The 72,089-nt window shown below is 39.6% G+C and overlaps 1 protein-coding gene across 3 annotated transcripts; it reads right to left on the reverse strand.

Annotated features, from left to right (window-relative positions):
* Window positions 1-8,879: 8,879 nt before the first annotated feature.
* Window positions 8,880-58,376, reverse strand: LOC113098894 (NLR family CARD domain-containing protein 3-like). Of its 3 annotated transcripts, none has more exons than XM_026263947.1 (8): window positions 58,155-58,376; window positions 57,609-57,680; window positions 57,185-57,301; window positions 56,929-56,988; window positions 55,059-56,852; window positions 52,248-52,421; window positions 40,295-40,468; window positions 8,880-9,447 (listed from the first exon to the last, which is right to left on the reverse strand). In XM_026263947.1, exons 2-8 carry the CDS (start codon window positions 57,656-57,658, stop codon window positions 9,270-9,272), a joined length of 2,547 nt encoding a protein of 848 aa, XP_026119732.1. In that variant the 5' UTR covers window positions 57,659-57,680; window positions 58,155-58,376; the 3' UTR covers window positions 8,880-9,269. The 3 variants fall into 3 exon arrangements, with proteins under 3 accessions (XP_026119732.1, XP_026119733.1, XP_026119731.1); XM_026263948.1 differs by having other exon boundaries at window positions 55,059-56,825; window positions 57,609-57,694; XM_026263946.1 differs by having other exon boundaries at window positions 8,881-9,447; window positions 57,609-57,694.
* Window positions 58,377-72,089: the final 13,713 nt, after the last annotated feature.

Below are 72,089 nucleotides of genomic sequence, written 5' to 3' on the forward strand. Positions count from 1 at the left end.
CACACAAGTTGTAGGAAGGTCGAAAGTTAAGGAAAGATGAGTTTAAGAGAATGGAAATATGGAATCCCAAGTTTACAGCAATACGTTAAATTGCATAGACATGAACAACCATCAATCACGTAATTAACCCTTGCATTGAGTTCCTCAATGTGACTAAAATTATATTAGATACACCAGCACAACAAATATCTGGGGATACGTTGCCTTAGTTTCCTGTGAAAGGGACTCCCGTTGAAAGGGGTATCCCGGTGTCGCTGATCGGCTGGAAGTTCAGTAGTGAAGTGACGTCTTGGGAAGCCCGTGGTTGTTGGGCGTTGGCTCAAAGTGCAGAGTCGTGTGCGCTGGTCGAAGTTGAACGGGCATCCGAGGTCAGGCGTCGGAGACTCGACGTTACAAAACTTAACTCAGAACACGAAACTCTCAAACGGAAAAGAAAAGAAATAAAGTTTGACGAGACTAGGTTGTGTTCCTTTTCATTGTGGCATAGTAGCAGCAGGCAGGCACGCTGGAACCGCACTCAAAGAACAATGATGACTAACCGCATGGCTAGATGCTACAAGCTAAAGCTAGGTAGCAAAGCTACAAGCTAAGAGCAGGCATGACTGATAGCACGAGCAAGGCTGGAACTAAAAGCAGACTAAAAGCCGACATGGCTAATAGCAGCAGCTAGGGACTAAAAGCAGACTAAAAGCCGACATGGCTAATAGCAGCAGCTAGCGACTAAAAGCAGACTAAAAGCAGAATTTCATGGGGTCCAAAGTATTTAAAACTTCCTTTTTTGGCCACTCCTCAAATGTTGCCTTGACCAATCAGATATGGTCTTGGGGTGGGTATCATAAATCATTTGTTTATCTTACCAAACATGTGGTTCTTGCCTCACAGGGTCTAATTTTGGACATGATTCCTATAACATGATTGTGATATATTTTACAAATAAATGATTGTCAGGACAATATCAAGCAAGAAAATTCGATTATGTCAATACTAGACATGACTATGTATCCTATAGTTATCAAAAGACATACACAATAAGTGATTATACATGATAGTCAAATGTGTGGGTTACACATAAATGAATATGGAGTTAAGCAATGGAACGATTCATTTACAAGTCTTTTTGAGTTCATTCTGGTCCATATATAATGTATAAAAAGCAGTTTCTTTGCCATTCTCTGGCAAAGGGACTTTTCTGTGAAGACAAAGGTTTAAAGCCCTTCCCCCTTAGGAATTTCAGTCTGGTTTTACTGGCTGGGGGGGACGTCAATGCAAGTATTTAACTTGATCTCCTGGGTTTACATGTGATGTCCAGCGTTGCATTCCAATCACGAACAATAAATTTGACAATCTCTTCTTCGAATTAAAATTGTCAATAATTGTTCTATTGGTGTTAATGTTGAAAGCTGTTGTGTGAACAAGTTGGTTGGTTGGTTATCTTGCTTGGTTCTTGTGGCACTAGAACTGATTTATGACTTCCTGAGGAGTTCAGCTCATGTTTCAATGCACACAGCTCTGATAGACTCTTTGATTTGTCTGATTCGACTCATTTCTGCTACACAGTTCTCCCGTGATATTTGTGTGTACATGAAGACACGCATGACAAGAGAATAGATGGCGTCTTCCGTTATTACTGTCAATCGAAGCAATGAGTCCAGAAAAATTTAGCAGATTTACCGGCGTAATATTTAACACTCGCGTTTGTCATTTCTGAAATGGTAAATGTGGACGTCTTGGTCCTCTTAGATTAACAAAGATTTTCTTCAAATTGTGAATAGATTTTGTAGAGAAGCTGAGAAAAGTGCTATCCTCTTAAAGCACAGTACGACTCGAAATGACTGAGCTGGCTTATCTAAAACCAGGAAGTAATCGTGCATATGTTCATTTGACAGAGCATTAGTGATTGCTTTGGAATATATTTGATACAATATTTTTCAGTTTTTTTTTCTCTGTTTTTACATTACACACAAATAGTCCTGTATTAAATTAAATGAACAGTTTAAGTTCCCTTTGAGGTGTATTATACTGAGTTACAATATCATATTCTACATATTGTTTGATGTTTTATTGTTCTGTGTTGTGATGTGATTGTATTTGCTATTATTATTATTATTATTGTTACAGTAAAGTGTTATTTTTATATTCAACTTCTGGTCTCCTGTATACGCTTTATATGTTCCTCCTCACTCTAGATATGTTCCTCCCTTTGGGTCTAGAACTGGTTTAGTGTGAATAATTTACATTGGAAGCACAAGTGCTACATGTTGTGTGTGCGTGTGATCAATTAATTACCAGTCCCTTAGAAATGTTGGCACTAATGCTGTATTGCTGCACAAATCACCTCTTATGTTTTTTACAATGTTACTGAAGGTCGTGGAACGTACAATGAACAATGTCTACATCAGGGTGAGTTTAGGTAAACTGCAAGTACTATTTGTTCATAAAACAAATACAATGGAAAAGTGTACCTTTAGAATAAAAAAAAAAATCCCATATAAACAGTCACCCAACTGGATCCCATTAAAATCCTATAGGAATGATCCTACAGGATATTTATGTCTTGTCCTACAAGACTATTCCTATCAGAATCCTGTAGGAACGGTTCCAAAATATGATAGAAAATCCAATTAGAATCCTGTACAGTTTTCTTATTGGAATCCTTTAGGATTTTTTGACAAGGGATATTATGTATGTATATATGTTTGTGTGTGTGTGTGTGTGTGTAGTAGCCTAAGAACAAAATAGCCAACGTATTATTATTATTTGAGGCACTTTCTTGCAGAATTCCACTGAACATATCAGACAACGATGGTGCATGCCACTCATCTGGTGCAAAGACCAGTCTTTTTTCTGCGCTCTGATCTGTCTCCTGCGCTTGGCGCTTCTCCGTCTCCACGCGGGTTCTCCGCATCCAGCGCAGCCTGGATCATTTCTCGTGCGCGCTGCCTTATTTCCGCATACAAGTAATGGTCTTTATAACGCGGATCAAGCACATTCGCGATGAAGTGCAGAGGATCCGAAAAGATCTCAGTGAGACGTGTGCTAACAGACTCTATAAGACTGTACTTTTCTTTGTTTTTACTTCGTGGTCCGTCTTAATCTCTTTGTTAGGAGACGTTTTAGTGCTGCGAATAAAGGAATACGAAGAGAGAGAATGTTCTCACTGGTGTTAAGTGAATGTCGCGTGGAGCTCGTGGTCTGCGCTTTGCAGGTGCACGTGCAGGTCGCGGATTCTGTTTGCGTCATCACAACATTGTGATGTCTGCTCACTGCTGACTGGGAAAGCACTGGAATGGGCAACAGTGATGTGGCAGGGTAATCACATGTCTTTTCCCCCTTATGACAGTTTCATTCGCCAGTTCCGGGATGTGTTTGAACATTCAGCCAGTGGAAAGGACGCAGGAGAGGAGTTAATTGTGCTACGTCAGGGTCGCAGCACCACTGCCGAATATAACTTGGCCTTTCGCACCCTCGCTGCTCAAAAGGGCTGGAAGGAAGAACCGCTACGGCTCTTCTACCTCAAGGGGCTCAACCATGATCTACAATCAGAGCTAGCCTTCAGAGAGGAGGGAAGGACTCTGGATCAATTAATGGATCTTGCTATTCGTCTGGATAATCTGATACGCTCCCGATGCACTCGTCGACATTCACCAGACCGGCCGGTCGCTCAAGGACTCCCCGAGCCACAGCCCATGCAGATCGGTGCCACCCAACTACCCTCTATGGAGCGAGAGAGACGCATTTGCCAACATCTGTGTCTGTACTGCAGGCAGGCCAGTCATCTAAGAGTCTCCTGTCCCATCAGACCCCCACCTTCATTCTTTTGGGGTACCAGTGGTCATTAACATTGAGGAGAGTTGATACTGATGCCATGATAGACTCTGGGGATGCAGGAAATTTCATTGACATCTCGTTCGCTGAAACTCATGACATCCCTCTCCTTTCATGTGAATCCCGGGTGGCAGTGGCAGCGCTTGATGGTCGTAAGCTGGGCTCAGGAAAAATTGAATACATCACACCAGATATCAAGCTTCAAATTGGAGCTCTCCACACTGAAACCATTCGACTGTTTGCCATTAACTCACCTCGGAATCCCATCATTCTAGATCTACCCTGCCTGGAAAGAGATAACCCACGCATATCATGGTCAACCCAGGACATCGTTCAATGGTCTCAATCCTTTCAAGACCACTGCCTCCTCACACGTTTGCCGTCCACTCATCCCCAGGAGAAGGAGCACAACCTGATTCACATTCGCAAGGGGGATGAGTGGAAGATGGCCTTCTCTACAACATCCGGGCATTACGAGTACCGTGTTTTGCTGTTCGGGCTTGCCAACAGTCCTTCTGTGTTCCAGGCCCTCATTAACGATGTCTTCCAGGATATGCTTAACCAATGTGTGATCGTCTACATCGACGACACCTTGATATACTCCGAAATCAAGCGGTCTTGCAGAGACTCATTCAGCATCAACTCTATGCCAAGCTACAGACATGTGAGTTTCATCAAACACAAATTTCCTTCCTGGGGTACATTATCAGTGCAGAGGGGGTAGCCATGGAGCCACTCAGGCCTTCACCAGAGTACTGACATTCTTATGGACTACATTACTGATCCTGACGATTCTCTGCCGCCTGCCTTACTGACCCTTTGCTCTACCCATGACTTGTCTACTGTCTGCCGCCCGCCCCGATTCAAGCCTGGTAATCGGCCCTGTCTTTGATTGTCTTTATCGCTGATGCTGTTGTCTGAACCCTGCCTGTTATCACTAAGAGTTCTTAATAAACATTGCACATGGATCCGAATGTCTCTGACTCCTCGTTACAGTAAGAAAGACTCATAAGCAGCAACCTTTTAATTTTGGGTATGTCATTTGTGTCTCCATGCTGTAAATGGGGCATGACAAGTAAAGGGTTAAGTGCTTTATTCCTTTTTCTTATTGCCTCATAACACTCCTCATTCCACCATGGGATGGCTTTCCTCCTGTTACTGGCCTTCTTCTTACCTATAACTTCTCCAGCAGTACTCTTAAAAATTTCACATAGCTTATAATTAAAAACCTCTACATCTTCCATGGACTTACTAAAATCAGACCATCTGTCATGTCATAATTCCTTAAATTTGTCCCAGTTCACTGTTTTACATTTCTACCTGGGCATTCTTTCCATTTAGATCTAAACCAATTGTGCTGCTGATAGGAAAATGACCACTACCAACTGTCAGTGTTATATTCGAGACTAGCTCATTCGTGTTCGAGTAAAGACCGAGTTCAGAAAGGGTTGAGTCCGAGTCAAGACTGAGACCAGAGAGGGTTGAGTCCGAGATAAGACCTTAAGAAAACTTCAAGAATATGTAAAATGTTTGGTGGAAACAATTTAATTGGTACCATACTCAAACAGTATATAAAATATAACATGGCATGTACACTGTATTTTATTTACTTAATATAGGTTTAAAAAATATTCAGTTTTGGTTAATAAGGCCACATATCACAGAATGTTTCTTTTTTAGAGTCTTACTGCACACAAACTCTTTGTGGCTCTTATATGCAAACTGAATAACAGATGATGTAACAGACGTTTTAAAAAGTTAGTGTTGAGTCCATGAGGCATCCTGACCTGAGTCATGTTACAATAACATATCACGTCACAAGAAAATCACCAATCATTGAACATGTCAATCATAGGGAAATCTGTTCGATTTTTTCCCCAAATTCCATTTTATTTTTTTCCAAATTCCATTTTTTCTGTTTACATTTTTCTGGATTAATTTTGTTTTCTCAAGTCCTTTTTAATGGTAAAATGTAATTGTATTAATTAAAAAGCATGTTTAATTAATTTAAATCATAACACATACATTTTCACAAAAATGTATTACAAGTTTTACAAAAAATACATGTTTAGGGCCCTATAAAATGTTTTATTTTATCTTGATCATATGTTTTATTGTTACCTAATTCAGTTTTTTAGCATGTCTAGTTTAAATTTAAATGCATAAAACAACTTAATTTATCCATGACAAGACCAAGACCATTAAAATACGGTCTTGAGACCAAGGGATGTTTTAATTGCTCCACAACATATTCTTAATGCTCTGGATCATATGATATCTAATTTTTTTTTATTAAATATTTGGTTCATAAGCCTTTTCTATGTCAAACAATACTGCAAGCATGCATTATTTAATTATATGGGCTTTTATTTCTGACTAAACTTTGATACTCATTTCAAGTATCAAAGCATCTACTGTAGATCTACTTTTCCTAAATCCACTTTGAAAAGTAGATAACATTTCGCTTTTCTCAAAAATGTAATTCAGTCACCTTACAATATTTTTTTTCCCCATGACTTTATATAGTGTATAGTTGAGAGCGATGGGTTTATAACTACAAGGTTTTGTTATGTCTTTCCCAGGCATAGCTAGAGTAAGCACAATTGCAGTCTTCCATTGCTTAGGAAGGCTATCCTAATTCCATATATAATTATACAATTCCAATAATGCTTTTTATGCTTTAGCTGGTAGTTTCTTACTATTTTATAACTTACCATATCTTTACCTGGTGTTGTATTTGTTGAATTATTAGTAACTGATTTTAATTCTAAATAATTAAACTCATCATCTTGCAAGTACTTCCATATATACTCATAATTTGTTCCTGTCTTGTTAATAATGCATCATCTAAGTTTTCAATGCTATGAGCTTTAGCAAATGTTTGAGCCAACATTGTGATCTTATCTTTATTTGAAATGGATTCCATCCCACCTTCCTCCTTTACAAGTATCTTTCTGTAGCTGTCAATTTCATTCATCTTCTTTATCATATGGCAAACTGCATTTATTTCGGTTTCCCTCCCTATTGTATTGCAGAAGCTTTGCCATGCTGTTTTCTTTGTATTCTTTATTACCTTTTTAACATAAACTCTTTTCTTTTGATAATCTATGACTGCTTCTGTGGTGACTGTTCTTTTTAAAAATTTAAAAGATTTTTCCCTTTTTGCTGCTTTCGAGCATTTCTGACCACCAAGGTACATTTTTTCTTTTACCTGTATTACTTGGGATCAGGGCCGTAGCTGGGGTTTACAACAACTAAAGGTTGTACCAGTGGGCCCTGTTTGAAATTGTTTAATGTGTAGGTTCGTTCATTTTTTTTTTTTTTTTGTAGGTTTGTTTAAGTTTGTAGATACAAGAAATATACAATCAAACCAAAATTTATTCAGACACCTTCAACATTTCTCACATAATTACAGTTTATTTGCTATTGCTTCTAAAATGGTTATAAAATATGACAATAACTTATAGTTAAACTGTGTCAGAAAAAATTCGTCTTGATAATGTCATAACTTTGATAGAAATGTATTTAATGGATTACAATCAACCAAAACTACAGACAACTGTTATTATGACAATATCTACACAACTATCAATACTTTGTACAAGCAATGCTTCATTTTGTTCAGACTGTGGTGTGAAAAGGTTGCATTAGCAATTCAGAAAAAAAAAAAAAAAAAAAAAAGCAATGCATGGTGATTTATAAGGTGCTGAATAATTTTTGGTCCCAATTTGATAGATAGATAGATAGATAGATAGATAGATAGATAGATAGATAGATAGATAGATAGATAGATTGGCACAAGAGCAAAAAGAAGCAAACTCAGTGTTCAAGCATTTTGAGACGCCTCTCTCTGCGTGAGCCCTGAACACCAGAACACTGCTGTACTGAATTGGGCTATTTCGCATATTTTTTGTTCAAACTGTTATTTGTATTTGTTCATTCAGGTGCAGGAGGGACTTCGAGGATAACTTCACAGAAGAGAGCTTGGTTCAGTGTCACTGTCAGTGATACGCGGATCTCGATCGTACGCACCACACAGCGCGAGTAATGATAAGTGGTAAGTCTTAATAACACGTGAAAATGATAAGCTTTCGTGACGACGCACAGCAGTAGTCCATCAACTGTCCTGAGCATCCTTTTAGGCTGGAGTCGGTTGAGATTGCTGCGGGACCTCCCCCAGCCGTTGGCCCCTATAATCGTCACCACCTTTCACCCCACTAGCGACGGCCATGCTTGGGCTAAATTGTGATACTGGTATGGCGTCAAATCAATGACAATATTATCCGATCGCACAACTGATGCTGGCGTGCACTAAATCGCTTACTCGAGAGTAAACCTAAATTGGACGCGAGGTAACGGGAGCCTGCAAGCTCATTTCAAACACTCGCGTGCGTGACATGTACTCTGCGCACAATACAAGCCCTCGCGCGCGCATGGTCATTCCCCACATCCTCGCGCTCGATCATCTCACCTCTGCTCGCGCAAACAATTTTATTTTTATCAGTCATTGGCCGGGGCTTGCTGTTTTAGTTGTTATCTCAAATGTCATTGGTTATTCCCCTTTTCCTGAAGTCAGTATTGGACGCCTGTTAGAAAATGATTAATAATTCACTTGACTTGAAACATGACTTCATCAGTGGACCAGATATATGTGAGTTATCATTTCATTTGGTTGTTTAATTTATTTTTGTCTTTAATGTAATTTAATGCATTGTTTAAAGAGTAGATATTTTCTAGATACTTGATTAACTGGTATTCTTCTGATTGCTAGTGATTGCAGTCTTGTAATAAGAGATATATATTTTACAGATTGTACATATATTTTATTGATGCACACACACACACACACACACACACACACACACATATATATATATTTATATATATATATATATATATATGATGAAATGAATGACAGTGAAGTGTTTAAAAAATATTTTATCTTTAATCTTTTAAACAGATGCATCGTAATATTGGAAGGTTAGTTTAGTCTGTATTCCTATAAAACACAGGTTTGATTTGCATTTGATTTACAGTTTTTAGTCACCTACTATCAAGATCAGTCCATTCACTATGATGTTTATGAAAATTGATTGCTGTTTATTGAAAAGAAACTTGTAATACATTCAATTTGCCTTGACATCCTACCAATTATTCTATTACTTCATTTTTATCTGTGTTTCTGCTACCCCAAATACTATTATGTGCATTAAAATCACCTGTATGATATAAAACCGCTGTTTTTAGATCATCCACTCAACCAATAATATCATAAGTATTTTATAATTGTGTCAAAAACTTTGGAAAGAATGTAATGAATATTAAAACAGCAATATTTTCAAGTAACTGACAGGAAACTTTCTTTATGACAGTTTTGGTTTTCATTTTGTTCATAATTAACAAAGGAGCAAACTTTAGGAGGATGCTGACAGATTTATAAAATCTTACCACAGTGTTTCCAGTTTACAGCGAGGATCCTTCAGTAGATCAGAGAGCAGATTCACTCCTGATGCTCTTAGATTATTTCCAGACAAATCCAGATATCTCAGGTGTGAGGGGTTTGATCTCAAAGCTGATGCCAGAGCAGCACAACCTTCATCTTCGACTCCACAATCCCTCAACCTGTAGAAAACCATAACACTCTTCAGTCATACAGTGAGAATAATAAAGGAACAGCGTTCCTCAATAAGTTCTTGTGATAAATCTGGTTTGTCCACATGGATCTCCAGTAGAAGATCTATTTATTGTTTGTAACTCATTTATCTTCAGCATTAATATTCATATGCCTTGGCTAAATATACTTTCTCCTGCGCAGCACTATTGTGACTTACTGACTGCATCTGCATTTATAGTCTTACTATTGTACAAACTCGATTCCAAAAAAGTTGGGACACTGTACAAATTGAGAGTAAAATGGAATGGTATAATTTACATATCTCATAAACTTATATTTTATTCACAATAGAATATAGATAACATATCAAATGTTTAAACTGAGACATTTTGAATTGTGGGGCCAATTATTGGCTCACTTTGGATTTCATAAGAGCTACACATTTCAAAAAAGTTGGGAATGTTAGTAATAAGAGGGCAGATAAGTTAAATATACATATAAGGAACAGCTGGAGGACCAATTTGCAACTTATTAGGTCAATTGGCAATGTGATTGGGAATAAAATACGTTGATACGTCACTTCCTGTTTGTTGTTGACGGCTGTACTGCGTTTGAGCTCCGTCACTATATTCTTTTCATTGACTATTTTTAACTTAAAAATCAATTTTATACATCATTGTTTCCGTTTATATAACGCGTGAATATATCCTCTATTGTATTCTACAACAAAAACAATCAGAGCGCCTCGCTATCACTAGTTTTATTTTGATCTCCCGGGTCCGCTATTAGCTTTTAGCCAGTTAGCATCAGCAAGCGTGGTTGCTGCTAACTGCGCTTACATTGCTAATACTCTATTCTCACAATTTACCACTGCTGTACTCACTGTTACTTGCTTTAATGGCGGATGAATGTCTCCACTCTGTGCAGCTCGAACTCGAGGCCGTGGGGAAGCAGATTCGCGACCTGGAACATAGGCAGGCCCAGCTGAGAGAGCGGAGAGCCGCGCTGGAATCATCCCGGGCTGACGCTCACAAGTCCGGGGTAAGTATACAGCGTGCTGTTAACAGTCCCACCACGACTACTCCGACAAGATGTCCTTCACTGCGACGCCGGGACACCACGGACCCTGGGTGCATCCACAGCGGAGGACGCGAGCTGGGTCCCGGGCGACTACTTCTCCCCCTCCTGCCTTCGAGATCTCCATTCGCTCCCCTCCGCGAGACAGGACGCGACGCTGTGATCATCGGAGACTCCATCGTCCGACACGTAAGTGCTACGTTAGCCGAAGGTAAAGTGCACACTCATTGTTTGCCTGGTGCTCGTGTTCTCGATGTTTCTGCGCAGGTACCCGCGATCCTGAAGGACGGCGAGAGCCCCAGAGCGGTCGTGCTTCACGCCGGGGTTAATGACACCACGCTGCGGCAGACGGAGACGCTGAAGAGGGACTTCAGCAGCCTGATCGAGACGGTTCGCAGCACGACGCCCGCGGCGACGATCGTCGTGTCAGGACCACTGCCCACGTATCAACGAGGACACGAAAGGTTCAGTAGACTTTTTGCTTTAAATGAATGGTTGTTGTCATGGTGTAAAAAACAGAAACTGCTATTTGTTAATAACTGGAATCTTTTCTGGGAGCGTCCTAGGCTGTTTCGCGCTGATGGATTACACCCCAGCAGAATTGGAGCTGAGCTTCTCTCAGACAACATCTCCAGGAGACTTCGCTCCATGTGACTAGTAAGACAATTCTCAAATAACCATTATGATGAGTTTTGTTCCAACCGCTTAAATGCTAAAGGTACTTGCGCTGTAAAACCTATTAAGACTGTGTCTGTTCCCCGAATAGTGAGGTCAAAATATAAATATAAATATAATGTAGGATCTAGAAAAAATCTTATCGTAATTAAACCAGAAAAATGTAAAGTAAATGAACAAAAACAATTTTTAAAGTTTGGGCTCATAAATATTAGATCACTCGCACCAAAAGCAGTTATTGTAAATGAAATGATCACAGATAATAGTTTTGATTTACTCTGCTTCACTGAAACCTGGCTAAAACCAAATGATTATTTTGGTCTAAATGAGTCTACACCACCAAACTACTGTTATAAGCATGAGCCCCGTCAGACTGGTCGTGGCGGGGGTGTTGCAACAATATATAGTGATATTCTCAATGTTACCCAGAAAACAGGATACAGGTTTAACTCTTTTGAAATACTTCTGCTAAATGTTACTCTGTCAGACATGCAAAAGAAATCTAATGTATCTCTTGCTCTGGCTACTGTGTATAGACCACCAGGGCCGTATACAGAATTCCTAAAAGAATTTGCAGATTTCCTCTCAGACCTTCTAGTTACAGTTGATAAGGCGCTAATCATGGGAGATTTTAATATTCACGTTGATAATGTAAATGATACATTAGGACTTGCGTTTACTGACCTAATAAACTCCTTTGGAGTCAAGCAAAATGTCACCGGGCCCACTCATCGTTTTAATCATACACTAGATTTAATTATATCGCATGGAATCGATCTTACTGCTATAGATATTGTACCTCAAAGTGATGATATTACAGACCATTTCCTTGTATCGTGCATGCTGCGTATAACTGATATTAACTATATGTCGCAGCGATACCGTCTGGGCAGAACTATTGTTCCAGCCACCAAAGAAAGATTCGCAAATAACCTGCCTGATCTATCTCAACTGATAATTGTACCCAAAAATACACACGAATTAGACGAAATTACTGACAACATGGGCACTATTTTCTCTAATACATTAGAAGCTGTTGCCCCAATCAAATTGAAAAAAGTTAGAGAAAAACGTACTGTACCATGGTATAACAGTAATACTCACTCTCTCAAGAAATTAACTCGTAGTCTTGAACGCAAATGGAGAAAAACTAACTTAGAAGTTTTTAGAATTGCATGGAAAAACAGTATGTCCAGCTATAGACAGGCTCTAAAAACTGCTAGGGCAGAGCATATACACAAACTCATTGAAAATAACCAAAACAATCCAAGGTTTTTATTTAGCACAGTGGCTAAGTTAACAAATAACCAGATGCCACCTGATTCAAATATTCCACCAACGTTAAATAGTAATGACTTTATGAATTTCTTCTCTGATAAAATAGATAACATTAGAAATACAATAGCGAATGTAGATTCTACAACATCTAACACTTCAGTTTCATCCATCGCACCCAAAGATAAACTGCAGTGCTTTACAACCTTCTCAATATCATAAACTCGTTGTTATCTTTAGGACACGTCCCAAAACCATTCAAGCTGGCGGTTATCAAGCCTCTTATTAAGAAACCAAAACTAGATCCTAGTGTACTGGCAAATTATAGGCTTATTTCAAATCTTCCATTTATGTCTAAAATTTTAGAGAAAGTTGTGTCTGCTCAATTGAGAACCTTCCTGCATAAAAATGATCTGTATGAAGAATTTCAGTCAGGTTTTAGGCCCCACCATAGCACAGAAACTGCACTTGTTAAAATTACAAATGACCTGCTCCTTGCGTCAGACCAAGGCTGCATCTCATTTCCAGTCTTACTTGATCTTAGTGCTGCGTTCGACACCATAGATCATGACATACTCGTAGATCGATTACAAAACTATACAGGTATTCAAGGGCAGGCTCTAAGATGGTTTAGATCCTACCTGCCCGATCGCTACCATTTTGTTTACTTAAATGGGGAGTCATCTCATTTATCATCAGTAAAATATGGAGTGCCACAAGGATCCGTCCTAGGTCCTCTTCTATTTTCAATATATACGTTGCCCCTTGGTAATATTATTAGAAAATACGGAATTAGCTTCCACTGTTATGCTGATGATACTCAGCTATATATCTCAACGAGACCAGATGAAACTTCCCAATTATCTAAGCTAACAGAGTGTGTTAAAAATGTAAAAGATTGGATGACACACAATTTTCTCCAATTAAATTCGGATAAGACAGAGATACTAATTATTGGACCAAAAAACACTACACAGAATCTTGTAGATTACAAACTGCAACTAGACGGATGTACTGTTACTTCCTCTACAGTCAGAAATCTGGGTGTTATATTAGACAGCAATTTGTCTTTTGAAAATCATATTTCCAATGTTACAAAAACTGCATTCTTCCATCTTAGAAACATTGCCAAGCTACGAAACATGTTATCTGTTTCTGATGCAGAAAAGCTAGTTCATGCATTCATGACCTCTAGACTGGACTATTGTAATGCACTTCTAGGTGGTTGTCCTGCTTCTTCAATAAACAAGCTACAGGTAGTCCAAAATGCAGCAGCTAGAGTCCTTACGAGGTCAAGAAAATATGATCATATTACCCCAATTTTACAGTCTCTGCACTGGCTACCTATTAAGTTCCGTATCAGTTACAAATGATCATTACTTACCTATAAGGCCCTAAATGGTTTAGCTCCAGCGTACCTAACTAGCCTTCTACCACGTTACAACCCATCACGCACCCTAAGGTCACAAAACGCTGGACTTTTGGTCGTTCCTAGGATAGCAAAGTCCACTAAAGGAGGTAGAGCTTTCTCTCATTTGGCTCCCAAACTCTGGAATAGCCTTCCTGATAATGTTCGTGGTTCAGACACACTCTCTCTGTTTAAATCTAGATTAAAAACACATCTCTTTCGCCAAGCATTCGAATAATGTATCTTTTTAATTGTGAGTGTAGTTGCATCTGTTCAAAGGTGCATTTTTATTCATTAGCTTGGGTTAAACTAATTTTACTTTGTTGGATCAGCAGCTATGCTAATGATGTCTCTATTTTGTTTCTATGTTTCGCCACGGGATTTACATCCCGTGGTAACTAGGATTTACACAAGCTCCAGTCTGGATCCAGAACACCTGAGAAGAGATGATGCTGACCCTCGGAGGACCCCAGATGATGCTAACCTTGAATCAACAAACAGAACTAACAATTATTGCTAAATGTGTGACTGAATCATATAATAACTTAATTAATAATATTAATAGTTCATCGTCTAGCTGACTACGTCTTGTATTATTATTATTATTTTTATTTTTTCAAAAATCCTGTCAAATGTGCACAAACTACTAGCTACTACTAAATATTGTAGAAACATAATTTTCTGTAAAGTTGCTTTGTAACGATTTATTTTGTAAAAAGCGCTATACAAATAAACTTGAATTGAATTGAATTTAATAAAAAGAGCCTCTCATAGTGGCATTGTCTTTCAGAATTCAAAATGCAGTCTGCAAGCCTGCAGTACAGATCTTTCACCAATAGAAAACTTTTGGCACATCATAAAAGAGGAAGATGCGACCCAGAAGACCTACAGTACAGTAGGTAGACAACCAGAATGGGTAATACTGTTGCGCGTACAGCCGTTGCTGCAGGGCCGCAGCATTAATTGCAAGTCAGTTGCATGTTAAAATCATTCATGAAAGTACCGCCAGGTGGCACAAAGGGATGGATTGAGAACTGAATGTAATTGTAAAATGTTGGTTTGTTAATGGAGTTGAAAGGAGGAAGTAAAACAACAATAACATTATAATATAAAATTGTAAAATCCATAAAAACCATTAGAAAATTTACAGTGAGTTAATTTCAAACATGGGAGAGTCTTGTTGTTCTCGTCTTGTTAAGAATGCATCATCTAAGTTTTCAATGCTACAGTCTACTCATCAAAAATGAAAAGAAAGACCTTTACACAGAGGATCATGAGTGGTCGGTGCTAGCCTGCTTGAATACGTTCTAGGGCAGGACAGCAGTCCCACTGAAACTTTTTCTGAGGCTCCTAGGTTACTTACACCACTCGGCCTGTTACATATGAGACCACTCCAGCACTTGCTTTATGGCAGAGTCCCGAGGTGGGCGTGGAAGCGTGGCACTCAACGGGTCCAAGTTACACTGGCCTGTCACCAAACCCTCACCTCGTGGTCAGATCTTGCGTTTCTCCAGGCAGGGGTGCCCCTAGAGCAGATCTCCAGGCAGCTGTAGTTTACACGTAGAATGGACATGCAGTCTCAGGGGTTTGGACGGTGCCGCAGCTGCAATGGCACATCAGTTGCCTAGAGTTTTTAGCACTGCACCTTGGCTTGAACCGTCTCAAAGGTCACTTACGAGGCAAGCATGTGTTGATCCGAACGGACAACACAGCGACCTTTGCGTACATCAACTGACAAGGTAGTTTATGCTCCTGTCGCATGTCGCAACTCGCTCGCCACCTTCTCCTTTGGAGTCGGGAAGGTTCTGAGGTCACTTTGCGCCGTTCACATTCCAGGCCTGCTCAGGGGTACAGCTGATGAGCTGTCTCGAGCAATGCTCCCGGGAGAATGCCGATTCCATCCCCTGATGGTCCAGCTGATTTGGAGATGGTTCAGAGCCGCTCAGGTAGACCTGTTTGCTTCTCCAGAGACCACTCACTGCCAGTTGTTCTTCTCCCTGACCGAGGGAACTCTTAGCACGGACACACTGGCACACAGCTGGCCGCAGGGCCTACGCAAATATGCGTTTCACCCAGTGAGCCTTCTCGCACAGACACTGTGCAAAGTCTGGGAAAATGAGTAGCAAGTCTTGCTAGTGGCGCCGTATTGGCCCACTCGGACCTGGTTCCCCGAACTAGTGCTCCTCGCGACAGCACCTCCTTGGCCAGTTCCTCTGAGGAAGGATATTCTGACTCAGAGACGGGGCACCGTTTGGCACCCCCGTCCAGACCTTTGGAAACTCCATGTCTGGTCCCTGGACGGGACGCGGAGGTTCTAGGTGACCTACCCCAGGAGTAGAGGCTCTCTCTCTCTCTGCCGTCAGAAGCAGAGCATGCAGACTCAGAGTTAATGCAAGTGCATGCACAGTAATAATGCCTGCAGACTTGACAGACTCATATTTAATATATTTTAAACCAGCAACAAAATCTAAGGTGAACTGTCACATGAATGTTTTCTATGATGCTCAAATTACGTTAAAAAGCATATTTTAGGTTCATCCAGCTAGCACGCATTTGCAGTCTCAAGCGCGTGTCATGCTTCTATAACAACCAATGAAGGAAACAATGACCTTGACCGCCAAACCATGATTTACATTTTCTCCCATTTTTATAGGACTATAAATTAACCGTTTAATCTTAAAGTTTAGTGGCCAGATTCAGACTTGACGCAGAGCAGAGAGCACAGAGATGAAAGCAAATAGAGTCAGCAGCCATGGCACTGAACGAGCAGTCTTTATTATAGTTCAAAACGGGGCAAACAGTCAAGTCAACTCACCATTATTCATATAGCGCTTTAAACAAAATACATTGCGTCAAAGCAACTGAACAACATTCATTAGGAATACAGTGTGTCAATAATGCAAAATGATAAAGGCAGTTCATCATTGAAATCAGTGATGTCATCTCTCTTCATTTATTTGCAATCAAGTCAATGATATCACTCTAAATGAAGTGACCCCAACTAACCAAGCCAGAGGTGAAAGCAGCAAGGAACTGAAACTCCATCGGTGACAGAATGGAGAAAAAAACCTTGGGAGAAACCAGGCTCAGTTGGGGGGCCAGTTCTCCTCTGACCAGACAAAACCAGTAGTTCAAGGCTGCAGCAAAGTCAGATTGTGCAGAAAAATCATCTGTTTCCTGTGGTCTTGTCCTGGTGGTAGTCTGAGACAAGGTCTTTAAAGGAGACCTGTATCTGGGGCTCTAGTTTTCCTGGTCTCCGCTGTCTTTAGGGATGTAGAGGTCCTTTCTAGGTGCTGATCCACCATCTTGTCTGGATACGTACTGGATCCGGGTGACTGCAGTGACTCTCTGATCTGGATACAGACTGGATCTGGTGACTACAGTGACCTCGGAATAAGAGAGACACAGACTATTATTAGCGTAGATGCCATTCTTCTAATGATGTAGCAAGTACATCGGGTGTTATGGGAAGTGTTCCCGGTTCCGGTTTACCTAATTAATGCAGCCTAAAAATCCTTTAACGGATTTGGATATTAAAAGCATATTAGTATGTTATGTGTAAGCCAGGTTAAAGAGATGGGTCTTTAATCTAGATTTAAACTGCAAGAGTGTGTCTGCCTCCCGAACAATGTTAGGTAGGTTATTCCAGAGTTTAGGCGCCAAATAGGAAAAGGATCTGCTGCCCGCAGTTGATTCCTGAGTTTTTCCTGAGTTAATTGCCTGAGTTTTGAGAACGTAATGGACGTAGAGGATTATAATGTAAAAGGAGCTCATTCAAATACTGAGGTGCTAAACCATTCAGGGCTTTATAAGTAATAAGCAATATTTTAAAATATATACAATGTTTGATAGGGATCCAGTGCAGTGTTGACAGGACCTGGCTAATATGGTCTTACTTCCTGGTTCTAGCAAGAACTCTTGCTGCTGCATGTTCTGCGTCCAGAACAACCACCCAATAAAGCATTACAATAATCTAAACTTGAGGTCATAAATGCATGGATTAACATTTTTGCATTTGACATTGAGAGCATAGGCCGTAATTTAGATATATTTTTGAGATGGAAAAATGCAGTTTTACAAATGCTAGAAATGTGGCTTTCTAAGGAAAGATTGTGATCAAATAGCACACCTAGGTTCCTAACAGATGACAAAGAATTGACAGAGCAACCATCAAGTCTTAGACATTGTTCTAGATTATTACATGCAGAGTTTTTAGGTCCTATAATTAACACCTCTGTTTTTTTTTCAGAATTTAGCAGTAAGAAATTACTCGTCATCCAGTTTTTTATATCGTCTATGCATTCCATTAGTTTTTCAAATTGGTGTGTTTCACCGGGCCATGAAGAAATATAGAGCTGAGTATCATCAGCATAACAGTTAAAGCTAACACCATGTTTCCTGATGCTATCTCCCAAGGGCAACATATAAAGCGTGAAGAGTAGCGGCCTTAGTACTGAGCCTTCAGGTACTCCATACTGCACTTGTGATCGATATGATACAAATTAATTCACTGCTACGTACTGATGGCGGTCATATAAGTACGATTTAAATCATGCTAATGCACTTCCATTAATGCCAACAAAGTGTTCAAGTCTATGCAAAAAAATGTTGTGGTCAATTGTCAAACGCAGCACTAAGATCCAATAAAACTTAAAGAGAGATACAACCACGATCAGATGATAAGAGCAGGTCATTTGTAACTCTAAGGAGAGCAGTCTCAGTACTATGATACGGTCTAAATCCTGACTGGAAATACTCACATACTGTATACCATTTTTCTCTATGAAGGAATATAATTGTGAGGATACCACCTTTTCTAGTATCTTGGACAGAAAAGGGAAATTCGAGATTGGTATATAATTAACTAGTTATTTGGGGTCAAGTTGTGGTTTTTGATGAGAGGCTTAATAACAGCCAGTTTGAAGGTTTTGGGCACATATCCTAATGACAATGAGGAATTAATAATAGTCAGAAGAGGATCTATGACTTCTGGAAGCACCTCTTTTAGGAGCTAAGATTGTATAGGGTCTAACATACATGTTGTTGGTTTAGATGATTTAAGTCTATATAATTCTTCCTCTCCTATAGTAGATAATGAGTGGAACTGTTCCTCAGGGGGTCTATAGTGCACTGTCTGATGCGATACTGTAGCTGACGGCTGAATGGTTACAATTTGATCTCTAATAGTATCGATTTTAGAAGTAAAGTAGTTCATAAAGTCATTACTGCTGTGATGTTGCGAAATGTCAACACTTGTTGAGGCTTTATTTTTCGTTAATTTAGCCACTGTAATGAATAAATACCTGGGGTTATGTTTGTTTTCTTCTAAAAGAAAAGAAAAGTAATCAGATCTAGCAGTTTTTAATGATTTTCTGTAGGATAGGTTACTTTCCCGCCAAGCAATACGAAATACCTCTAGTTTTGTTTTCCTCCAGCTGTGCTCCATTTTTCGGGCTGCTCTCTTTAGGGTGCGAGTATGCTCATTATACCATGGTGTCATACTGGTTTCCTTAACCTTCCTTAAGCGTAAAGGAGCAACTGTATTTAAAATGCTAGAAAAGAGAGAGTCCATAGTTTCTGTTACATCATCAAGTTGTTCTAAGGTTTTGGATATGCTAAGGAATTTGGATACATCAGAAACATAACTTAAAAAGCAGTCTTTTGTGGTTGAAGTGATGGTTCTTCCCTACTTGTAACAAGAAGTAGAATTTACAATTTTGGCTATATGAAGTTTGCAAAAAAACTAAATAATGATCTGAGATATCATCACTTGGCTGCATAATTTCAACACTATCAACATCAATTCCACGTGACAGTATTAAATCTAAAGTATGATTTCAACAATAAGTAGGTCCTGAAATGTGTTTTCTAACCCCAATAGAGTTCAGAATGTCTATACATGCTGATCCCAATGCATCTTTTTCATTATCAACATGGATATTAAAATCACCAACTATTAAAACTTTATTTGCAGCCAGAACTAACTCGGATGTAAAATCACCAAACTCTTTAATAAAGTCTGTATGGTGCCCTCGTGGCCTGTATACAGTAGCCAGTACAAACATAACAGGGGATTTATCATTAACATTTGTTTCTCTGGATAATGTAATATGAAGCATCATTACTTCAAACGAGTTATACTTGAAGCCTGCCCTCTGAGAAATCCTGAAAACGTTGTTATAAATTGAAGCAACCCCTCCCCCTTTGCCTTTTAGACGCGGCTCATGTTTATAACAGTAATCTTGGGGGGTGGACTCGTATAAAATAATGTAATCATCAGGTTTTAGCCAGGTTGCTGTTAAACAGAGCACAGATAGATTATGATCAGTGATCATATTATTTACAAAAATTGTTTTCGAAGAAAGGGATCTGATTTTCAATAAGCCAAGCTTTATCATTTGTTTATCCGTATTGCATCTGTGTTTTATTTGTTGAACCTCAATTAAATTGTTAATCTTAACTTGGTTTGGACATTTTTTTTTGCATTTTGTAGTTCGGGGAACAGACACAGTCTCTATAGTGTGATATCTAGGTGAAAGTGTCTCTATGTGCTGAGAATTAGCAGACCTCTTTGACGTGAGGCAGCTAGCAGATGGTCGGTTTAGCAAGTCTGTCTGCTTCCTGACCTGGGCCCCAGTTAGTCAAGTATAAACACTAAGACTATTTGCCATATTTCTAGAGAGAAGAGTGGCGCCACCCCAGGAGGAATGAAGACCATCTCTTTTCAACAGGTCAGGTCTGCCCCAAAAAGCTCGTCCAATTGTCTATAAAAACTATTTTATTCTGTGGGCACCACTTAGACATCCAGCCATTGAGTGAAGACAATCTGCTATGCATCTCATCACCACGGTAAGCAGGCAGGGGACCAGAGCAGATAACAGTCTGACATCGTGCTTGCAAGTTCACACACCTCTTTAATGTTATTTTTAGTGATCTCCGACTGGCAAAGTCGAACATCATTAGCGCCGGCATGAATAACAATCTTACTGTATTTACGTTTAGCATTAGCCAGCACTTTTAAATTTGCCAAGATGTCAGGTGCTCTAGCTCCCGGTAAACATTTGACTATGGTGGCTGGTGTTTCTATATTCACGTTCCGTACACTAGAATCACCAATAACTAGAGCACTTTCATCAGGTTTCTCAGTGGGTGCATCACTGAGTGGCGAGAACCTGTTTAATGTTTTGATCGGAACAGAATATGAACTGTTTGATGAACTTATGAAAAACTGGAGCGAGAGAGAGGAGAGGAGAAAAGAAAAGAAAACAGCGATAGGTTCGAATGAAAACGCTAATGACAAGCTAACGAGTGCTAACGCTTTGCAGGTGTACTGCACTCACGGATATAAAATAAAAGTGAACAATCAAAATTTATTTGATAAGACTGATCGATAATATCAGAAATATGGTGTGAATTAAGTTATATTTTATCACTTTTAAAAAAAACAGAGTGATAGTAAGATAAAGATTCCAGCAGGCCAAGAGAAAGTAGAGAAAACACTGTCCAACAGTGACACCTGCAGTTATTATGCAAGTTAACTTAAGTCAGAATTTACATGTGCTTAGTTGCATTTATCATCCATCACCGTGACATCAAGTGGACTTTTGAAGCTGGAGTAATGAGTGGATTAAGCGTGGAATTGGAATAATGAGAGGAATAACATGGATAACTTTCTTGCTGGAGAACTGTAATGCATCACAGGCAGTCAAGTAGGTACAAGGAAGAGAGACTATGGCTCTTTAAATAAGGTAAAACAAAAAGTTTTATTTTTCGCAACAGGTTTATTGACTTGTAAAAGCAATTTAAGGTGGAATATGTGACAATTGGGTCCAGTCGGGTCTGTGTCTTCCCGGAGGGTTCGGGTCCAGCTTTCAAATAATAGACAGGTCCAGGTCGGGTCCGGGTAGGCATTTCTCAGATCTACACAGGTCAGGATCCAGCTTTTGAAATAATAGACGGGTCCGGGTCGGTTCGGTGTAGTACATCATGGGTCTCTTTCAGGTTCGGGCACAAATTTTTGGAAGCATTGAAGTGGAACCTGTTTGTTGAGTGGTGTTCTTCTCACAGTAGATGCCCAATTGTTGTCGTGCTTTCCTTTCTGCAGCAAGGGCTGGAGTGAAGGCTGTCTCCCTCCACCTTCAAAGTCCAGGTTGCAGCTATTACTGAGTATCATGACCCCGTGACACTCTAGTGCTTAAATCACTACAGAAGGGCGCATTTGAGCCTTTGCATTCAGTTGAGCTAAAGTTTCTTTCACTGAAAACTCTGCTCCTGCTTGCACTGGCCTCCATCAAGAGGGTGGGGGACATGCAAGCATTTTCGGTCGATGATTTGTGCCTAGAGTTTGGGCTGGCTGACTCCCAGGTAATCATGAGGCCCCGGCCCGGCTACATGCACAATGTTCCCACTAAACCCTTCAAAGACCAACAAAGGTGAGGCAGAACAAGCCCTGGCTTTTCTCTGTCCCGTCCAAGCATTGAGATGCTACGTCGACTGGACACAAAGCTTCAGGACCTCAGACCATCTCTTTGTCTGTTACGGAGGCTGGAAGAAGGGGAATGTCATCTCTAAGGAGAAAATGGCCCACTGGATTGTGGATGCCATAACCCTGGCTTATCAGGCACAGGGTGTGCCCTGCCCGTTCAGGTTACAAGCTCACCCAACAAGAAATGTTGCATCTTCCTGGGCGCTGGCTCGTGGTGCCTCGCTGACAGATATTTGTAGAGCTGCGAGTTGGGCGACCCCTAACACGTTCGCTAGGTTCTATAGCCTTCGTGTAGAGCTGGTATCCTCCTGTGTTCTCACCTCAAACGGGTAGTGGCACTGAGAGGCCCCGGTTAGTGTTGGCTTGCTTAACCTGTTAGCCAGCACCCTGATGCAGGCGTCCTCAACGCCCCTCACCTCGCACGTGTCAGTGTTTACGAATAGATTAAATGAAACGTGACAACTTTAATCTTGACAAACTATATATCATTATAAAGATAAGCCTCAAGCATTGACGTCAGATCACTGTTTTTCAATGGAAAGCTTATAAAGACTGTATTTGCTACATTTGTGTATACCAGATCTGTCGTAATAATGAATCATAAACACATCCACAGCTGTAAATCCCAGTTTAGCTAGGAAGGTAAGGGTCCACTGAACAACATCTCATGGAGCACGTTTGGTCCAACGAATCAATAATACTGTAATATGGATCATAATTCCTTTGTTTATGTTTCAGTTCTTCAGCGACAGAACTGTTTGTGTCCATTATGGAATAACTCACACTAAGAAACTGCGTCTTGGTAGTAAAAAAAATGTCATGGTTTTACAGCGTTCAGTGTCAAAAACAGAATGAGATGATCCACCGGAAAAAAGAATGAATGAAAGATAGGCAAAAGATTGTATATTTGAATTCTGGCACTCTCTCGTGACGGCTTGTGACGCGCTCTGACGCACCTGTCAGCTGATGGAGACGGCAAATCGCCTTTTTCTTTGTTCGTTTTATTTTTCAACAGTTTTTATATATGTGAGAGTGTGTTTTATGTTGAATGTGAATGTATCTGCATGATTACCATCTGTTTGAGTGCAAATCAGCTCAAATCAGCTTGCTATTACTGTATGATCACTGCTATCAAAGTGATAGTCTATATGAATAGAGAGAGTGGATTATTTACTTTATTGCACATTTGTGTTATCAACATCTGTATAAGTGGACATCAGCACTTATTTGCATCATAACTCATTGTAAATGCTGCATTTCTAGCAATCTCAGGATTTTCTATAATTGGCATACAAAGTTAAATCTTTTTTTTTCTTCTTATTTTTATTTTTCTTACTCTTACTTTTGTAGAAGCCTTCAATACAGTTGGTAAATATTTTTTTATTTTATTTGGGGGGTGGGGGTGTAGACACAGTCTCATAAAAATATTTGCAGGAGTCTCATTTTTCATAATATTTTATTCAGATTTGAAATAGAAACTCATGAGACATGTGACTTTCAACCCATTACTTTTCTAGATTGCTCCAGGACTGATTTCATGTATTTTTATATCAAATAAAAATATTTAAGTGTGGTAAAAAAAAATTCAAGGCACTTCAGTGCCTATAACTTTTAATATTTTTGAGCATTCTTATCTTAAGAACACACTGAAGTAAGGAACTGTTACAATTATAATTTAGGTAGAGCACTTTTAGCTGTGAGTCCCATAATGGTGGGTCAGGTTAACAGGTTAAACTGTTCCAGAGTATCTATTCTGTAGACCCTGTTGAGATCCTCCATCACCCAAGGCAGCTGGACGTGGCGGAACGTCCGGGGCCAGGCCTTCATGATGAATCCATGAGAACCATGGAAGGATGGGTTCTATATTGATATCTAAGTGGTACTCGTATGTGTATAGTCCACGGTATAGCGTTAGAGCCTGTGTTTCCCTGACAAACTTCTGCCTTCCTAAGAAGGTTAAAATCACCTATAAAATCTCCATATACACCTAAGCAGATGCTATATGTGTATTTGCTCCCGAGACCGCCTTCGGGAAGGATGGGGCTTCCGCAGCGTCCCTGTTCCAAGCAGAACGGGTACATTTTCTCAGTGTTATCCAATCTCACCCAGTGAGGTAGTGCTTTGACAATGGTGAGTGGAACTACTTGTTCCGAGCCCCAGCCTACACCTAATAGGGGTGTACAGGGTACTGGAAGGGGCAGCACCGCTGGCGCTTTGGTAGGGATTTCATTCTCCTCGGTCACCGACGTGGCATCGAGAGTGATCGACTGAAAGGGAACATCTTGGTTACGTATGGTAACCCTCGTTTCCTAAAGGACATCCCGTCTCGTCACCATGGTTGATGTACCGAAAACCTGGAATGCATTGCACCTGCTGCCTTCTTATACTGATGCTGTGATCAGCGGCAGTTGGATGCAATAATTGCATGCTAATGTTCATTGGCTCATTTAGTTTACACTCAAAGTAGATTGATCTATTGAAGCTATATCCCATTCTCATTGGTCACCAACGTGGTGTCTCCATTCATGGGGTTTTATTAACAAAGTCCAGGAGGAGCATGATCAGATAATCATCCAATTTGGCACAGTTGCATCTCATTTAGCGAATCATCTTAACTAGCACACAAGCGTATATATATCCAGTCTTCCTGCCTCCTGTCCCACTACAGTTTTTCGGCATCCACTTGTCTGCCAGATGTCGGAACTTAAACTTTTTTTGGACAACAAGCTAGAAGCTCCCCATCAAGCCACCGGCTTTAAAGCACCTTCCTCAGCTGGCCCGAAGGCACCTCCTTCTCAGCCCGGATGCAGTGCCGAGCCCCAGGCCTCAGCGCCCAGGCGAAGACAAAAAAGGCCCACTACGCACAGAGCCCCGAAGTCTCCGTTCACCTCCACCATCGAGACAGCCAATTCAATCACCATCATCATAATATGCATCGGCTTCACTATCCATCCCACCCATTGGAAAATGCACCGTCACAGGATTGAGACAAGTGCTGTCAAATTCAGAAGTTAGGTTCCTCTTCAGGAACTCGAGCTGTGTTTAAACGTTTTGGGGAATGTGTTTAGCGTGAGCGACTCTGAATATCACATCTAATCTGTCTTATAGAAGAGCATGACGTCACAGGCGAGGTAACGTAGATGACCAGGAAGCTATAAAGGCATGAGCTGGGCAGCTGGCATCAGCTTCGGGTATTTCAGCAAGCGCTCTGTGTGTGGATGTCATTCTGTCTTGTCAGTCTTATTTATTGTTATTTGTCACTATTAGCTCCTCAAAGAGTAAACAATAGTCAAAGAGCAAAGCTAAGACGATATATCTGAAAGGCGAATCCAGATCGTGTTTCAGATTGTGTTTTCCTTGCTAAATCACGAGTGGGGATACACGGTCTGTGCACGGTCTGCCTGGGATCGAGGCACGCTGTTTCGGCTCTTGAGGGAGCCAACTGCCTGCACTGGTACAAGCCAGTGTGGACGCTTCGATCCTGGAGGACTCTTCTTGAGAGGGAGTCTTCGCCAGCATTCCTCGTGGTGTTGGTCCCGCTTTCGGCGAGGCAGACGGGCGCCTGCATTCGCTGGGTTTGCAGATAAGATTTGCTGGAGGGTATGGAGACGGGCGCATACCTATCTCCTACCTCACCCGCCAGATCTGCCCGATCTCCGGGTTCGGAAGTAGAGGTTGACCGATATGGGTTTTTCTATAGCCGATGCCGATGCCGATGTTTATAGGTCATGGTCAGCCGATGGCCGATATGTGCTGCCGATTTTTAGGGCCGATATCTTGGATTTTTCCCCTTGATTTGCATGCTAAAATGTCACACTAATAATAAGTGGATGCACAACCTTTCTAAACCTATCATTTATTGAGCACTGACTTGAACCATCTCTCGAATCTTAATTTAGTGCACTGCACGGTATTAAAATAAAAAATGTATCCAAAGTTAACCAAACAAATCAATAAACTGACCAAGTATTAAATATATAAAACAGGTAATATATATATATATATATATATATATATATATATATATATATACACACACACACACACACATATATATACATATATACACACACACACACACACACACACACACACATACATATATGTATATAGGTCAATCATTTACATAAAAGTTTTAGAGCATTTACATTTATCAAGTAGAAATTTTAAAGTTTGTTGGAACATAAATGTAAACTTAAATATACATTTAAATAAATGCAATTTTAGAAATAAAAATCAATTAAACTGAAAAATATAAAAAAATAAATATATAAAAAATAAATAACAGTAGTGCTGCAAACACACTAGCAACTAGCAACATTTGTGTTAGGTATAAATGACACAGAACATCTAAAGTGCATTATAATTTCGAACTTACATCGCAGTCTGTTCATTATTAAAATAACAGTACAGTCAACCAAACATTTAAAAAGTTACACTGGTCAGTTTAATTACACCGTATACCGGTCCTCTCTGGTGTTATGCCAAGGACGTTTTTGCTCATGTGAAGAGGATGATTTGTTCCGTCTAGTTTATATATAATATATATATTATAGTTTAACATTCAGATACACTGCGAATATGGAAACCTTTGGATATGTGCAAAACGAGACGTGAGTAATAACCTCCAAATACATCTCGTCAAACCCGTGCTCGCTCGTCCTCGTATGGTTCGGATCATTTTTCGGATCAGCAAAAACAAAAAAGGCCAAGAAAAATAAACATACGTTTTGTCTTTTCTTTATTAACATTAAATTATTAAATTCAAATATATGAAATCAACTTAGTGCACATGGCATAATATCTTCTTTATAACATAATACCCCGACTCCTCATCTCTCAGTCTGCTATGATGAAGTGAGCAGTTATCGTCACATAGCTCTCAATCCCCTGAGCGCAACAGGTGATGCTCGGGATAGTTCATCCACAACTTTTTTTCTTCTCCTGTTTATAAAGATCTGGCACAATCTTTTCACTCTGACCTCTTTCCTTCATCATTATATCTGACAGGGAAGCCAAAATGCGCGGGGCGTTCAAGCTCCTCCACTCCGCATTATCACTGAGTGGAACTTTTTTTTTTCATAATTCAATCCGCGGGTCACGTTTGTGCCGAACCGAAGATATTGATATGAACGGATCACGGATCAATCTTGATCCGTTGCACCACTACTATAGTGTCATTTGAAAACATTGCGTTTTAAAATACATGAAAAACGAGCACCACAAAACCATTTAAATAGGCACATTCAGCGGTCTCCTTGACGGGAAACGGTCAAGTAAAATAATCTTAAACGTATGGCGCGCTCTCTTCATTTTATCAAATGATCATAATCACATTTATTCATTTTACAGTCCTACTACTAGCATTTTATTCAGACTAAAACCCCTTTAATTCGTGTGAGAAAGCTTTTTTTCCAAGTGGCTTTTGCACATAATAATAATAATAATACCGCTGCAGACGCATTTTGCAGCATTAAGGTTATCACTTGATCGTTAATTTAAACGACGATCGATCATGGAAATGATCAAATGTTGACATCCCTAAATACAAATGAGTTGGATGGAAAACTGGTTATTGTCTGCATCAAACCATGCTTCCGAACAAATGTTATTCACCGTTCTGGGCAGCTCCAGGACAGCTGTCTCTCCGAGCGCGGTGCTGTCTGTGAGCGGGGCGGAGTAACGGAGCACTCAATCACGCTGCAGTGTTTGTGAGAGCTGCCAACTTCTCCACTCCATTTACAGAGTGAAATTCTCTGACTACCTTTATCTCCCAGGTCTGTTGTTGAATCTTCCAAAAGATTTGGCTTGGGGTGCTTCACATGCAGTGGCAGCAGCAGCACTTTCCACCGCGCCAATAACACGGGGCTGCCCGCCGACGTGCCTGACTTTAAATCGGCGCTACTAAACACGGATATCGGCCGATGCCGATATATTAAAAAATGACAAATATCGGCCCGATATATCGGCCGACCGATATATCGGTCGACCTCTATTCGGAAGCCCAAGTGTTGCGGTCCTTCCCCCTGAGTGACGGCCATGATGCACCGCCTTTCTTTCTCCGAGGAGATTGAAATGGAGGGTGTTGATGAGCTCACAGCTGTACAAACATAAACTGCATAAACATCAGTTGCACAGACAACAGTTGCACAAGCATCAGTTTCACAAGCATATTATGCCTAACTTTATAACGAGCAGCATTAATAAGGAGCGCAGCCAACACAGTCAGTTCTCTGGAAAAATAAGGGGGCTGACTTTGCTTCTCACATTTCTGGGGACGGGTTGAAGACGGCTCTACCTATCTCCACCCGTGTTCCCTAGATCTAGAGTTCATTCTCGAGGTTCGGAAGCACGTGCATCGGTTCCTTCCCCCCTGTGAACTCGCAGCTGCAGATACTTATCTCCGAGGAGATTAATATTGTTTGTTTGACTAAGCAATTCACGTGCTGCTGAGGCAACGCTTGTATTACATCATTTTCAGTTTAGATGTGAATCTTACCAAAACTAGACCGTCTTTACTCGTCTCTTTAGTTAACTGCATTAATTCTGAGGAATTAAATTCAGTATCTATCTGACTATGAGAAGTTAGATATGAATTATATCAACAAGGCAGACCGTGTTTACTGGTCTGATTGTTTGTTTGCATTAAATTCTGAGGAACATAAAGACATTTATCTCACTCTGTTGGACAGTGTTTTCTCTACTTCCTGTTGGCCTTCTGTAGCTAATCATAGCTCCGTGTAGCTGTTTTTATTTTATATTTTTTCTCTATAATCTTTCTTACTATCACTGTCTGTTTGTTTGTTTTTTAAATTGTAAAATATAACTTAATTCACACCATATTTCTTATATTACCGATCAATCTTATCAGATTAACTTTGATCTTCACTCTTCCGTGACTGCAGTACACCTGCAAAGCGTTAGCACTCGTTAGCTTGTCATTAGCGTTTTCTTTTCTCCTCTCCTCTCTCACGCTGCAGTTTTTCACAAGTTCATCAAACAACCGCAGTAAGAATATTTCATCAAGCACGGTGAGTAATGGCTTCTCCTGCAATTGTTATTTGCACCTCTTGCCACATGTACAGTTTATCTATCTCTGTCGCTGATGAGGGATTCACATGTGATAAATGCAGGGAAATAGTTAGGTTGACAGAGAAGATTTCAGAATTAGAGACACGCATCCAAACTTTAATTGAGGACAGTAAGAATGTTAGGGCTCTAGATACGGCTTTGGATGCGTCTAGCTCAGGGACTCCTGTACATTGTCCGGTTCCAGCAGAGCCCCTGCAGCAGGGCAACTGGGTGACGGTGAGGCAGCGTAGTCGTGGGTCAAAACACCGCTCTTCTGTTCCGATCAAAACATTAAACAGGTTCTTCCCACTCAGTGATGCACCCACTGAGAAACCTGATGAAAGTGCTCTAGTTATTGGCGATTCTATTGTACGGAACGTGAATATAGAGACACCAGCCACCATAGTCAAATGTTTACCGGGAGCCAGAGCGCCTGACATCTTGGCAAATTTAAAAGTGCTGGCTAATGCTAAACGTAAATACAGTAAGATTGTTATTCATGCCAGCGCTAATGATGTTCGACTTCGCCAGTCGGAGATCACTAAAAATAACTTTGAAGAGGTGTGTGAACTTGCAAGCACGATGTCAGACACTGTAATATGCTCTGGTCCCCTCCCTGCTTACCGTGGTGATGAGATGCATAGCAGATTGTCATCACTCAATGGCTGGATGTCTAAGTGGTGCCCACAGAATAACATGGGCTTCATAGACAATTGGACGAGCTTTTGGGGCAGACCTGACCTGTTTAAAAGAGATGGTCTTCATCCCTCCTGGGGTGGAGCTGCTCTTCTCTCTAGAAATATGGCACATAGTCTTAGTGTTTATACTTGACTAACTGGGGCCCAGGTCAGGAAGCAGACAGACTGGCTAAACCGACCGTCTGCTAGCTGCCTCCCGTCACAGAGGTCAGTTAATTCTCAGCACATAGAGACTCTTTCACCTAGATATCACACTATAGAGACTGTGTCTGTTCCCCGAACTAGAAAATACAAAAAACGTCCAAACCAAGTTAAGGTTAACAATTTAATTGAGGTTCAACAAATAAAAAACAAATGCAATATGGATAAACAAATGATAAAGATTGGCTTATTGAATATCAGATCCATTTCTACGAAAACACTTTTTGTAAATAATATGATAACTGATCATAATATAGATGTGCTCTGTTTGACAGAAACTTGGCTAAAACCTGATGATTACATTATTTCTAAACACGAGCCGTGTCTAAAAGGCAAAGGGGGAGGAGTTGCTTCAATTTATAACAACGTTTTCAGGATTTCTCATAGGGCAGGCTTCAAGTATAACTCGTTTGAAGAAATGGTGCTTCATATAACATTATCCAGAGAAACCAATGTTAATGATAAATCCCCTGTTATGTTTGTACTGGCTACTGTGTACAGGCCACCAGGGCACCATACAGACTTTATTAAAGAGTTTGGTGATTTTACATCCGAGTTAGTTCTGGCTGCAGATAAAGTCTTAATAGTTGGTGATTTTAATATCCATGTCGATAATGAAAAAGATGCATTGGGATCAGCATTTATAGACATTCTGAACTCTATTGGTGTTAGACAACATGTTTAAGGACCTACTCATTGTCGAAATCATACTCTAGATTTAATACTGTCACATGGAATTGATGTTGATAGTGTTGAAATTATTCAGCCAAGTGATGATATCTCAGATCATTATTTAGTTCTGTGTAAACTTCATATAGCCAAAATTGTAAATTCTACTTCTTGTTACAAGTATCGAAGAACCATCACTTCTACCACAAAAGACTGCTTTTTAAGTTATCTTCCTGATGTATCCGAATTCCTTAGCATATCCAAAACCTCAGAACAACTTGATGATGTAACAGAAACTATGGACTCTCTTTTTTTCTAGCACTTTAAATACAGTTGCTCCTTTACGCTTAAGGAAGGTTAAGCAAAACAGTTTGACACCATGGTATAATGAGCATACTCGCACCCTAAAGAGAGCAGCCCGAAAAATGGAGCGCAGCTGGAGGAAAACAAAACTAGAGGTATTTCGTATTGCTTGGCGGGAAAGTAGCATATCCTATAGAAAAGCATTAAAAACTGCTAGATATGATTACTTTTCCTCTCTTTTAGAAGAAAACAAACATAACCCCAGGTATTTATTCAATACAGTGGCTAAATTAACGAAAAATAAAGCCTCAACAAATGTTGACATTTCCCAACACCACAACAGTAATGACTTTATGAACTACTTTACTTCTAAAATCGATACTATTAGAGATAAAATTGCAACCATTCAGCCGTCAGCTACAGTATCACATCAGACAGTGGACTATAGACCCCCTGAGGAACAGTTCCACTCATTCTCTACTATAGGAGAGGAAGAATTGTATAAACTTGTTAAATCATCTAAACCAACAACATGTATGTTAGACCCTATACCATCTAAGCTCTTAAAAGAGGTGCTTCCAGAAGTCATAGGTCCTCTTCTGACTATTATTAATTCCTCATTGTCATTAGGATATGTCCCCAAAACCTTCAAACTGGCTTTTATTAAGCCTCTCATAAAAAAGCCACAACTTGACCCCAGAGAACTTGTTAATTATAGACCAATCTCGAATCTCCCTTTTCTGTCCAAGATACTAGAAAAGGTGGTATCCTCACAATTATATTCCTTCTTAGAGAAAAATGGTATATGTGAGGATTTCCAGTCAGGATTTAGACCGTATTATAGTACTGAAACTGCTCTCCTTAGAGTTACAAATGATCTGCTCTTATCATCTGATCGTGGGTGTATCTCTCTATTAGTTTTATTGGATCTTAGTGCTGCGTTTGACACAATTGTCCACAACATTCTTTTGCATAGACTTGAACACTTTGTTGGCATCAGTGGAAGTGCATTAGCATGGTTTAAATCATACTTATATGACCGCCATCAGTTCGTAGCAGTGAATGAAGATGTATCATATCGATCACAAGTGCAGTATGGAGTACCTCAAGGCTCAGTACTAGGGCCGCTACTCTTCACGCTTTATATGTTACCCTTGGGAGATATCATCAGGAAACATGGTGTTAGCTTTCACTGTTATGCTGATGATACGCAGCTCTATATTTCCTCGCAGCCCGGTGAAACACACCAATTTGAAAAACTAATGGAAAACAGAGGTGTTAATCATAGGGCCTAAAAACTCTGCTTGTAATAACCTAGAACACTGTCTAAGACTTGATGGTTGCTCTGTCAATTCTTCGTCATCAGTTAGGAACCTAGGTGTGCTACTTGATCGCAATCTTTCCTTAGAAAGCCACGTTTCTAGCTTTTGTAAAACTGCATTTTTCCATCTCAAAAATATATCTAAATTACGGCCTATGCTCTCAATGTCAAATGCAGAAATGTTAATCCATGCATTTATGACTTCAAGGTTAGACTATTGTAATGCTTTATTGGGTGGTTGTTCTGCACGCTTGGTAAACAAACTACAGCTAGTCCAAAATGCAGCAGCAAGAGTTCTTACTAGAACCAGGAAGTATGACCATATTAGCCAGGTCCTGTCCACACTGCACTGGCTCCCTATCAAACATCGTATAGATTTTAAAATATTGCTTATTACTTATAAAGCCCTGAATGGTTTAGCACCTCAGTATTTGAATGAGCACCTTTTACATTATACTCCTCTACGTCCGCTACGTTCTCAAAACTCAGGCAATTTGATAATACCTAGAATATCAAAATCAACTGCGGGCGGCAGATCCTTTTCCTATTTGGCGCCTAAACTCTGGAATAACCTACCTAACATTGTTCGGGAGGCAGACACACTCTTGCAGTTTAAATCTAGATTAAAGACCCATCTCTTTAACCTGGCATACACATAACATTCTAATATGCTTTTAATATCCAAATCCGTTAAAGGATTTTTAGGCTGCATTAATTAGGTAAACCGGAACCGGAAACACTTCACATAACACCGTACGTTCTACATCATTAGAAGAATGGCATCTACGCTAATATTTGTCTGTTTCTCTCTTGTTCCGAGGTCACCGTGGCCACCAGATCCAGTCTGTATCCAGATCAGAGGGTCACTGCAGTCACCCGGATCCAGTACGTATCCAGACCAGATGGTGGATCAGCACCTAGAAAGGACCTCTACTGCCCTGAAAGACAGTGGAGACCAGGACAACTAGAGCCCCAGATACAGATCCCCTGTAAAGACCTTGTCTCAGAGGACCACCAGGACAAGACCACAGGAAACAGATGATTCTTCTGCACAATCTGACTTTGCTGCAGTCTGGAATTGAACTACTGGTTTCGTCTGGTCAGAGGAGAACTGGCCCCCCAACTGAGCCTGGTTTCTCCCAAGGTTTTTTTCTCCATTCTGTCACCGATGGAGTTTCGGTTCCTTGCCGCTGTCGCCTCTGGCTTGCTAAGTTGGGGTCACTTCATCTACAGCGATATCATTGACTTGATTGCAAATAAAAACAGACACTATTTCAACTGAACAGAGATGACATAACTGAATTCAATGATGAACTGCCTTTAACTATCATTTTGCATTATTGAGACACTGTTTTCCAAATGAATGTTGTTCAGTGCTTTGATGCAATGTATTTTGTTTAAAGCACTATATAAAATAAAGGTGACTCTGAGAAAATATATATACTGGAGGGGCTGCTGGCCGGGAGCAGCCCTCTCAGTCTATCGTCAGAGCATTGCCGCCCACGCTCCCCCACTTCGGGACTGGAGGCTGAAGCAACGCTCTGAACCAGGGTTTTCACAGCCTAAGGCAGATCTGAGGGCCTTACTTCAGGCTGGGAGGCCCTTGGCTAAGAAGTCCTGACACGTTTCGGTCACGACTGCAGATGGCGGCCCCTACTCAGCCAGCAACCCAAGCAGGCTGGCCACCTTTCTCACTTCCATCTTCCTCTTCTTACGGACTTCCTAAGCACCAGGGTTCAATCAATGCATGAGGATGCCTCCGCAAACAGGTTCAACCCCTCCCTCATTTCTGCCTTTCTCCCTCTATCCTTATCCCTACGGGCCGACCCTAGCTCCAGGGGATAATCTGTGTGTGAGGATGCCTCCGCAAATGGTTATGGCCCCTCCTCATCTTTCTTCCAACTCTTCTTACAAAGCTAAACCATAGTATACTCTATTTACAGCGACCCCTCTACATACTCCACCGAATGCTGCCGCTATGGAACCACCCCCATGCCCAGTTCCATCAAATCGCAGATTCACGCAGGTGCAGATGTTGATCTCTCTCCTCTACTATCTCTGCTCCCTCCAACCGATTCTTCCGACAAATATATAGTGAAGATTTCTCAGTGTCTTTAAAAAAATTTGACTCCCAATTCTTCCCGCCCCCTTTCTTTCACGTTCAGCTAACACCTATCCATCATCAAATCTCAGGAGAGAATCGTTCTCAGTCACCGGTAACCAACAGGTCTTCTGTAATTTCAACTGAGGAAATTGCATGAGACAGCAATTAAAGTTTCTCCATGTCTGGAATTACTGTGGTGGAGCCCATGCTCGTACAGTATGCCCAGTCATGAAAGCTACCAATAAAAAATCTAGAAACTACTTATTGACTCTGATTAATGTTTCTCATCTTTCCTCTGAACTTTCACATCACCCAGACAAAAATTGAACCTATTTTCTTTTGTCTGGCCTCAAACAGAGATTTAATCCCGGCACTACATGCCCAATCTCACAGAACATTATTTGCAAAAATCTTCAATCCGCACTCGCAGAACCAGATACAGTAGATAAATTGATCAAGTCGAGTCAGGCTTCATGATCAGGCCCTTCGATGCCTCATACCCTTTGAAGAATATTCTCTGCATTACCATGACAGATCAAGCGATCACCATGATACATGATAAAAAAAAATGTAGTTTGCGGTGCATGGCTGGGTAAAGTAGACATCACTTCTGCTTTCAAAGTGATGTCTATCCACCCAGATTCAAGGCATCTTTTCGGGATATTCTGCCGCGAGATATTTTATTTCTCAGTACGCCTTACTTTCGGATGCAAAAGCAGCCCAAAAATTTTCAATATGATATCAGAGGCAATCTGGATTCTTTCCAATATCTATTCAATTCCTCACCTAATCCATCTGCTCGACAACTTTTTTTTATCGTGTCACCTCTCGATGCAATCCCGGCCGAAAATATCACAACTGTCCAAATTCAGTGGCTCCTTCGTTGGCAGAGTGCCAAAGTTGTTCAAAGCGCAATCTCTTTCTTTGCTCGGGCATCTTAACTTCACAATGGGCATAATCCCGCAAGGCCGCCCCTTCATCTCTCATCTTCTCGCACTCACATCTTCTGTGCATGCCTTAGATTATCAAATTATCATACACCATGCATGTCGAAATGAACTCAGTATGGATCACCTTCCTTGGACAATGGAATGGCTTAACATTTTTCTACAGCAATCTGATGTCTCTCCCCGACGATATCCAATTGTTTACCGTTGCAGCCCCATCCGTCGGTTTCGGGTGATTTTATAAAGGCCGTTGGTTTGCATCTCCGTGGCCCCCCCAGATGCTCGAGTCTCCCCAATCCTCCACGCTGTTCGAACTCTGCCCCTTAGTCACGGCCTTTCTATGGGGAAAAAATTGGATGTCAAGCAGCATTTTAGTATACTGTGATAAAAAAGCTACCGCATAGCTGCATTGTATAAATAAAGGCCGTTCCCATTCCATCGCTCTCATGCCACTTCTAAGACATCTCATCTGGATTTCATCCATCGACTCTATCCTACAAGCAGTTTTTCCCAGAACTATCCAGTCGTATCTTACAGCATGGAGATGCTTCAAAACTTTTCACCTCAGATATCTCCTGCCATTCCCCAATTTTTCTCTCCTCTCAATTACTTCATTTATTTCCTTCCTCAGTTCCGCGAAGAACCTCCAAGCAGTGTCTATAAAAGGTTACTTAAGTGGTGTTCAATTTTTACACAAACTAATCCACTGCTTCCCCTCCTCCAAGATAAATAATTCTCAAACTTCTCTTCTAATCAAAGGAATTCAGAGAGCTCGCCCATCAAACCTGGATTCCAGACAACCCATAACTCTGGACATCCTCACAAACTGAATCCAAAATCTCTGCACAGGGTATCATTCGATCCATACTGCTCGTAACCTAGATGCCATGTTCCTATTGGCTTTTTTCAGTTTTCTGAGATGCTCTCTAACCTCTAAATTCAACCCCAAACTCCACCCGACAATCTCTGATTTGTGCATACTGGATAACAAAACCATCGCTTACTCTATTAAACATAGTAAGACAGACCAAGAAAGGAAAGGCCACTACATATACATTTTCAATCTCCCATCTCCAATTCAACCTTATCAGTTTCTCATTTCTTATATCCAATTCAGGAAAGCCCAATCTAAATCTGCACTGGACTTTGTCGACGACTCTAACCATCCTGTTACACGTTTTTGGCTCCAAAAACACTTAAAGCGGATACTTGCGCAATCAGGCTTTCCCGCAGAAAAAATTTCCAGCCATTCATTCAACAATCGTATTCAATTTAGCGTCAACCCTGGCTCTCCCCTCTGAGGCAGCACTCCGGATGCAGCAGAGTCGCGGACCCCCTACGGAGGCTGGGAGAGCCCTCCGAGACGTAAAACCATGCCTCACATCAACCCGCAATGGGGGACTCCCCCTTTCAGTGCAGCAGAGCCGCAGCTCCCTTCACATCTCTTTGACTTCTCAGCATCAGACTAGGGCTCCTCTTCCAGTGCAGCAGACCCACGCTTCCCTTCGGTCGCAATGTGAATACCCCCGTCTGAGTTATGTTGCATGCTCAATGGTGGCTAAGGATCTCCCTTCCGATGGGGCACAGCCGTTGACTCCCTTCGGTTGCATTAGGAGCCCTTCATCCGATGCACCAAACCACGGCTCGAATCTCATTGCTTATTCAGCATCTGACAGGGCTCTCCCTTCCGGTGCAGCAGATCCAGGTCTCCCTTCGGTTGCAATGTGAACCCCCTGTCTGAGTTATGTTGCATACTCGATGGTGGCCAGGGATCTCCCTCCCGATTGGGTACAGCCGCTGGCTTCCTTCGGTTGCATTGAGAGCCCTCCATCAGATGCACCAAACCGCGCCTCATACTCAGCCGCAAGAGGGACTCTCCCTTCCGGTGCAGCTGAGCCACAGCTGCCTTTGAAGGCAGCAAGAGTCCCTCATTTTTTGATATCCGGCATCGTGCTACTTTCATAAGTGGCGCGGAGGGCTCGCCGGTAAGACGTTGCGAGCCACAGCTCTCATCGAACACTGCAAGGGCTCTCCCGGTCGCTCTGCGCTTTTCTCCTCAATACGCATATTCTGGGGGGCAACTAAATTTAGCTCTCTGGCTGCTGTCCTATGCCTTTAAGCTTCTTTTGGGGAGTTATTTGGGTTTGGGCTATGCTCCGGGCCCAGACCCCTCCCCCAGGACTGCACGCCAAAATATGCCTACTATTCGCTTTCAGATTAGAGGGTTATTAGTAAGGGTGAACTCGTGAAATGGGGTTTTATTAACAAGGTTCGGGAGGAGCACGATCAGATAATCATCCAATTTGGCACAGGTGCATCTCATTTAGCTAATCATTGTAACTAGCACACAAGTGTATATATATCCAGTCGTCCTACCAGCATCCCTCATCCACCCAAACTCCTCACTTCTGATCTATTTATCCCAAATTAGGGATACGGGGAGTTATTTTGGTTTGGGCTTTGCTCCGGGACCGGACCCCTCCCCCAGGACAGCACATCAAAATATGCCTACTATTCGCTTTCAGACTAAATGTAAGGGTGAACTCGTGAACCTCCTTCAGGGAATGAAGGTTACCATACTTAGCAGAGACGTTACTGTGGGTTAACAAATTTACATTACTCAGGAACAGAGTCTGGGCCTAATCTAGTATGTTTTTTTCTAGTTTTTTTTTTTTTTTTTTTTTTTTGCATCTGCATCACATTCACTTCACGCGCTCTGCACAGAACCTGCCTCCTCCGATGGATTTATAATGCACAAACCAGAAGCAACAATATCTGCAGAGAAGGGTAGGCCATTCTCAAAACATAAAATATAAATTTTATTTAAATGTTTGTTTTTGTGTTTCAAAGGTTCTGAAAGCAGAATTTGCTTTAAAAATGTCTAGAGGGTACTTAATAGGTCTGCCTCCCACATAAGATTTTTCTAGTTACTAGTCGTTCATTTGTCATTATTCATTGCATTATTCATTTAATAATTTATTTAATAATTGTGAAAAAAGAGACATTTTAATTATTTATTAATAAACAACTTTTCTTGTCGGCTGCAAGATGAAATTCACAGTGCTAACTCTCTCCACATGGACGCGCCTTTAAATAGAAATGCAACCTTCACAGATTATATAATGCTTTTTTTTTTATTGATTCGTTTAACAGAAATTTCAAGCTTTCTGTAGATATTATTTCTCATGTATGTGAGACACCCCAATTTTCAGTAACTTCTTTATCAGGAAAAAAATCACGTGATCAGTAGGACGCCTCCTTGCACATTAATAATTTTCGCACTTGAATATGAATAGTAATAATTCACATTTTGCATATGCATTACAAAGTATTTTTACATGCAATTATCCAAAGTAAAACCAAACAAGGTTTGTAATATTAAGAATAAATAAGAATAAATGCTAAGTTAGCACTCAGCATCATGCACGCTGAGCAAATCTTGCACTGATATTTTAAGGAATATTATACAAACCTGCATTTAAATGCGGCTGCAATTTATTTTATTTTTTAACTTAAATTATATGAAAGCAAGTAAAGACTCCATTTAAAATCAATGAAGTTGTCAATTAATGAAGCTCTTTTACATCGTGTGCATTTTGTTGATTATAATGAGAACTTTTTATTAATCAGTCCATTCTTTAGAGTTTCAATGATTTAGCTAAATTGTGCAGATTTAATTTATTTGTTTCCTCTATGGATAAATAATGGGAGCGAAATTATACACTGCCTCATACTAAAATAAAGAAAATAATTTATAAAGCACGCAATCCAAGCTCACAATAGACTACCACTTTTAATGCTCCGATGCAAAGTAAACCACAATTTCTTTTGAATAATATAACACATAATTTATATTATATAAATAATACTGCACACTATTTAAATGTCAAATCTAAAATATGGTTTCGAGAAAATGTAAGCACAGGGTCATAGGCTTGACATTTATCCTGCTTGAATTCATGCTAAGAAACACACAGCATCATAAGGGCAAAATTTTAATTTGTGAATATTAAATATTTTAGCTAGCCTACAGTGTTTTTCTTTCATTTTCCCTGACTGCAGTCAAATATAACACAAAAGCTGACGTCTATTTGCGAAAATGTGCTATAATGCACTTGTTTAAAAACTTGTGATTAAAGCTCCATTCAGCGGCCAAGAGCTGCAAATGCACTTTGCAGACGCGGTGGTGGCGGTACATGGTACGTAGAACCACCGTTTTAGATGGCCGCCTACTGTACTCAATGACTGCTCAGACAAACACAGCAAAATCTCTCAGTTCAGACCTGCTTCTACATGTGTTTTAAGGGGCTTCATTTCAATATCATAGAAATTGTTAGAACTGTTTAAATATTTTGTAAATACCTCAAATCATCAACACACATCTGTATGATATAAAACCGATGCTTTTAGATCAACCACTCAATCTATATAATATCATAACTATTTTAAATTTGTGTCAAAAATGTAATTTTAGATTTTTGAAGTTTATTTTTGAAGATTAAAACTGCATCCTTTTCAATGAACTGACAGGAAACCTTCTTTATGACACAGTTTTGGTTTTCATTTCATTAATAATAAACAAAGGAGCAACAAAAATTTTGATAGATTTATATAATCTTACCCCAGTGTTTCCAGTTTACAGCGAGGATCCTTCAGTAGATCAGAGAGCAGATTCACTCGTGACGCTCCTAATTTATTTACAGACAGATCCAGTTCTCTCAGATGTGAGGGGTTTGATCTCAGAGCTGAAGCCAGAGCACCACAACCTTCCTCTGTGACTTCACAATCACTCAACCTGTAGAGAGCAATGACACTCTTAAGTCTCTCAGTTCAGGATCTACAGCTCAGATCAGTAGCAACTTCATAATCAGAAAGATAAACTGATTAACAGATCCAGTCTCATTTTCACAAACACTTGTGAAAGGTGCTTGAGGAGATTTATTTCAATATCAATGTCAGAATGTAATCTTTATGTGAGTACCACAAAGTCAACAACGCATCTGTATAAGAAATAAAAACACACTGAAAAATGCTCTAAGATATGAATCAGTAACTATTATGGATAATGATTATTATTTGTATCACTTGTATTACTGTTGTCCCTGGCTACAGATTTCTTCTACAGCTGTGCTAGTTTTATTTCATATACTTTATGAGCTTACTTAAGATGATTACCATTTAAATCAATGTTTCATCTCCTTTATCATTTATTTAGCAGTCAGACTCCACTTTGCATCAGTGTTTTTGATCTGTTTAAAGGGATAATTCACCCAAAAATGACAATTCTGTCAGCAATTATGTAACCTCAGGTTGTTCCAAATCTACATGAGGTTGTTTCTTCTGTTGAACACAAAAGAAGATAGTCTGAATAATGCTAGTAACCAAACAATTTCTGGTAGTCATTGACATGTATAGTATTTTTGTCCATATTATTGAAATCAATGGCTACCAGCAATTTGGTTACCATTACCATCTTCATTGTGTTCAACAGAAAAAAGAAACTCATACAAATTTGATAAAACACACAGTGAGTAAATGATGACTAGGGGTTGCATGGCTACTTACCTCTAAGTCGATTTTTTTTTTATATAAAAATACTCTAGTTACTCGACTACTCATGGTTCATGCTGCTGTAAATTAAAAGACATTAATTTTAATATTTTTTTAATCAATAAATGCTTATTAATTCATAGCCTTATGCAACAATTACATATATAAATTGTCAAAACTATTACGACATCATATATTTAAATTTTCATTTAACAGCCAGTATTTGTATTTGTGTCTGTAACAATCACAACATTTTTCGAATATGTGACCCGTCACGGAAACCAGTGACACAAGTCGGCAGCACAACTTTTGAGCAATATGAGAAAGAAGCGGGTTTTTTTTTTCAAAATTGGTGATTTTCGTTTTTTTTTGCAGAATCTGTTAGTTGATATCACAAAGAAGCCTCTCCGTGTTAGAGATAGCAGTATTGGTATATTTAAAAGCATACATTTTTAGGTTGAAATCTGCTAGTTTGTCGGAGATTCTAGCATGCAGTTGGGGCGTTTCATTGTCTGTCTGTATTTCCATACTGGATAAGATTCAGTGAAGATGTACGCCGCATAGATGAACGCAGACGAGCTGAACTGTGGCCGTTACACAGAATATGCTTTGAATACTTCTTCAACAAGCCGGATGCTTATAAACAAGCGCTCACTGATTCTGAAGACGATCTGAGTGAAGATGAAAGCGGCATAATAAGACTGTATAATATCCCTAATCTACAACTGAGCGAAGATGACGACGAGGAAGAATGTATTGGACTGGCGTCAGAAGAATTGGACTGTAAGCTATCAGAGGCTATATCGATAGTAACATTTGATGGGGATAAAGACAGAGAAATGGGGAAAATCCGTAACATTTAGAGGCAAACAGACGCACAGTGCAAACTTCGGATCTGCAAGAATACTTTTCTGTTTCTTATGGGGTGAGTTTTCATAAACCTCAAAGTTTGTCATTTTGTGTTCATTCTAAGAACACGTACACATTATCTCATGTTTAGTCCATGTTTAGACCTTCCCATATCAATCTATTGTTATTAGCTAGCTCATCGGTTATCACAAAATCCTGTTAAAAAAGTCCTAATGCTACACAATGAAATCAATTCACCAACTTTTATGTAGAAAACCAGAAAATAACAAATAAAATTAGCATCAGTATGTACTTTTTGTTTACATAAACATTAAAATAATAACATTAAAAATGATGGCCACATTTTAAAGATTAAAGATTTTTTTTATAAAAAGATAAAACTCACATATTTCAGCCTCTAAATCATTTTTATAAAAGTCAAAAAAGATAAATTACTGACATTTACAATGCACATTCTCCTTTATTATTAATAGTATGCGGTCCGATTTTTCCCATTGTGTCTGTCGTTGCTATGCAGGGGGTATGGCTTATCTAAATGAGATGTAAATGAGCCCCATTGTCACTCACAGCAGTGAGAACTGCACAATCTTTAAAGGCTATTTTCTGCTTTTTGAGGTTTTTTGAGTGCCTACCTGCAAATGGCCACAACTTCTCCAAATATTATCCGATTTCCATGTGTTAAACATCGTTGGAAAGCTTGGAGACTACGCTTTCAGAATTTGTGAATAACTCAAAATGCCCCAGAACCGACTTGTGTACCTACTTTCCGTGATTGGTCACATATAAATTCGGACACAACGTTGTGCAGTTACTTGATAAGACTGTTATGGTGTATCTTTTTTTTTCATAGTTATCACTGAACAAGTATGCCGTGTTAAACTAAAATAATTATTCATTTCTAAAATAATATTTATTATACAAGCAGAGAAATGTCATAAACGCTTAGTGATCATTTGAACATGACTGAATCAATTCAATGCGCACATTTTCATTACATCAACTCTTTAAGCAAGTCTTAATATTTAGTGAACTTCACTAAACAAATGTGCATGTGCCACGCAAACCAGCTAAAGATACAAGTAGAAAATGTATCCATATCTAAGTTGATTATTAGCCTGCTCTCGAACTTAATGCTTAATCCATTCATTTGTATCATATCGTAGCCTAAGATTTAAAGCATTGCCTTTTAAATGTATACAAATAATATAACGTGTATGATTTATTACTATAGGTGATATTGTTCTTGCCAAGCTCTGATTTCTGAGAGATGCACTGAGAGGCAACAGCAACACTGTGTTTGATTTGCGCTCTTTTTTACTCATAAAGTTTACATTGATTCACTTCACACTCGTGACTTTAGAGGCCTCTGTATAATATTGCGTTGATCCCCTGACTCACATATTATCTAGCAAACTCCGGACTGTGCCAGCTTCAGCCAGGTATTCAGGCAGAATTATTCCTTGTCTGTTATTCATTTTTGAAGCCTTTATCCGTGCCATTCAGAATAAGGTATTCGGCTTAATGCACACCACTATTTACACATTTTAATTTTATATGCAACATAGATAAGGTCATAGAAAGTAACAGCTACACGCAATATTGTAATCCTAAAATTAACATCATACTTGCAAACTCTTTGTACGCATTATGGTTAATGCATGCTCGAGTAGTCTTTTGTTTCCTACAGCGCCGACTAGTGGTTGAAGTAGTCAGTCACTCGACTACTCGACTAGTCTATGCAAGCCCTAATGATGACAGAATTAATTCTTTTGTATAAAATATCCCTTTAAGTGTCACTTACAAAATGCTTTGAAATCATCCTCTTTTGTTCATCCAACACTCTTCAAACTTGGTCATAATGATGTCAAGACATGGCTGATTTTGTCAAACCTGTCATGTCGAACATGTCAAACCTTAATACTTTTTTCACAAGCTAGGACCACGCAACAAACAAGCTAAAAAACTGAGGAAGAGTAGAAAAAGGATGAATGGGGCTGAGGGAATGGGATGAAGGGGTCGAGGGAATGGAATGATGGTCAGGTTGATCAGGGCATCTTGAATTGATGGCTCAGAGAGACTCGGGGTGGTGGTACCGTCTCTAGCATATATTTAGGCCAGACAATGAGGACCCCCCGATACAACCTGATAGAAATATAATGTGGGAGAAGGTTGGCTGAATGGATGAGAAATGAAGGTAAGGATGGGTTTGAGAGAACGAGACTAGCAATGCAGTGTGACGTGACCCGTTATATATGGAGGGTTTTAGAAGTCAGGTGATTGTTTTGGGTTGTGCCCCTGCCCCGAACTTTAGTTAATACCAATTAACTCCATTTCACAAGCTAGGACCATGCCACAAACAAGCTAAGAATCTGGGGAAGAATAGAAAGAGGATGAAGGGGTCGAGGGAATGGGATGATGGTCAGGTTGATACGGGCATCTTGAATTGATGACTCAGAGAGACTCATGGCATATATTTAGGCCATACAATGAGGACTCCCAAAGTTGGGAAGAGCTGAGTTAAGGGTGAGCTCAGAATGCCTGATCATACAGAGAGTGTGCAAAGACTGATTAGTTCAGGCGTTAGATGGTTAACACAGGTTCTTGTTTTCGTAAGCCTTTAGAAGTACGAATGTGTGAAAATGAGAGAAGCTGGTCATTTGTAGCGAGTGGTTATTCTTCAGATAGTTGATCCCTCACAAGTAGGTTTAAATGCACATGGGGATCTGAGGATGGAATGAGCATAAGATGTTAAGTTGTAGATGGACGGCTGGTCGGTTGATGGGAAAGAAATCTTTGAGACAGGTGTGACTGGCGAGAGATGCATGTTTATTCCGGAGCCAAGTCTAACTTCTGAAATGGGAAACGAGACGAAGAGTCTGTTTACGAGATTAAGGAGTTGTGGTATAGGAGTTGCTCGGAGGAGGAATTGTTGAGTAGATTAAGTGGGCCTATGCATGAATTGCATAACTGCCAAACATAATCATCCCTTGCTTATGGTTTCAATTTCTACTGCATGGTCTGAGCGCATGAGCAGATTTGGACTATTCAATCCCCCGAGGATGGCTGTTATGACTATGGGATACATTTCATAATGCTGTGGCGACTGCTCTTGACTGTGGATTGTAGGAACTGAATTCCGGAAGCGGTTCAAAATAGACCCGGCAGCCACCATATTTACTGCTGAAGTCTATTTAGCGTTTTGAATTTGGGAAAGAAATCTTTGAGACAGGTGTGACAGTTGGATGCAGCCTGGATGAGAAATGTAGATTAGTGTGGATATCCTCATTATGGAGGTGCAGATGGAGGTGCAACTATCTGAAGTCTTCCAGGAAGTGAAGAATGTAAGGAGACTGTGGTTGTTAGTAAGAAGCCTCAGTCCCAAGATGCTGAAAAATGTGTTTGAACAGGTCTGTTCCATCGACAGGCAGAACCTCCAACCTGACCGCACACTCTCCTATCCTTATTTTGCCATTATCAAAGACAGGTTGTATTGAGTGACCCAAGATGCTCAGACAAAGGAAGATACAACCCAATTATTAGTACCACAGAGCCGTCAGGAAATCTGATGGCAGGTCATCTAGAGATTGCAACGACATTAAACCGTCTAATGACCCGGTTCTTTTGGCTGAGTATCCATGAGAACTTGCACTGATGGTGTGTGTCATGTCGTGAATGTCAGTTGGTAAACTCACCGGCCACCCCAAAAGCTCCATTGCGCCCTCCGCAACATACCAGCTAAGAGTGTGGCGGATGCCCTGTTTCGTGGGAATCCCAAAAGAGATTCTCATGGATCAGGGCACTGCGTTTATGGCATGCACGTTAAAGGAATTGTATGAATAATTGGGCATTAAACCGGTACATACCACCGTCTATCACCTACAAATGGATGGCCTGGTCAGACGGTTCAATCGCAAGTTTTAAACATTCGTAAGTTCGTACAAGACAACGCAAAAAAATGGAACTAGTGGTTGGAACCTCTCTAATTCGCTGTGCGTGAGGTCTTGCAAGCCTCCACAGGGTTTTCCCCCTTTGAGCTTCTTTATGGGCACCAGCCCCACAGGGTGTTAGACATCCTGAAAGAGACTTGGTAGGACAGACACTCCGATAGTAAGAACGAAATTCAGTATGTCATGGACCTGAGAGCAAAAGTCCATACACTGGGGCGGCTCTCTATAGAGAATTTGCTTCAGGCTCTGGGCAGGCAAAGCTGGCTGTATAACAGGGGAACTAACCTGCGAGAATTTGCACTGGGAGATAAAGTGCTCATTTTACCACCAACCTCCAGCTCTAAATTGTTAGCGAAGTGGCAAAGACCCTTTGAGATCTCCTATTCGCTGTGTGACCTCAATTATGAAGTAGTACGAACGGAAAGAGGTGATTCACTGCAAATCTATCACCTCAACCTCCTTAAAAATGGAGAGAGGAGGAGTCAGTGTTGCTGGTGACGGCAGTGAGTGAAGAGGAGGATCTTGGGCCGGAGGTGATCAAAGAAAAAAATTCTCGCCCTGGCCCCTGGTGGGGATCACCTCTCACCCTCACAGCTTACTGACTTCACATGCTTACAATTTGAGTTTCCAGATGTGTTTTCGCCCCTGCCTGGTCATACTAATCTGATTCAGCACCATATTAAGCCGGGCGTGGTGGTGCACGGACGGCCGTATAGATTGCCTGAACACAAAAAAAGTGGTTCAGACAGAATTAGAGGCAATGCTGGAGATGGGAGTAATCGAGGAGTCACACAGTAACTGGGCGAGCCCAATAGTTTTGATTCCCAAGACAGACGGCTCGGTGCGGTTTTGAGTAGACTATCGCAGGGTGAATGCAGTGTCAAAGTTTGATGCTTAACCAATGCCATGGATTGATGAGCTGCTTGATCGGTTAGTTACGGCTTGTTTTTATTCGACATTGGACTTAAAGAAAGGATATTGGCAGATCCCCTTATCTCCCATGTCCAAAGAAAAGACAGCCTTCAACACGTTGTTTGGTTTACACCAATTTGTGACGCTTCCTTTTGGGCTGTTCGGGGGCCCCAGCCACGTTTCAGCGCCTCATGGATAGAGTTCTCCGGCCTCATGCTGCCTATGCCGCTATGAATATGGAGCATTCGAGGGCCGTCCTGGGAGCTCTGAGACAGGTGGCGCTAATGGCCATTCCAAAGAATTGCGTGGTTGCGCGGGTGGAGGTAAGGAATCTTGGCTTCCATTTGGGGGCAGGTAATGGGCAGGTTCCCAAATTGACAAGAATGTTTATTCCTGGTTATTTGGACCTCACTATCCTGTTGACTGACCTCACTAAAAAGGACGTGCCAGATATGGTCCAGTGGACGGAGCCATGCCAACAGTGCTTTTCTGTTGCAGACTGATGCGTTGGACAGGGGGCTGGGTGCTGTCCTGTCCCAGGAGGTGGAGGGGGAGGACCACCCGGTGCTGTATATTAGCCATAAGCTCTCAAAGAGAGAGACTACGTTAAACCCATTAAGCCAACTGTTTTTAGTTAATGATCTGTAAGAATGGGGCTTTATTAGTGTTATTCATTGATTCGAGTACTTCAAACTTTTTTGACATTTGAGTATAAAGTGTTTTAATTGTAAATTAAATAAAATAAATTTTTTGCTTTTAGCAGACACTTTTATCCAAAATGACTAAGAGAACATTCAGACTGTCAATTTTTACCTATAGCGTGTTCCCGGGGAATTGAACCCCCAACCTTGCGTTTGATAGTGCAATGCTCTACCAATTAAGCTAATACAATATATGATATAAAAACATATAAGTGCTGCCCTCTTCCGGTTGAATGGTGGCTACTGCAGTTGATTTTTCCTGTTAGATGTTTGCGGTGGCAGGTGACGTAAGCAGTTTCCAGCTCACCATGCCCCTTGGTATGAGCTACCACGCCCTTGGCAGTATAAAACTATCTTGTTCCGTCAAAATTACTGTAGTGAGTCAGGAGTTGGAATTGCAAGTATTGAAAACGACCAGGATAGACTATTATAGCATCTATTTAGCATAGCGTTTATATAGTTATTTAGATTATTTTGTGTAGCCTATGTAGTTAAGGCGAGACACTGCAGGTGAATAGGGCAAAAAAAAATAACTAATAGTTATCACCTTACTTACCCAGTTGATTGATTACATTGATTATTGCAAACATTTTTTGTATTACAAGTTTTCAAAAATGTTATGTTTAAATATGCAAATGAGGCATTATTTAATGAAATATGTGCTAATTTGCTTAAATGTCTTGTACAAAAATCTGAACACTAGATGAACTCAGTTTCAAAATGTTTGTTTAATTTTTTTTGACATATTAGAGTCAAATGTTTTTACAGAGGGAATTCTGGTTAGAGCTGAAGATCTTTGCCCGAACCCGACGGGACCCGTCGGGACCCGACGGGTTCGGTCGGGTTCGGGCTTAATTTCTATCATCTTACGCGGGCTCGGGCCGGGCTCGGGCTTGCGCTCAGGTTTGCGAGGTAAACGAGCGGTCATGTGATGTGTTTCGATTAGCGCGAGAAAGATGCGAAAATGAATGCTGAGCAGGTTTAACGGAGGCTTGCCTCTGGTGATTAGGCTACGTTTTGGTTGCACCAGTAACTAAAGCAAACTCTGAGGTGTGGAAAAGTTTTGACCATGCTTATAATGAGAATAACGAGTGAATAATGACGCACCATCAGTGAGCGCAGGAACGCGCAGAAGACATCTACAGTGGATTCAGTCATTTTCCTCCACAAACACATGTAGACCTAATCTCTGTGAGTAATGTTTTTTCAAATGATAAATATTCATTGAGTCTTAAATGCATAATGTTGACAGAGTATTTACGCTAATGTTGGCATTATTCTTTAATTAAATATCATCTGCTAGTGCGAAGCAAATCCGACGGAGCCTTTATCTTAATTTCGCCAAATACCCATCTTAATTTAAAATTTATCTTAATTAAAATTTGTTTAAATGAATCGTTTTTATTGGTGTGTTGGTCTATGTATAGGTTAAATGAGCCTATGTCTAGAATGCTGAGATGTTACGATGTCACAAAGGACTTATTTTATTTCTTTATTCCAACTTTCTAAGTGGTCTAGTCTATGTTATTTATGAGTAAATTATGTTAAAATATGAATAAATGACTCATTGTTGGCAAAAGAGCTGTGTGCATGCGCACATTTGAATAATGTCGGGCTGTAAACGGGTTCGGGCTTTTAAAAAGCTGTCAATCAAAATGTACTTGTCGGGCTCGGGCTGAAACCTGTCGGGCTCGGGTCCTGTCGGGCCTAACTTTTAAGGCCCGATTACAGCTCTAATTCTGGTTATCTTTTTTTGTCACTAACATAATTCAGAAAATACTTTGAACAGCCAGAAAACAATATATTTTCACAATTTTGGGGGGAATAAAATGTTGTATATAATCAAGGAAAATATGTATGAACAAATCCCTCTTTAAAAACCTTCAGAATATAGACAGGAATAAAAATGTCAAATTTGGTGTGTGTAAGTGCTACTGAAGTGGAGATTTATGGGTCAGTGTTGAAGAAAAAACTCATTTTGAGAAAACGGGCTTTAAAAATATGTATTGTAATTGAAATCTATTGACACAAACAGATAAAGTGCTATAAAAGAAACACTTAACAGTGTCTTTTGGATGTTTTCCTTCCACTAGTTTAAAAAAGCACTTTATGAAAAACCAAAAAACCCAAAATCTCAAAATTGACAGGTGCTTGAAAAAACAGTGTTTTTGACTGCAGTGTCTCATCTTAATTGGCATAGTTGTTAATGTAACATTAGTATTGTTAGAAGCTTAGTTAGTTAGTAGCATAGTATTGCATCAGTTAGGATAGCTTCAAGTTGGTGTAGATTTAGCTGTATTTAGTACAGTGGTCAGGATGGTAAGTAGGTTTAGGTGTTGCTGGTTGCGACAGCGCTGCTGGACTGCATAGTTTTCCAGCAGACTTTAAAATTAGGTGCCAGTGGTTGCATGCACTTGGCCTGGAAGACCACGAGTTCCTGCCTAGAGCTGGAGTGTGCAAACTGCATTTAATGCGGAATTGCTTCTCCAATGCAATGGAGGTGGAAATGGGCTTCTCCACATAGCTCGTGCTGAAAAGCGACGCGGTGGGGGAGTTAAGACCGCAGTTTGAGCCAGCGGCTCGAATTGATATGGCTCAGGCCACAGACACCTTGACATCCTCCACTTCAGATGAGGGCGGGGGAGAAAAGTCCTCTACTTCAAATGAATGCTCTGTTGCAAAGCTACTTGTGTCACTTCAGTCACTCTCCATTTAAGCGACTCTGACAGCAGCTGTCAATTAATCCGTCACTGCGGGTCTCAGGTTCACGCCCCACACATTCAGCCCCGCACTCGGCTTGTCCCCTCTATCTCCGCTGTGCTCTGCTTACTTTTCAGCATTTTTCAAATATTGTCAGTGGGTAGAGTCAGGCTCTGACCAGGGGTTTAGTTACCCTTCAAGTTCAAGGTGATTCACAGGCCGGGGCCGCAGGTGGCCGTGGCTGACTTTGGGCGTCGGGCGGTGGGGGTATGTGGTGGGGGAGGCGTGGTTCAGTGAGGTCTGCGACGGGAGAGACAAGTAGGGAGACGAGCGGCGGTAAGTGAGTCAAGTGCCAAAGTACTAACACCTGGGTCTCGTTGCAGTAATGAGCATGGGGAGATGTTTTATAAGCCAGTCGGATGCCGGCAAGGAGCGAGAGAGCTGAGGATTCGTGAGAGATGGAAAGAGTGGAAGTCAGAGCGATGTTGCAGGATAGCAAGTGAAAGTGGCGCAGGTGGCGCGAATGTTTTGTTTATTTTTTGTAATTAAAACCCTCAGGAGCCTTAGAGAGCCGACCCTGGTCTCCTTCCTTACCACACACACAACAAACAAGGGAAAACCACAACACGGAACTTAAAGGACGGTATTTTGAAGACTGATGGTACAAAGCTGTTTTGGTTACCAATGACTTTCACTGTATGAACAAAAAATACTGAGATGTTCCTCAAATTATTAAATTATTATAATATTTCATAGTTTATGTTAGGCTGTTGTAGCCTAAATGTTTGTGTAATACCTTTTTTTGTTGTTGTTGAATCAAATAAAATATTTTTCAAGCTACCATTTGTAATGTCTACTTGCTACCTTCTCATTTAACAAAAATATATTTAGATAACCTTTTGTGGGTATTTTCACAGTCAAATTTATTTTGAAATGAACTGCGATTAATTAATCTAAACATCATGTAATTAATGATATTTTTAAAAAATGTAATCGACTGACAGCCCTAATTTAACCATTAACTTCATATATTTCTGTAGACAGAATCATCACTATTATTTTACCCCGAATTATGTGATCTGATGAACATTAGTGGCTTCCTGTGTTTTCAGCAGATTTATATGCAGGTAAATAACACATAAAAAGGGGCCCTATTTTCCCAGGGTTCCATGCTCTTCAGTGTGATCACATTTATTAACTCATTTGGTATTGAGAAGGTACATTATGTAAGACTCAAATTTAAAAATTTGGAAAGTTGATGTAGATATTCAGTGCTGTTGGCTTAGTTATCCATATGATCATGTGGTAATTTAAACTTTGCATGATTAGAACATACTGTATAGCCTGAGGAACATTGTTATGTGTTTCTCATGTGCAATATAAATCTGGGGAAAACTAAAGCAACTATGCTGGCTATGTGTCTAGTCAGAATGACTTATGAGCAACAATCTTTTTATTTTGGGTATGTCATTTATTTATGGGCCTTATGTCCAATAAGGAATGGAGCAGATTGAGTAAGTCATTTATGTACCTCTCGGCCAAAATAGAGTCTGCAAGAGAAGGTGTTTAGTCATAGTGTATATTAGGTGCACAAAGCTGTGCTCCTTGAGTCCTCTCAGGATTGGCTGAATGATGATCTCAAATCTCATTTGCTAAAGATTATGAAGGACCAGGAAAGATTCAAAATACACACACAAATCCAATTCACACATGAGCACATCATCTATTTTGCATAAATTGAGAACAATACTTATTTAAAAAAACTGTAAAAAACTTTGGAATGAATCTAATGAAGACTAACCAAAATCATCTTCAACAGTTCAGTTTTTGTGTTTATTTTGTTCATTATTGACCATAAAGGGGATAGGATGTTGACACATTTATATAACCTTACCACAGTGTTTCCAGTTTACAGCGAGGATCCTTCAGTACATCAGAGAGCAGATTCACTCCTGACACTCCTAGTTTATTTCCAGACAGATGCAGTTCTCTCAGGTGTGAAGGGTTTGATCTCAGAGCTGAAGCCAGAGCAGCACAACCTTCATCTGTGACTCCACAATCACTCAACCTGTAGCGAACAAAGACAGTCTTCAGTCTCTCAGTTCAACAAACACTGGTATAAATAATATACAGGGCTGGGAAGGTTACTCTTAAAATGTATTTTACTACTGATTACAAAATACCTGCTTTAAAAAGTAATCTGTAGTGTATTTTGTTAGATTACTCCAGTATAGAGACTTAATCTAAATACTTTAGATAAACTTTAATAAACTTTAGAATACTCTGAAATATTTAAGATATTCACCAAAAAGAACATATTAATGTCATGTTTTTATGTTTTCCAACGCTAAATAAAAGTGACATCTACCAGTCATAAGATCTGGATTTTCCTTGCATTTAATTTTCAACAACATCAGTTTTCCACAGCGTTTATATGAACAACAAAAAATGTTATGTCATTTAAATCTACCAATCAATATAAATTCAATTTGAATACAATGAATGGGATTACGTGCTTTTTCATGCTGCATTCCAAGCTTCAAAACCAATCCAAATAAAGCAAACATATCATAAAAGTATCAAAAAAACTGGCACAGTTCTCCAAGTTATACATTAGATTTGTTTAATTAATGGACCAAACTGATTACTTCACTGATAATCCTCCTGATTGAGAATCGGCATAAAAGAAGCACCGAGTCAAAATTGTCAGGATTTGTTTCCCAAAGCAACTTTGGTCGAAAGTAACTTAATGTTGTTATAGTTAAATCTAATTTAACAAACACAGTTCGGTAACAAAGCTTTTGGGAAACACCCCAGACCGTTCACCATTCACACTGGTTTTGTTAAACAAAATAAATTATTCATTTAAAAGATTGAATCAAAGAATCAACTGTTCACGAATCAGTTGCATTACTGCATTACTGCGCCAAAGATAATCTATTCTTGAACATTTCGAATGAATAAAGACTTCATCTGTAAAGCACACAAAGCTATCGTTTGACTTTATAAACTTTTATTTCATGCACTATTCGTAAGGTTCTGTTAAATTAATGCAAAATGTGAATTCTAGGAGAATTTGTTGTCATTTTTCAATTAAATTCTTACAAATATTAAATGTAATGATTACCATTCAGCACTCAAAATATGAGAAAATAGAAAAAAGATCAATAACAACTACCTTTTAACTTTTCAGATTAGACGTTGAATCCTTTGATGCTGATAGAAGTTCTGTTGCGGGTAGACATTTCATTGTACTGAGATGTTACCTTCTTTTTCAGATTTATAAGTAATATAGTCTGTATATCCATGAGAGAAATGCATCATGCGATTTGATTTCTGTTGTGTCTTCCATTTTTTTTGTCATGATGATGATGAGCATACTCTACATACTCTACCAGTTGTTTCAATGGAGAATCAGTTGCCTATTTGATTACCACCTATTTAAAATGTAATTATAATGAAATACAGTTACTCATATTTTGTATTTTAAATACCTACTGTAACACCATAACATGTATTTCGTCACTCCCCAGCCCTGAATATGATACTGTATATATATAATATATATATAATATATATATATATTAATTATATGGTGCCCGAGAGAGCTCTACATGCTGCAACTTAAGAAAACAAATGCAAATTGAAAAAACATCAGCAAGTGAAGAAAACATCTTCATCAGTTTGACAACACAAGTGTTGCAAATCATCACAACACATGTATATAATGAAATGCGCTGCAAATAATCACAACACATGCATATAGCAAAACGCGCTGCAAATTATCACAACACATGCATACAGCGAAACGTGCTGCAAATCATCACGACATATGCATATAACGAAACGTGCTGCAAATCCTCACAGCACATGCATATAATGAAGCGCGCTGCTAATACTTCACAACACATGCAAATGAAGAAACGCTGCAAATCCTCACAGCACATAAACATTAAGAAACAATTAATGAAGCATTGCAAATTTATTTTCATTAACATTAACCTTGAAATATTTAGCTGAGAATATTAAAGTTACCCATCTTAAGTAACGTTTTACATTTAATCATGTAATTATTCAGCTTATTTAGGCTAATAATATCCAAAAGATAAAGGAATCATGGTGATATCATAAAAAAAAAATACCATGACAAAAAAAAAACCTCACCTTTCAGTTCACCAACAACTCCACTAACTAGCCACTACACAATAAGCAAATTCAACCCGGGTCCGACACTTTTTGAGATCTCTTTGAAACATTTCCATTGTGGTCAGTTTGCAGCGCTTTTGTTAATTGCATAAGTGCTTTTTGTTGCATAAGTGCTGTGAGGATTTGCAGTATTTCTTAATGTGCATGTGTTGTGAAGGATTTGCAGCGCTTTTCGTTATATGCATGTGTTTAAAAGGATTTGCAGTGCGTTTCGTTACATGCATGTGTTGTGAGATTTTGCAGCGCGTTTACCTATATGCATGTTTCGTGAGGATTTGAAGCACTTGTTTTGTCAAAAGAAGATGTTTGAAGATGAAGATGTTTTTTTATTATTTGCTGGTGTTTTTTCAATTTGCATGTGTTTTCTTAAATTGCAGCGCGTTGAGCTCTCTCGGCCACTGGAAATCCTCATTTTACTGCTTTGATAAGAAAGTACATGCTAAAGTGCTAAATGTGATCATGTTTTATCAGTGTAGTGATTGTTGTCAGAGTAACTTACTGAACTGATCTGGATTCTTTAATCACAGGCAGCAGCTTCTGAAGAACTTCATCTGCTGTATTTTGAGCTCCAGTAAACTGTTCCAGATTAAATTCATCAATCTTCTGCTCTGATGTCAGCAGCACATAAACCAGAGCTGACCACTGTGAAGAGAAGAGTTTGGTTTCTGCTATTTGTCCAGATCTCAGATAACCCTGGATCTCTTGCATCAGTGAATCATCTCCAAGTTCATTCAGACAGTGGAACAGATTGATGGATCTCTCTGAAGAGTAATTCGCCCTGATCTTCTGTTTGATTAACTCGACTGTCTCCTCTTTGTTGTAGGAGCAGCTTCCTGTCTGTGTCAGTAGTACTCGTAGGAGAGTCTGATTGAACTCCAATGAAAAACCCAGAAGAAAACGCAGGAAAAGATCCAGATGTCCATTTTTACTTTGTAAAGCTTCATCTACAGCTCTCTTATGCAGCTCAGATAATGAAACATATTTCTTCTGGTTTAAAACTTTGGTGAAGAGACTATGATCAGTTTGGTCAAACACATTTATACAGTTCTTTGTAAAGGAGACATGTGCATATAGGGCTGCTAGATGTTCCTGGATGCTAAGATGAACAAAGCAGAAGACTTCCCCCTGATACAAGCCTGACTCTTCTCTGAAGATCTGAGTGCACAATCCTGAGTACACTGCTGCTTCTGTCTCATCAATGCCACACTCTCTCAGGTCCTCCTCATAGAAGATTATGGTACCTTTCACAAGCTGTTTAAAAGCCAGTTTCCCCAGTTTGACAATTATATCTTCATCTTTGACTGTCTTGTCATAGTCCTTCTGATGTTTGATGTTGGTCTGAAGGATCAGGAAGTGTGTGTACATTTGAGTGAGAGTTTTGGGAATCTCTCCACTCTCTGCTTGACTCAAAATCTTCTCCAGAACAGCGGCTGAGATCCAGCAGAACATTGGGATGTGGCACATGATGTAGAGGCTCCTTGATGACTTCAGGTGTGAGATGATTGTATTGGCCAGACTCTGATCACGGATTCTCTTTCTGAAGTATTTCTCCTTCTCTGGATCATTGAAGCCTCGTACTTCTGTCACTCGATGGACACACTCAGAGGGGATAAGATCAGCTGCAGCTGGTCTGGAGGTGATCCAGATGAGAGCAGAAGGAAGCAGATTCCCCACAATGAGGTTCACCAGCAGCACGTCCACTGAGACTGATTCAGATATATTACACAGTTTCACTTTACTCTTAAAGTCCAAAGACAGACGACACTGATCCAGACCATCAAAGATGAACAGCACTTTATATTCATCACAAGATATTTCTATTTCTTTTGTTTCAGGGAAAAAGACATGAAGCAGATCTGAAAGACTGAGTGTTTTGTGCTTCATCAGATTGATTTCTCTGAAAGGAAGTGGAAATATAAGCTGGACGTCCTGATTCTCTTTCCCTTCAGCCCAGTCCAGGATCAACTTCTGCACAGAGACTGTTTTTCCAATGCCAGCGACTCCTTTTGTCAGCACAGTTCTGATGGCTTTGTCTTGTCCAGGTAAAGGTCTAAAGATGTCATTGCATTTGATGGCTGTGTCCTCTGTTGCTGCTCTCCTGGACTGTGTCTCAATCTGTCTCACCTCATGCTCACTACTGATCTCTCCACTCTCACTCTCTGTGATGTAGAGCTCTGTGTAGAGCTTTTTCAGGAGAGTTGGGTTTCCCTGCGTCACTGTTACTTCATACAGATGCTCAAACTTCTTCAGCAGATTTGATTTGAATCTGCTGAATGACAGTTGAGTGTCATGACTGAAAGTATAAAACATTAGATGAGTAAAACTGATAGTAATAAAATCTCTTGACAGCATAGACAGAAATATTTTACCTCAGATTAGATGGCATATGTTTTCTCCTTAATATTCCTTGAGTGTCGGCTAACTGCTCACTAATTGTGGACAAATATGGACATATAAGAGACAATACAATTGAGAAGTGAAAAGCAGTTTTTGTTCAAAAGGCACAGAATTACCTTATAAATAGCCCTAACCTAACCCAAACCTCTCATACAGAAGAATCAAAAGCAGTCTATATAATCTGTTCTCACATTCTCACATTAATCTATTTAAAAAGAGATGTTGTACCTCAGATCAGGTGATGTGTGTCTTCCCTCAAATTTTACTGGTTTATCCATAGACCGATTACTCTTCATGGACACACAGCTGGGCTCTGATGAGTTTGATCTGTCCCCCTGAAATTTACTTTAACAGAATAGCGATATTGGAAAATAGATAATATAGTAGAGACAAGAATCCAACTGGTTGATTTTACATGAAAATAAATACAACACAAGGATGTTGTCTATCCAAAAAGTAAATATCCATAAATAAATGAAGCTGAAGTGATGACACTGTCCAAGGATAATGTCATCTATCCATCCACCTGTCTATCTGTCTGTGCTGTCTTTAGTTTTTTGGGGTTGGTATTTAAAGACCTAAAGACCCCGGTTATGTGGTGTACAGTGTATCTTCTATTGAACATTAAGATCATATGAAGACTTTGAAATACCCGCCTCCTGGAGAAACATCTCCATCTCTCAATGCTTGTGTGTCCTCCATGATTCATTCAGTCTTCACGAAGCTGCACAGATACATCTGATGAGACAGAAACACTCAGATACAACAAAATACATGAAGTATGTGTTTATAGAAAACAAAAGATCTGATTTCTGATTTCTAATCAGTAATCAAGATTTCACTTCTGGCTTGAATATTTTCCATAATATTATTGTATATGTTAAGAACTGGAATCATCTGAATCTTAAGATATTCTTTTTTAATTAGATATTGAATTTAGTTAAAATTTGGAGACACGCAGCTAAATAAAAAAGAAATAAAGATGTTAAAGCGAAGATAGTTGCAAGGATGTGATTTATAACTCAGGCTTTTATGATCAGGCCTACATGACTATATATATATATATATATATTAATATTTTAACATAGGTTCTACATAGGCCTATGTCCAAAGGTAATTAATAATAAAGACATCATTTATAAGATCAAAAATGTATATAACATACTTCATGTTTAAGTTACATTTCATGGTTACTTACTTATTGAGGAAGTCAATAACTTTTCTTCTCGCTTCACTTTAACACCCGATCAAAATGTAAGGTTACTAAACAGCTTGAGTTTTCTCAACAACATCACGTAAATTCCCACATAACATACACATACATAAATCACTTGGTTTTGGATACTGATTATTTCTAATGAGTTAAAGTTGAAACTTAAACACGGGTGTAAAATGGCACAGGAAGATAAAGCACAATGCATGTTTACTTTCACTCTCGGTTTACTGCAGTCACATGACATCTTAACTGAAACATTCATTGACAAAACAGTATGGCAATAAAGTTGACTATTTTATTATTTTTGTTGCATTTAATGTATTAAACAATTTATTATTAATAATATTAACAATAAAACAATTGAAGTGGGTTTGTAAAAAGTTTTTTTGTAAAATGTAAAATGCACAAAGGCCAGAGATCCTTGATGTTGGTAGACATAAAAAAAAAAATCATGAAGAAAAAAAGAATCTCCTCAAGTAGGCCTACCACTAAGGTAATTGTAATGGCAATGAGGGTGAGGAAGCAATTGCAAGAAATGATAGTAGATTTATTAAGAGGCACACAAGTGAACAGCAGGGACAAACGAAATGTAGAGAGATGATGTCACAGGTGTCCACGAAGTGGCGATGAGGTGAGGCAGCAGGAGAGCGTGACGCTGGAACCGAGATGAGCGATCCGATGTTGTAGGGAGCAGGTAATGAGAGGCAGCTGTGGCTGATGAACCACATGAAACAATCAGTGCTGATGAGAGACACACAAAACTCCACCCACATAGCAGAGACGACGGTTTTACCAACCGTGACAGTACCCTCCCCTCTAGGAATGTCTCCTGGCATTCCCTGATGACCCTACTTGTCGATTGTAATCATCAATAAGGGAGTGATCCAGTATGTCCCTAGCAGGTACCCAACTCCTCTCCTCCGAATCGTAACCTTCCCAGTCAACCAAGTACTGGAATCCTTGTCCCCTCCATCTTGAGTCCAGAATGCAATTAATAGAATTGTAGAAGAGTCGCGGTGGGGGAGGAACCGGGGTAGGCGGATTAATATGGGAGTAAAACACGGGTTTAATTTTGGCAACATGGAAGTCGGGATGAATCCTCCTGTACGCCGGAGGAAGTTTGAGGCAGACTGTCAACGGACTAATAATCTTGGTGACAGGGAACGGGTCAATAAATTTAGGAGCTAACTTGTTGTAAACGGAGTGAAGCGGAATGTTGTTGGTAGAAAGCCACACTTTTTGACCCACAACGTGTACGGGAGGCTTTGACCCGTGGCAATCGCCCTTAGCCTTAGTGCGCGCCCTCACCTGCAGAATCTCACGGGCTCTGGTCCATGTGCGGTGGCACCTCTGGACAAAGGCGTGAGCGGATGGGGAACGCGACTTCAGATTCCAGACTAGGAAAAACTGGTGGCTGGTAACTAGGGATGGCACGGTTTGCTTAAAAAAAAAACCTGAACCATTCAGTTCACCCCACATGACTCGGCACGCGCTGGGACCGTGGTTCAACTTAAATCTGACAAAGCATCTGTAATATGATTTGCTATAAATAGCACATAAAACAAATAGGGTTCAGCTAATATATGTTTTTGTTGACGGATGCGCTTTCTGAATTCCCAGACAAAACCATGCACTCTTGTTCAATGCGAATGCCTTTTATGCTGGAATATGAGCAGTCATTTATTCCGTCATCACCCAAATGCCGATAGCGCATGCGCACACAAATGAGACCTGAACTCATTTAAGTCAGTTTAAACATTTGAGAGCCAGAGGACGTGAGTTTGCACGTGCACTGTGAAGATTTGTGCGTTGTGCGCAAACCTGTGCCTCAGAACGCATGCAAATATAAGCTCTCTCTGAAGTATTGTGTTTAAATGGACAAATTCTGACAAAAATTATGTTAAAATGCCCGTCTTGGTAAGTATCCTACTGCAGACATTGCCGGCTGAACGTAGACCAACTAGATCAGTTCATTCTCTTAAAGTGACAGTCGTTATATTAATCGAACAGCAACAAGTGAAGTGTGAAGTGAGTGAAGTGACATTCAGCCAAGTATGGTGACCCATACTCAGAATTTGTGCTCTGCATTTAACCCATCCGAAATGCACACACACAGAGCAGTGAACACACACACACACACTGTGAGCACACACCCGGAGCAGTGGGCAGCCATTTATGCTGCGGCGCCCGGGGAGCAGTTGGGGGTTCGATGCCTTGCTCAAGGGCACCTAAGTCGTGGTATTGAGTCGTGGTAATCTTTAATTTATACAGTCAAATATGTGGTGCTGTTTTACATTTTATTATTTTATTCAATTTCTGTACCTAAAAATTAATGCTAGACCTCCCTAAAAACAACAGAAAAACAATGTTTATTTTATTTGTATCTTTACTCTGTTGTGTTGTTTGTGCTGTTGCTCATAGTTAGATAGATTTTTTTAATAAGAATAGTTTCTCCATAAACATAGCACACACCAAACCATAACAAAAACCGTGACTCTAAAACCGTAAAACAAACCGAACCATGAGAAAGTTGAACCATGCCACCCCTACTAGTAACCTATACTGCACTCAAACAGGCAGAGGCCCGTGGATGTCACTGGTAATGAGTTGTGTGCGTACTCAACCACAGAGAGTTGTTGGCTCCAGGATGAAGGATTCTTGGAGACCAAACATCGGAACGTTCTCTCCAAATCTTGGTTGGCACGCTTGGACTGACCGTTGCTCTGGGGGTGATTACCCAAAGACAGTTTAACCGTAGCTCCCAATAATTTGCAAATTTCTTGCCAAAATTTGGACACAAATTGGGAACCCCTGTCAGAGACTACATCCATCAGGAGGCCATGTAACCGAAAGCCATAATCAATTACAGTAACCACTGTCTCCTTGGCTGAAGGTAATTTGGGCAAAGGAATGAAATGTGCCACCTTCGAGAATCGGTCCACTACGGTCAAAACAACTGTCATGCCATTAGAGGGTGGGAGGGCGGTAACAAAATTTAGTGTGATGTGGGAGCAGGGTCTCGAAGGGACAGACAGCGGTTGAAGTAACCCATCTGGAGGGCAGTTAGATGTCTTACCACTGGCATAAACCGAGCAGGCCAAAACAAAATCGTGAATGTCCCAAGCCATAAGCGTTAAACCGAGGTCCTGACTCTCTGTGGTCATTAAAAATCCCAGGATGTCTTTCGAAAAGAGTAGAGGTGTGACCTCGGCATCCTGGCTAAATTCGCCCATTAGCCTCTGACCATCATGGCCTCCTAACAGTCCCCATATCTGCTGATTGGCTTCATCATTCCGTCTCCTCTCCACAAGTAGGCTGGTGTGTGGTGGGCGTTCTGGCGCACTATGGCTGCCGTCACATCATCCAGGTGGATGCTGCACACTGGTGGTGGATGAGGAGATACCCCCTGTCTATGTAAAGCGCTTTGAGTGCTAGAAAAGCGCTATATAAATGTAAGGAATTATTATTATTATTATTAATTAATTATAAGTGGCTCCAAAATTGTTGCTTTACTAAGCACTTAGAATGGCTTATTGTGAAGCTAAAAAGCAGATATGTATGTGTGATCACTGCACTGTCAATGAAAACAAATGAAACAAAGGAGACTGCCAGAGAATGCCGAACAGCAAAGAGTGACGGAGAATGGCAGAATGTGAAGAAGAATGGCTGAGAATGCCATAATATGAACGATTGTATAATATGAAGGAAAACCGTAATTTGTATTATGCTGCAATTATTAATAAGGGTATGACGCACAACGTTTGTGTATTCATAAGTGCACAAATGCAGTAAAATGCCATAGATCTCACGTTTTCTTAAACTGTTAATGTAAATTTTATAATTGTTATGCTTGCATAAGTAGAGAGGATTAGCTTAATGTATAAATGAGCAAACAGAGACAATTGTAAATTGTAAAGTTTATTTAAATTGTATTTTTTTCACAGTTGTTAACATTTTATCAGAAGTAATGGTGTATTCTTTTCTTTTTTGTTGTTGTTTTTCTTCATTTAAGGTTATCAACCTAATTGAATCTACTTGAGCCAAATTTAAACTATTGTCTAACCTGCCAAACTACCAAATACAAGAGCTGAAAAGTCCATAAAAGTGCTGCTGACACAAGTTAAGAGAATAACATCCAAGCAAAATGGCAGAGGAAACTTTAGGCAAAACAGTTAATAAGTTGAAAAAGGAGAGAACTTATGCAAAAAGCAGCTTCACCAAGCAAACTAACTTTCTTTGTAGAGAAGCACATAGATTGTTAGAATCCGAGCTCACAGAAGAATTCAAAAACTCTCCTCTGAAGCAAGGAAAGTTTTTTAAACAAATGATGATTACAAGGCTGGGTTATTGGAAGAAATTGGAAAAGACGGTGCAGAAGCATTGCTTTCAGTACAGCAAGAAGCTGATCTTAGGAAAGCTGTGGAGGAATGTGACACAGGGTTTGAGGAAGTTAATGAGCTAGTGCAAGCTAATCTCTGGAAAAAAATATGGACAAACAGAGGTGATAGCTGCTGTCTCCGCAGCAGAAAAAGCCTGTGAACACACAGCCACCGTACCTGTCGATGCCATCGGCTTATGGACACCAACAACTGAAAGAGCAGAGCTTGAGGGTCATGTACGGAAGATGAAAGAGTTTAGCAATGAGCTTGAAGCAAGGAAAGTTGTATTTGCATGGGCTCGATGAGCTGCTGAGCAAGCACAAGCATCAGGAAATAATATGGGAGAAAAAATGGATGTGACAGCATCTGCAGCACAGATCATGCCAGTAGACAGAATCAAACCTACAAGCTTGCCCAAGTTTAGTAGTAATAAGAGGGATTTTTTACTGCTAGAAAAGGGACTGGGAAAATATCCAGAAACAAGGGGAACCCACTGAGTCAGTTAAGGTTAAAAATATTCAGCTGGTGGACAACATTGATGACAAGATTGCTAAAGAGCTCAGGCTATCTTCCTACAACACTGCTGCTGACATCTTCAGGGTGTTAGAGAATCCGTATGGTAATAAAATCACAATTGCCATGGAAATTACTGCTGTGAGAGGAAATCAGCCAAGGAGAGTTATAGAATTAATCCAAACAGTGGAAAAAGCCCTGGTGGACCTCACAGATCTTGGAAATATCAGTGCACTCAAGAACCCATTTGTAACGAAGTCCATTAAGAGCAAGTTACCAGAGTTTGTGAAAAGAGAATGGTTAGTCTACATGATAGATCCTGCCAATAGCATCACACCAGAGAACCACTTCGATACACGATTAAAGTTCTTTAAAGAAAGAAGAAGATACTCTTGAAAAGCTTGACCAGCTAAAAATCTCAGAGAAAGAAGAAAGTCCCTGCAAGGAAGTCTGAGAGGTATGCTTTCACCAGGACGCCAAAGAAAGTTTAAACAGAAAATGGATGCATTGTGTGTGGAGCAGAAAAACATAGAGGCGAGAACTAAGAACTAAGACTGGCAGAGAAGAGGTCCATTGTGTAAAAACTGGGAGCATGTAGAAAGTGCTTAGGGGGTCATGACGATGGTGACAGATTCAGCAAAAAATATTTTTGCAGGAACAAAGACTGTAAAAGAACTCAACGTAAATTGTGGAACTCAAAGACATAGGTGAAGGTAAAGCCATCAGCAAAGACTTCAAGAGAGGAAACTGGCTGGCAGATGAGCAGGAGGAATTTGTGTCTGAACTCTCACCAGAACTAGCAGAGAGATGTAAAAAGGCTTTCACCAACAAAGTTAAAATGGTAAACTGCTCAGAGAAAGACAAGAGTGGATTGTTGGTTGAAAGTGGATTAAATTAATTCCCTGTTATCATGATGTTGATGGAGGTAACCACAAATGCAGGGCAGAAAATTGGCACCCTGATAGATCTGGCTTCAGACACAAATTATATCACGCATAAAGCTGCTGATCGACTCAAGCTGAGAGGAGAGAAAATTACTCTGGTGGTTCACGGAGTTGGCAAGATGGCCATTAGAGTGAGCACAAAGAGATACCTCCTCGGGATTAGATTCAAAACTCCAAAGGGGACAGAGAAAGCTCACCAGTTGATTTGCAATGGTTTGGACGAAATTGTCAAAGTGCACAGAAATATAACTCCAGAGCAACTTAATAATTTATTTCCAGAAGCAGACCTTGATGAACTGAAAAGACCAGACAAGATTGAACTTGTTATCAGTCATCGAGAGGGTAGACTCGCACCTCAAAGATTGAAAATTGTGGGAGATCTCGTCCTGTTGGACAGCCCATTGGGGAAATCTGTTGCTGGAGTGCACCCTGATCTGTTTGAGATGGTGGATATGTCAGCATATGAGCCTAGGATGCATTTTGCTCTGTCCATGAGGGCAGCAGCAGTCAAGTACGAGGAAGTCTTTGAGAAGGCTGAAGCCCTGAGTATTGCCAAGATGATTGAAGGAGGGAAAAGTGATTGATAGTTGGAATGGTCCAATTTGGTATGTCAGCTACTTGGTGGCACCAAATCCCTACTCAACTACCACTTCAGTGCGACTGGTCTGGAATAGCAGCCAAAAATTCAAGGGAGTGAGCATGAATGATCTTCTGTTAAAGGGACCAGATGTGCTCAACCCTATAAGGGCTGTCTTGCTTTGACTCAGGAAGGGAGTTTTTGCTGCTCTTGGAGACATTAAAAAAATGTATAAATCCATGTGACTGGAAGAGCAAGAAGTGCACATTAACAGGTTCCTTTGGAGAGATTCTGAGGAAGAAGAAATAGGCGAGTCTGCCATCACAAGGGTAACATCGTAGATCGGCCTGCTGGATGCATTGCAAAATTAGCAATGCGTGAGACTGCAAGATTGGCTAAATTTGCTAATTTAACCCCTTTACGGGCAAACATCGCAGACGGCCCCAGTTTATTATTGTTTCACTTTCACAGCACGTTAAACATCACTCTCGTACTTGATCTGGACAAACTGTGCATCAATTGGAAGTTTAAAGACTCAAGCTTCGATATTTGACCAATATTTTTATAAAACATTGTTGCAGTGACAGATATTTAGTGATTTATGTCAGGAGTGCAAAATAATAAATCCGTATTATGCCACATTTTGAATAGAAATCCACCACTCATTCATATTCAGTCACGCCAGCAGCGGTTTATTTGTGTTTACATAGACTCACTGAACAGCGTCAATAAGGATTTATAGACCAAAGATGCATATCCGCGGAGATATATGGATATATTTACTGATGTTTACTTCATATTTCTTCAGACAGAATCATCATTTCTATTCATTTTCCACTGATTTATGCGATCTGATGATAAATAGCCTCTCCCAGTGCCATCTCTGTGTGTTTGCTTCCGTGTACTCGAGCTGTGACCCAGAAAGACTCTGATTGGACCTTCGGCTTGTCAATCTGACAGTCCCAAAACCGGACAGCGTTTTTATCAAAATAAATCGAAAATGTACATCGGAAATGCTAACTTGTGCAGCGATGAAAAAGGCTACAAATAAAATATTTTTACAACAGTAAACGACCAAATTCCACCCCTGATCGCTAAAGGAAGTTATTATAAACACTCGATCGGGGTTTAAAGTGAGTTTTGAGTAAAGGTGTACTAATAATTTCATAAATTGTCTGATGTAGCTTGATGCTAACGTTAGCTCCAGTGCTACTAATAGCAGGTGCATTTCTTCTTCATAATGCATTTTTGTCTCAATAATTCACGTAAGGTCGTAGGAAAATGTTTTGTTGTATTTTAATAGTAAGACTTTTGATAAATAAGGGCTAAATGCAAACAGAGACTGAAGTGAGATCGCTGCTTTGTGTCTTTGTAAAGCCTGAAAAACCACAATAAAGGCTAATAGAGGTGGAATAAAAACAAAAGAATAATGATAAAAGAATAATGCGGATAATGTGTCATACCCGGCGGAGGTGTGCCCACCATCTGGTCTCGATACGTACTGGATCTGGATACAGACTGGATCTGGTGGCTACGGTGACCTCGGGAATAAGAGAGAAACAGACAAATATTAGTGTAGATTCCACTCTTCTAATGATGTAGCAAGGACATAGGGTGTTATGGGAAGTGTTCCCGGTTCCGGTTGACCTAATTAAGTCAGCCTATAAATCCTTTAACGGATTTGGATATTAAAAGCATATTAGTATGTTATGTGTAAGCCAGGTTAAAGAGATGGGCCTTTAAACTAGATTTAAACTGCCAGAGTGTGTCTACCTCCCGAACAATGTTAGGTAGGTTATTCCAGAGTTTAGGCACCAAATAGGAAAAGGATCTGCCGCCCGCAGTTGATTTTGATATTCTAGGTATTAGTTTTGAGAACGTAGTGGACGTAGAGGATTATAATGTAAAAGGAGCTCATTCAAATACTGAGGTGCTAAACCATTCAGGGCTTTATAAGTAATAAGCAATATTTTAAAATCTATAGGATGTTTGATAGGGAGCCAGTGCAGTGTTGATAGGACAGGGCTAATATGGTCATACTTCCTGGTTCTAGAAAGAACTTTTGCTGCTGCATTTTGGACTAGCTGTAGTTTGTTTACAAAGCATCCAGAACAACCACCCAATAAAGCACTACAATAATCTAACCTTGAGGTCATAAATGCATGGATTAACATTTCTGCATTTGACATTGAGAGCATAGGCCGTAATTTAGATATATTTTTGAGATGGAAAAATTCAGTTTTACAAATGCTAGAAACGTGGCTTTCTAAGGAAAGATTGCGATCAAATAGCACACCTAGGTTCCTAACTGATGACGAAGAATTGACAGAGGAACCATCAAGTCTTAGACAGTGTTCTAGGTTATTACAAGCAGAGTTTTTAGGTCCTATAATTAACACCTCTGTTTTTTCAGAATTTAGCAGTAAGAAATTACTCGTTATCCAGTTTTTTATATCGACTATGCATTCCATTCGTTTTTCAAATTGGTGTGTTTCAGCGGGCCACGAGCTGAGTATCATCAGCATAACAGTGAAAGCTAACACCGTGTTTCCTGATGATATCTCCCAAGGGTAACATATAAATCGTGAAGAGTAGCGTCCTTAGTACGGTCATAGAAGTACGATTTAAACCATGCTAATGCACTTCCATTAATGCCACAAAAAGTGTTCAAGTCGATGCAAAATAATTTTCTGATCAATTGTGTCAAACGCAGCACTAAGATCCAAAAAAACTAATAGAGAGATACACCCACGATCAGATGATAAGAGCAGATCATTTGTAACTCTAAGGAGAGCAGTCTCAGTACTATGATGTGGCCTAAATCCCGACTGGAAATCCTCACATATAATATTTTTCTCTGAAGGAATATAATTGTGAGGATACCACCTTTTCTAGTATCTTGGACAGAAAAGGGAGATTTGAGATTGGTCTATAATTAACAAGTTCTCTGGGGTCAAGTTGTGGCTTTTTTATGAGAGGCTTAATAACAGCCAGTTTGAAGGTTTTAGGGACATATCCTAATGACAATGAGGAATTAATAATAGTCAGAAGAGGATCTATGACTTCTGTAAGCACATATTTTAGGAGCTTAGATGGTATAGAGTCTAACATACATGTTGGTTTAGATGATTTAACAACTTTAAACAATTCTTCCTCTCCTATAGTAGAGAATGAGTGGAACTGTTCCTCAGGGGTCTATAGTGCACTGTCAAGATGCGATACTGTAGCTGACAGCTGAATGGTTACAATTTTATCTCTAATAGTATCGATTTGAGAAGTAAAGTAGTTCATAAAGTCATTACTGCTGTGGTGTTGGGAAATGTCAACACTTGTTGAGGCTTTATTTTTAGTTAATTTAGCCACTGTATTGAATAAATACCTGGGGTTATGTTTGTTTTCTTCTAAAAGAGAAGAAAAGTAATCGGACCTAGCAGTTTTTAATGATTTTCTGTAGGATAGGTTACTTTGCCGCCAAGCAATACGAAATACCTCTATTTTTGTTTTCCTCCAGCTGCGCTCCATTTTTCGGCCTGCTCTCTTTAGGGTGCGAGTATGCTCATTATAACCATGGTGTCAAACTGTTTTCCTTAACCTTCCTTAAGCGTAAAGGAATAACTGTATTTAAAGTGCTAGAAAAGAGAGAGTCCATAGTTTCTGTTACATCATCAAGTTGTTCTGAGGTTTTGAATATGCTAAGGAATTCGGATACATCAGGAAGGTAACTTAAAAAGCAGTCTTTTGTGGTAGAAGTGATGGTTCTTTCATACTTGTAACAAGAAGTAGAATTTACAATTTTGGCAATATGAAGTTTGCACAAAACTAAATAATGATCTGAGATATCATCACTTGGCTGCATAATTTCAACACTATCAATATCAATTCCACATGACAGTATTAAATCTAGAGTATGATTTCGACAAACACCACTGCTGGTGTTGGCATGTGCATCTGGTATCCAGAGGTGTAAAAAGTACTTTAAAATTTTACTCAAGTGAGAGTACAAGTACTCATTCAAAATTTTACTCAATTAAAAGTACAAGTATCTGGTCAAAATCATACTTTTGTAAAAAGTAAAAAAAGTACAAATTTAAAGGTACAATTTGTAAGATATTTGTAGTAAAATTAGTGTTATATATTTTGTCCAGCTGATTACTAACAATATCGCTAATGTTTTCGACTACTTGTAAATCATGAGAAAATTCACATTCTAAACAGTGACACGGGGCAGTGTAGTCGCCTGTCAATGACATTAGTTACCCTTTGTTACCGCCTTTACTGATGTAGAAACCACATGACAACAGTGTCTGTACAAATGCAGAAGTAGTGTCTATCGTCCAGCAAACCCCTAGCTTGCTTCAAGCAGTTCCTTATTTACTTCTTCTTGCATGTTTTATGGTGGATTGTATTACTTATTTATGGAACATAATTACTGTTTGTAATTATGTTTGTAACTATGCGTCTGATCCATATTCTGATCGCGTCTTTGCATTGACTTTGTAATCGTGCAAATCGCTGAACTCGCGTTTGCTATGTGTGCCCAATTTTTGTAGGTGCAGTGTTACTGCATTTTGTTATTTACTGCTTTACTTAAACTGCCTTATTTAACATGACAAGTTAAACAATGTAAAAAAAAAGTTTTTAATTACAGAAATATGAATCAATCATTATTTCAACTGATATTGGTAAGTAAATAACATTTAGTATTATTGACTTGAACACTTGAAACTGTGCTGTTTTATCACACCATCAAATTGGACAAATATTCTAATATCTATGACTAAAAATTTAGTTGCAAACCTTCCATTACTCTGGTCTAATTCAATATAATAAAATTATGACATCAAACACAACATTTATAAAACTTTACCTCATCCGTTAAATCCATGATTTATCTTTCCGTCTGATTAATGGTCATCATGGTTGGGTAGAAGACAACAAATCCCATCATTCCACGTTTCTTAGTGTCATCAAACCATGCGATTGTTATTGTTTTGGTAGTGTGCCCTCTAGTGGCAGATCATACTACCTTTTTTCCCTTTAAATTGTACTCAAGTATTTAAAAAGTAGAAGTACTTTTTTTTTCTGACACACAATGCAGAAGAATGGTTAAAGGGAGAGAACGAAAAAAAAAAATATTCATGCCATTCTATATGACTTTCATTTATCAGATGAACACAAACTAAGAGTTTTAGAAAAAAAAAAAAATCTTTATATAATACAAGTGTATGGGACATCCAAAAATGACACTTCAAAAACTATACACAAAAATAATATGACAGTAACTCATGCAACCCCTAGTAATAAATCACTGTCTTCTTAAGTTAAACGACCGTTATGTTCACTTTGTGTGGTTTCTTAAGTGGTCCTATGCCCTTGCATTATATGGGCTAAAAATCTTTGCTTTTAATTTATTAATTTAGCAGACGCTTTTATTCAAAGCGACTTACAGATGAGGACAGTGGAAGCAATCAAAAACAACAAAAAGAGCAATGATATATATGTGTTATAACAAGTCTCAGTTAGGTTAACAGTAATTATTTTGTTAATTTTTATTAATTTTTGTTAATTTTTATTATTTTGTAATAGTATTTTGTTTATAGTTTTGTATATACATATATATATATATATATATATATATATATATATATATATATATAAACAAAACTCACTGCTTCTTTTGTGAACAGTGGCATAACTGTGAAATATTTGAATAATGATGCAAGTAGAAAGAAAAACGTGCTGCCCTCTTTTGGATTTTAAATACAATCACAAATGTTCCACAAATGAGGACATGCCCACTGACCCTGTTTGTAAAATATTGATTTAATTAGACTGATGTTTGGAGGAAATAATAAAACTGTGCTTAATGTTTAGACAGAAAAGCCTTTGATTTATTATGTTATTGGTATGAGTTCAACAGTATTTCGTTGTATAATAAAAGAAAGGATATTTTTTTTCTTCACAGTTGTTAATATTTATAGATAAACATGTCTCATTCTTAAATATTTTTGTAAAGTAATATAAGTACATATATATATATTATAATCTTTTGTACCATAGAGCTTGTATGCTAAGCAGAATTACCAGCCTCAAAGCCTGTTTATCCACTGTTTATACATTATTGATAATGCTCAGCATGCGGCTGACATCTCGACTCTACCAACCAAATGTGCACTTATAAATGCAAGGTCGGTAATAAACAAAACTTTCATCCTTAAGGACTTCTTCACCACACAAGCTGTGGATGTACTGTTTTTTTTTTTTTTTTATGATTATTTATTTATTTTCCAAAGTTGAACAAGGTCCACAATTGTGGCCACATATAACTATGTACAAGACCAGGGTTTGCTTGTTAAAAAAACAAAACAAAAACAAATTAAGTTAAGGGGTGGAAAAACAACAACAACACAGCTCCAGGATTTCCACTGCTCCTCCTTGATAGCGCTCAGAAGTAATCCATACGGAAGACCTATTGAGTTATTATCAGTGATAGCTTTGTAACCAATTCACTCCAGGCCCTAAGTGTTTTTGGTTTGGCTTTATTAATTCTTGCTGTAGTAAGTTCTAAAAGTGCAATGTATTTAATTTCTATGAGCCACAATTTACCTGCTGGAATTGTAGGCTCATGCCAAATCTTAAAGATTATTTTTTTGGCTGCAGTTAGAGCAGTGTGAAGAATCCTACGCTGGCTAACAGTAAGATCGAGATCCGCATCATCATTTAACAAACAAAGACTGGGGTGCTTAAGGATTACCTTATCACATAATTCTGTCACAACTTGAAATGCCTCATCCCAAAAGTTACCAATAAGTTGGCATTCATAAAACATGTGCATATAAGTACCCACAATATTTAAATTACAGAGTGAACAAAAGGGGGTAGGCAAGCGCTTCATTTTGTGCAAGATATTTGGAGTAGCGTATGCCCTATGAAGCAGTTTGTAGTGTATTAACTGATGGGCAAGATTTTTTGACATTGTTGGAATAGTGTCCCATATCCAGTCCCAATTTAGATTGCAAGGAGCCAGTTCCTTTTCCCATATCGTGGTGATGGGGAGCTTTCTACAGCTGTGCTTGAGCAGTCTGTTGTAAATGAATGACACTGCTCCTCGTGTCTGTGAAAAGTTTACACAGTCCATCAGAGGGTGAGAGTCCAAGTTGCAGTTCCATGGTACTCCATAAGCACGCATAGCGCTTCTCAACTTTAAATACAGAAAATAGGAATGTCCAGGAAGATTATAACACTCTTTCAGATCTTGAAAAGACCTTAGCCCCTGATTATTGAATATATCACCAAGGGTATGTATACCTTGATCCGACCATGGCTTAAAAACAAAAGGTCTGTTGTCAGATTGCAAATTATGATTATGCCAGATCGGCGATTCAGATGTAAACTTAGATGAACTTCCCATAAATTTGCACACCTCATGCCAGATTTTAAGAGAATTGGACACAGTTGTATTCCCAAACCTTAGTTCTTTTTTTGATAAACCCGTGAATAAAAT

This window comes from Carassius auratus, unplaced genomic scaffold, assembly GCF_003368295.1.
Source record: "Carassius auratus strain Wakin unplaced genomic scaffold, ASM336829v1 scaf_tig00216729, whole genome shotgun sequence".
In the NCBI taxonomy this organism is placed as follows: Eukaryota; Metazoa; Chordata; class Actinopteri; order Cypriniformes; family Cyprinidae; genus Carassius; species Carassius auratus.

Coding starts and splice junctions, on each gene's coding strand:
- LOC113098894 (XM_026263947.1), bottom strand. CDS start 57,658: ATGGAGGACACACAAGCATTGAGAGATGGAGATGTTTCTCCAGGAGGC. Junction 57,302..57,608: donor GATGTTTCTCCAGGAGGCGG/GTATTTCAAAGT, acceptor ATTCTGTTAAAG/TAAATTTCAGGGGGACAGAT. Junction 52,422..55,058: donor AAAGAATCCAGATCAGTTCA/GTAAGTTACTCT, acceptor TGTTCGCTACAG/GTTGAGTGATTGTGGAGTCA.